Source organism: Pantherophis guttatus, chromosome 7 (assembly GCF_059756535.1).
Source record: "Pantherophis guttatus breed Tessera chromosome 7, ASM5975653v1, whole genome shotgun sequence".
Taxonomy (NCBI): Eukaryota; Metazoa; Chordata; class Lepidosauria; order Squamata; family Colubridae; genus Pantherophis; species Pantherophis guttatus.
Window position 1 is genome coordinate 14,976,804 of NC_142069.1, and position 70,362 is coordinate 15,047,165.

Below are 70,362 nucleotides of genomic sequence, written 5' to 3' on the forward strand. Positions count from 1 at the left end.
CTGGGCTCAGAAGCAAACTGATAACCAGTGGCGCTCGCACAGCAAAGCTATAACGTGTTCTGTATTAGAAACACACATAACTGCTCAGGCTGCTGCATTTTGCACTGACTAAACTGTCCAGATATTCTTCAAGGGCAGCCCCAGGTAGAGTATATTGCAATAGTCCGACTGGAAGTTGACTATTGAACAGGGTCCCTAGATCCAAGATTGGGCCCAACTGGTGCACAACACAAAGGAGTGTAAAGCCTCTCCTAGTCGTGACTGCCACGAGCAGGAGTCATGAGTCCAGGAGGGCCCCAGGTCTGCTTTTAAAAATCTACTTTTAAGTAATTTCAGGCTATATTAAAGCTCCTTTGTTAATCTTATGAAGCTGCTATCTCTGTGATCTTTTGCAAATAGTCTAAATGTGCACAACCGAAGAGTTCTGTGACTTCTTGCTTCCGGTGCCTTTCACATTGGAGAGAAGCAATAGCAATAGCATATAGGCTTACATACCGCTTCATGGTGCTTTACAACCTCTCTAAGTGGTTTACAGCATATTGCCCCCCCCAATAATCTGGGTCCTCATTTTACCGACCTCGGAAGGATGGAAGGCTGAGTCTACCTTGAGCTGGTGAGAATCGAACTGCCAAAGTGCTGGCAGCCGGCAGTCAGCAGAAGTAGCCTGCAATACTGCATTCTAACCACTGTGCCACCGAGGCTCTTTCAACTGCAGGTAGCCCTCAATTTAGGAACATTCATTTTTGAGATTATGACTGCCTCACAAAAAGTGACTTGTGATCTGTCCTCAAAGTTATGACCGTCCTGTTAAGATATGGTTTGAGCCTAACAAGTTGTCCAGGCAATATATGTGTTCTGTGACTTTAACATAAATATGTATTGTGTGACTTTAAAGTTTTACTGCTGATTCATTGTAATGCTGAGTCATGCTGTAATTAGATAATCACTAGTTGTAAACGTATTTAAGAAAGGTACTGTAAAGTATTCAGTTGATGATATGCTACCATAGCGTGTGGAGTTGCTATCATTGTGCTATCATCGTTGGATGGATCTGCTACCATCGTGGTTTGTGAACCAGAGTGAGTTTGTTATTCTAACCAACTACTGTTTGTGTGGTAAGAAGAGTTTTTGTATCACTGGACTGATTTAACTGGCAAAGACTTGGATTGATTTAAAAGACTATGAGATTGTTTTTTCACTATAAAGTAAACTTTTGATAAACCAGTTTGCACATCTCTTCTTCATTGCTCTCAGCAATGTTTCTCTGTGGTTGGTAACACAACAACAATATCCTTAACACGTCCTAACACCTTCACACGATTGCCATGTGCGTGCTTGGCAACTGATTCAAAATTTATGATGGTTGCAGCCTTTTGCAATCATGTATTTGCAATTTGTGACCTTCTCAGTCAGCTTTAGGTACACAAAGTCAATTGGGGAAGCCAGATTCACTTAACAACCACAAGAGAAATGATAGACAAATCGCGTCTAGCCCTGTGGTGACTTGCTTAACAACTGCAAAGCTTAGTGAACAAAATTTCAGTCTCGGTTGTGGCTGTAAGTTGAGGACTACCTATAATGTCTATAATACTTGTGCTTGGCAAGCTGCATTTTTCTTGCAATATACAGCTAGTCCTCAACTTACAACAGTTCATTTAGTGACTGCTAAAAGTTACAACAACACTGAAAAAAGTGACATGATCGTTTTTCACACTTACAACTGATGCATCATCCCCACTGTCACATGATCAAAATTCGGATGCTTGGCATCTGACTCATATTTATGACAGGATCATATGATCATATTTTGCGACCTTCTGACAAGCAAAGTTAATGGGGAAACCAGGTTCACTGAACAATTGTGTTACTAACTTAACAACTGTTAAGTGAACTGTGATTCACTTAACAACCCTGGCAATAAAGGAGGCAAAAGGGGGCAAAACTCACTTAACAACTATTTCCCTTAGCAACAGAAATTTTGGGCTCAACTGTGAATCGTAATTCGAGGCCTACATGTAGGGCCTAAGAAAGAAAATGCAGGAAAACTCTTCACGGATTGATGATATATTTATATATGCTGCTGGAGTAGACAAGAATGCAATTGATTAAGCTCTACTACTATGCTTCTTTCATCCATCAAAGACTTGTGAGAACTTCATTTGTGGCCCAAATACGCACAACTAGGGACCATTTATATTTTCAAAATTCTTCCCCATCATTTTCTTCTTCCAAAGAATCCGTGCCAACTTCCTCATAGTCTTTCTCCAATGCAGCTAAATCTTCCCGAGCCTCGGAAAACTCTCCTTCCTCCATGCCTTCACCAACATACCAGTGAACAAAGGCTCGCTTGGCATACATCAAATCAAACTTGTGGTCCAATCTTGCCCAGGCTTCAGCGATGGCAGTGGTGTTACTCAGCATGCAAACAGCTCGCTGCACTTGAGCAAGGTCACCTCCGGGCACTATGGTTGGGGGCTGATAATTGATGCCAACCTGGAAAACAGGAGAGATAAGATCATTCAAAATAGCCTAGATAGGAAGCATAGAGGGGGGGAAAGAGCAATGTGAAATCTGAATTAATTTTATGGAGGGAGGTTCTGATGACACGGCACTGAATTTATTCCCATAATTTCCTCTAATAGCTAACCTGAGTGATACCATATTTCAATTGTTTTATAGAAAAAAAAACAATGGTGGCTCAGTGGTTAAGACGCTGGGCTTGTCGGCTGGAAAGTCAGCAGCCCAGGTTCGAGACCCAAGTGCCACGTGACAGGGTGAGCTTCCATCCTCACCCCAGCTCCTGCCAACCCAGAAGTTCGAAAGCATGCAAAGGCGAGTAGATAAGTAGGTACCATTTCGGTGGGAAGATAATAGTGCTCCATGATGTCATGCTGGCCACATGACCATGGAAATGTCTTTGGACAGCGCTGGCTCAATGGCCTTGAAATAGAGATGAGTACCGCCCCCTATAGTAGACAATGACTAGCGGAGTAAAATCCAGAGGGACTTCTTTTTTATAGAAAAAAAAATCACTTCAGGATATTTTTGGTGTGCAAAAGCCTGTGATGTTAAAAATATTTGCATCTCTGCTAAAAATTGATTGCTAAGGGCTAAAGATATGAACTCTCTAATAAAACGCTGTTTTTGACAATCCCCAAGTAGATCAAAATAGAGAATAAGATAATGCTTGTTTAAAAGACATGTTTTTACAACACTTTACACTTACTAAGTTTGGGGAGAAAGTGTTGGGTTGTATAAATATATTTATGCGACAAAAGCATTCAGATGATAATATCTTTTAAACTACAGCTATATGAAGTCTTATTTCATTACCACTTGATTACCGTTGAATTTAAGACACAACAGTATTTGGCAACTTTCAGAACTTTCAACTGGCTGAGAAATTCTGAGAGTTGAAGTCCACCCATCTGAAAGTTGCTGAAGTTGAGAAATACCGGAGTAGAAGAGGACATAGTGTCCTCACCATGTTTGCTTCCTCTCAAAGCCTTCCATGTTTCATCAAGTACATAGTGAATTCATCCACCCACTGCAGGAGGTGACCAGGCTGAACGCAAGGGAGGTGTCAAACACATCATCAGTCTTGAGTCCCTTCATACCCACAAGGGAGCTACTAAGTCCATCCCACCATGAATTCTGTTGACTCTTATCTACTGCAAATTTGCTTTGACCGTTAGTAGTTCACATTCTTGTAGAGAGAGTTTTAATATACAGTAGTCACGTGATCAAAATTCAGACACTTAGCAACCTGCATATATTGATGACGGTTGCAGTGTCCCACGATGATGTGATTTCCCCTTTTGCAACCTTTTGATAAGCAAAGTCTAACTGTAGTAATACTAATTGTCAGGTACAAGAAACCAGGAGCCAGGATGGAGTTCAAAAGCACTGCGATTTTATTCCATGTTACCAATACACAAGAATCTGATCTACGAACAGTCAATGCAAATTGACTCCAGATAAGAGCCAACTGACTTCAGCTTAGATCTCTTTTGGGGATGTACGGACTCCAGACTGATGATGCATTTGACTCTGCCCTGCGGCTCAGCCTGGTCATCTCTTACATTAACAACTGCAGTGATTCATTTAACAACTGTGACAAAAAGGTGATAAAATGGGGCAAAACTCATTTAACAACTATCTTGCTTAGCAGTGGAAATTTTGGGCTCAATTGTGGTCATAAGTCAAGGACTATCTGTATTGCCCAAATTGTGAGATATGTTACACAATATTAGTCACTATTTGTTTTGCTCTGAGTTTGATTTTACTTTCCACAACTACTTGTACAACAATTGTACATTATTGTACAATTGTATCTATAAAATACATTATTCTACTTGCTTTTGTTATTCAAATATACAGTATAAGCATTTTTGAGAAAGCATGGGGGTGAATGAGAAACAGGCAAAAGGAATTAGTGCAAATGAGGACAAATAATCTATTTAATATTATACTAAAAGTTGATGTTAAGTCTCCTATTTGAATTGTGCAAACAACCAGATTATATAGCTAGAATTGCAAATGTTTGTGTAGGAGTATTCATACTAACATTTCATTCCCTTTTATGTAGAATGGAGATGTTTTGTTTTGAAAATTGCTGCTTCAGGACTTAGAGACGTTTAGGAGGGGCATAAAATGAATGATGTTCTTGTAAAACAATAAAAGCTAAACATGTCCACTCAAAGTGGAAAGGTTATTTGAAGTATAGGGCATTTTTATAAAGATAGATCAGGAAATAAAAACATTATTTAAAGGTTAGATGATTTTTTTCTGAATATATGAGGAAAGGTTTGCTTATTTATTTATGGTAAACCCATCTCACTATCCAGAATGAAAATGGTTATTTAATTGATTTGCATAATTTCTTTGAAAAAATAATTTCTGTTTAGTTAAGGCAAATTTATACTGTACACTTTGAAGCTCTACTGGAGGCTTCTCCCAATTTTAATGAAATTGGATAATGATAAGTACATTGAGGTTACTTACATTTAATACTTACCTTGGGACACGGATTATACCCATCATGTCAATGTGCATCTTTTTAAGACAGAAGGAAGATATTTAATTATTTGCTCCTTACCTTGAAGCCAGTTGGACACCAGTCCACAAACTGGATTGTCCTTTTAGTCTTGATAGCAGCGATTGCGACATTGACGTCTTTGGGCACCACATCTCCACGGTAGAGCATGCAGCAAGCCATGTACTTGCCATGACGGGGGTCACATTTGACCATCTGATTGTTGGCCTCAAAACAGGAGCTGGTGATCTCGGCTACGGAGAGCTGCTCATGGTAAGCCTTCTCAGAGGAGATGATGGGTGCATAGGTCACCAAGGGGAAGTGGATGCGAGGGTAGGGCACCAGGTTGGTCTGGAATTCAGTCAGGTCCACATTGAGGGCACCATCGAAGCGCAGGGAGGCAGTGATGGAGGAGACAATCTGGCTGATGAGACGGTTCAGGTTGGTGTACGTGGGGCGCTCAATGTCCAAATTACGGCGGCAGATGTCATAGATGGCTTCATTGTCCACCATGAAGGCACAGTCGGAGTGTTCCAAGGTGGTGTGGGTGGTCAGGATAGAATTGTAGGGTTCCACCACTGCTGTGGAGACTTGAGGAGCTGGATAGATAGCAAACTCTAGTTTGGACTTTTTGCCGTAATCCACTGACAAGCGTTCCATCAACAATGAGGTGAAACCTGAGCCTGTGCCTCCTCCAAAACTGTGGAAAATCAGGAATCCTTGTAAACCTGAGCAGGAATCTGTCTACAAAGAATTACAATCCAAGGTGAGCTATGTGTATCTCAACAATACTTTTTAGCCCACTCAGTATTTGCTACACGCAAAGACTATTTCTACAATTCCAAATCTAATTCGAAATCTTGTTTGTTGATACGGCTTCATATCAGTGATCCTGTGCTTAGGCACATGCAGCCAAACAGATCTGATCTATATAATTACTTTGGTATATGCTACAGGTGTTCTCGGAGCATCGTGGTGAATTTTAAAAGTAAATTTAAATTCTTGATACTTAATACACAAATATTTTTATGAATTTAAGAGTCAGTAAGGATGTCTCCATGGGACCCTTCCTATTTCCCCATAAAAAGCAAGTCTTTTAATTCTTTACAAAAAGTAGTTGTTTCAGTGGCAGTTTATGGAAATCGGAAATCCAGTGGTATTGTGAGTTTTCAATAAGAACATTGTGGTGAGCAAACCTTTTTTTAATGAAAACTTGTTTATTAGTAGCATTATTTTTTCATGCATGGCACCTTTCTAAAATAGATTATAGCAGTGGTGAAATCCAATTTTTTTTACTACTGGTTCTGTGGGCGTGGCTTGGGGGTGTGGCAGGGTAAGGATACTGCAAAATCTCCATTCCCACCCCACTCTGGGGCCAGCCAGAGGTGGTATTTGCCAGTTCTCCGAACTGCTCAAAATTTCCACTACCGGTTCTCCAGAACCTGTCAGAACCTGCTGGATTTCACCCCTGGATTACAGCCTTTCTTAACCACTCACACTTTAAACGTTAAACTAGCTGTGTGATACTACAGGTAGTCCTTGATTTACAACAGTTCATTTAGTGACCGGATAAAGTTACAACATCACTGAGAAAACTCCTTATGACTGTTTTTCACATGTATAACTATTGCAGCATCCCCATGGACATATGATCAAAATTCGGATGCTTGGCAACTGACTCATATTTATGACAGTTGCAGTGTCCTGAGGTCATGTGATCACCTTTTGTGACTTTCTGACAAGCAAAGTCAATGTGGAAGCCAGATTCGCTTAACAATCATGTTACCATGTTGAGCCGTGATGGCGCAGTGGTTAGAATGCAGTACTGCAGGCGACTTCTGCTGACTGCTGGCTGCCTGCAATTTGGCAGATCGAATTTCACCAGGCTCAAGGTTGACTCAGCCTTCCATCCTTCCAAGGTCCTTCCAATGAGGACCCAGATTGTTGGGGGCAATATGTTGACTTTGTAAACTCCTTAGAGAGGGCTATAAAGCTCTGTGAAGCGGTATATAAGTCTAAGTGCTATTGTTATTGCTATTAACTTAACACCTGCAGTGATTCACTTAACAAATGTGGCAAGAAAGGTCGTAAAACGGGGCAAACCTCACTTAATGAATGGCTCACTTAGTAACAGAAATGTTGAGCTTAATTGTGCTGGTAAGATGTGGATTACCTGTATTGTGACTGCCTTATAATACAAGAAGAAAAGAACGTAACAGGATAACAATTCCTCCTTCTCTACAATATGAGGATTAAACAGTTGGCATAAAAATTATTTTTCAAACAAGATAGCCTAGTGAGGTTTTCCAAGAATTGAAAGTATGAGATCCATGACTTTTATAGATCGTTATTTAGATTTAACTTAAATAGATTGTTATTTACCCAACTCATTCTGCATAGTAATACAGCTCATGGCATACCCAACTGGCATGACTGGAACTGAACTTTCTATCAATAGATTTCTGCTTCTAGCCCTAGATTTGCACTGAATTTCTGCCTCAAAATCATGTCACTTTTAATTGTCATGCTTACCAGCTTGCGAATACGATCCAGCACCATATCAATGCTCTCCTTTCCAATGGTGTAGTGACCACGGGCATAGTTGTTAGCAGCATCCTCCTTGCCAGTGATCAGCTGCTCTGGGTGGAAAAGCTGGCGGTAGGCCCCAGCCCGCACTTCATCTGTTAAGAAATGGAAATATATTGTGATAAATTTAAGACAATTTTTGATAATAGCGATATGTTCCTTCCTAATTGACTTCTGACACCATCTTTGTTTGCTAAATGACAGAAGCTTTTGCATGTTATTTTGGCTTTAACTTCATTTGAAATGATTCCAGGCACAGTTTATTAACATCAAATATGGTCTTGCTTGATTTTTAGAAACCAAGTAGGAACTATGGCAATGCTTGGTTTGATCCTTGATGATCTAGGTTCCACTTCCGAGGATAGAATTCTTAATACAGGTAGTCCTCAACTTATGATCACAATTGAGCCCAAAACTTACATGGTTAAGTGAAACATTGGTCAAGTGAGATTTGCCTCATTTTATGACTTTTCTTGCCACAGTGAATCATTGCAATTGTTACGTTAGTAACACGGTTGTTAAGTGAGTCTGGCTTCCCCATTGAGTCAGAAGGTCGCAAAAGGTGATCACGTCACCCCAGGACATTGCAACCGTCATAAATATGACCCAGTTGCCAAACACCTGAATTTTGCTCATGGGACCATAGGGATACTGCAATGGTCATAAGTGTGAAAAGCAGTCATAAGTCACTTTTTTCAGTGCCGTTGTAACTTTGAACTGTCACTAAATGAACTATTGTAAGTCAAGGACTACCTATACTGGTGGCACATTAGAGATATATTGTTAAACTCCCCTTAAATTCCCCCCCTTACAATCCCTCTCTCTCTCTCTCTCTCTCTCTCTCTCTCTCTCTCTCTCTCTCTCTCACACACACACACACACACACACACACACACACACACACACAGAAACATACACAAACTATTTAACCAGACATTTAGATATCCAACATATTAAAAAGCTCCACCAAGTAAAATTCTGTCCCAGATGGATATAATGAAATATTCACACAAGGTAGCCAACAATAATAATAAAACAACCTGTTTAGGGCCCTGTTGTATAAACTGGTGTTCCAAAGCTTGTATCAACCTCTGTTAATAGTAATACTGACGTTAGGGTATAGTATAATATATAGAATATAATAAATGATAATGCTATGATGAAGAGCTAAAATGGAATCCCAATTCATTAAATTAGGAACATGCAAACAGGTACGTTCCGAACATTTATTTTTATTTTTATTTTATTTTATTTTATTTTTTTATAAACAAACATACACATACAGACATGAACGTTTAAACAAACTAAACATAAACTAACTATACAATGAAATCAAGTCATAGAGCTTGAACTTTGAAAATAGAGCTACTTCGGTAATTATATATATCTGTATGTATTATCTTTCATCTTGTATCAATGTTTATATAACGATATTTCATTTTATTTCCTTATTTTTGTATCGTTGGGTGGTATTCCCTTATTTCGTGTCTTTTTTATCTAACCAGTTGTACCATTCTTGCCAAATTAAGTAAAAGTCTGAATCTTCTTTTCCCTGTATTTCTTTGGTCAGTTTATCCATTTCTGCACATTCCATTGTTTTTTGTATTATTTTTTCTTCTGGTGGCGTGTTTTCCAATTTCCACATTTGTGCGAAGACGATTCTAGCTGCAGTTCCGAACATTTATTAAAAATGGTACATAAGTGAATTTCTTTCAACATAGGGGCCTGGTGGCTCAGCAGACTAAAGCATTGTGATTAACACCAGCTGTCTGCAATTACTGTAAGTTCGAATCTCACCAGGCTCAAGGTTGACTCAGCCTTCCATCCTTTCTAAGGTAGGTAAAATGAGGACCCAGTTTGTGGGGGCAATAAGCTGACTTTGTATAAAATATACAAAAGTATGAAGGCTATTGCTTAACGCACTGTAAACCGCCCTGAGTCTCCGGAGAAGGGCGGAATATAAATCAATTTTTTTTAAAAAATAGAATAGAAGTCTAAAGAATGAAGGGGTGGTAATGGGGACACTAAAAAGTGAATGGTAGACGCATTATTTAATTTGGGGGCAGGGGATCTCCAAGTCTTTCAACCTGTATATAAAAGTCTGCAAAGTAATTTATAAATGTATAACAGCAAAACAATAAATGTAACTGGGGAAAAAAAACAGTGAAACAGCAACAATACAGGTAATCCTGTACATATTCATGTAATGAAATGTAATTAAAGTGAACCAGAGTACAATTATCTATCTTAATAATTTTCTTTGTATGAGATTAAAAATTAGAGGCACTCATTTGTAGAGCATATGTGTGGGACTGCAACTGTAGATTGTTTTCCTCTAATCTTTAACTCTACAATATAATTAGCCAGAGTTAAGTCAGACAACTAATTTTAGAAACAAGAAAGGGCAGCGTAGTCTATTTTTTCCTGCCAGGGTGGGGGAGGGAAGGCATACATGTAAGTATTTTTTTGCATCAGGTATCTAAATTACCCGATTGATTGGATATTTATGTTTTGATTTATTGTTTGATGTGATTCATTCACTCCTTCACTTAATCCTTCTATCATAATTCAGTCAAAACCCCAGTAGTTAAAACCGTGATATTTATCCACTCCTCCCCAGTTAAGATAAAAAAAGGTTAGTTCTATAAAAATACCAGAAAGTGAGAAGTTTCCCCTGATCAAATTAAGTTGCTGCAAAAGAAAATAAAAACAATTTTCAGCATAAACAGGCTTGTGGGATTGGTTTTAGTATTAATCACAAATTCTTTGCCTCAGCATACGCACAGAAGTGCTTTGATTGTAGATAAGTTCTTAGCACCTTGATTCTCCCAGATCTCAAGGACCAAGAATTGCAGAATTCTGGTATAGAATTCTGCAAAATAGGACCTGAGGCAGTGGTGAAATTCAATTTTTTTTACTACCGGTTCTGTGGGCGTGGCTTGGTAGGTGTGGTGTGGCTTGGTGGGCGTGGCAGGGGAAAGATACTGCAAAATCTCCATTCCCACGCCACTCCAGGGGAAGGATACTGCAAAATCCTCATTCCCTCCTCACTCCTGAAGGAAGGATATTGCAAAATCTCCATTCCCACCCCACTCTGGGACCAGCCAGAGGTAGTATTTGCTGGTTCTCCAAACTACTCAAAATTTCTGCTACCAGTTCTCCAGAACCTGCTGGATTTCACCCCTGACCTGAGGGCTGAAGACTTCCTGTCCAACGTGGTTTTTTTTTCATCCTTGAACAGCAAATTGCACATACCATCAGAAGTCACCCTTCCATAACTGGTAAAAGACTAGAATACCTGATTTCTCCACTCCATCTCCAGCACTACAAATGTTCATTAACTCCAATTCTATTTGCCACCACTCATGATTTCACTGACCTACTACTGTGGGTTCTAGGTCCACCATAACAGCTCGTGGTACGTGCTTCCCCGTGCGGGTTTCACTGAAGAATGTGGTAAAGGAGTCGTCATTATTAAACTTGCTGGATTCAGCCTGGAAGGTGCCATCTGGCTGAATGGCGTGTTCCAGACAGAACAACTCCCAGCATGCATTACCAATCTGAACTCCAGCTTGTCCAACATGTACAGAGATGCATTCACGCTGTGAGGGGGAAAAATAAAGAGAAGATAAGAAGAACAGGAGGCATATCATGCCCATTTATCTACCCTCCCACTCTTCTAGAGAAAATTATCATTGGACCTTCAGGGATAGAGGACTTTTATTTTCAATTGTTTGAACTCTTAAGAGAATTTGGATGAAAACCCCATCATTTCCACCTCATAACAAACAACTGGGTTGACTATGTCCACCAGACCATGTCCATCATCACAGTCGCAGGATATCATGTTGGAGAAGACTAATCTAGACGGTGATCTAAAATTTCCGAGCATCAATATCTGTGTAACCAAAATGATACCACTCAGGAAGAAGATAAAGATGCTAGCAGTTTTAGGAAAGCCCCTATTTTGAAGAAGTACAAACAATATTGACAAGAGTAACCATGACTTGCAAAATCCAATGAGGACCAAGATTAATTTTTGGCCATAAAATGCTGCTGGTCTGCTTGGAGGATAACAGCAGTGAAGAGGAAAATGGAATATTTCTACACTGGCCCAATGTTTTTATTGCGGTGATTAGTCTGTAAATAGATACCTTATGGATGCTATTTCAATGACAGAGCCAGCGGTTAAACGCACTGGGTCAGAAATTGACAAGAGTAACCATGACTTGCAAAATCCAATGAGGACCAAGATTAATTTTTGGCCATAAAATGCTGCTGGTCTGCTTGGAGGATAACAGCAGTGAAGAGGAAAATGGAATATTTCTACACTGGCCCAATGTTTTTATTGCGGTGATTAGTCTGTAAATAGATACATTATGGATGCTATTTCAATGATAGAGCCAGCGGTTAAACGCACTGGGCCAGAAACTCTGTGAGTTTCTTCTCCCACTTTAGGCACAAAGACAACTGGACAACTACTTAGTCTTAGCCCTAGGAAGCAGGCAATGGCAATCCATATTCAAAATCTGGACCACAGCCAGCATACTTTTTTTTTCAGCAAAAAAAATAACATAATAATAAAACAGTGAGCATTTTTCAGGATTTGTTAAACATTCTCAGGTTTCATCTGTATACCAAGAGCAGCTTTAATAGCATACAGTTTGTGATAAATCTCAATCCCATAATATGCTCAATGGGTTTGTTTTTCTTTCTGCCTGGGTCTTAACTTAGTTAAATGATATTACTGCATGAACTGTAACTTAAGAAGGTTGTGGTCTATGCATTCCTTAACCCATATGATTGATAGGAAGAATGGCATTGCTTTCCCTCCTCCTCCCACCAACCACATTTTTATTTTATCTTTTTGGTTATTTCTATTTCGCATGTTTAACTTAAGAAATTAATACTGGCCAGAGTCATCACACATTTACCGGCGATAAAGTGCAGGTTAAACAATGCAAAATGAAGTTGGTTACAGTAAAAAAAAAAAAAAAATTAAGTTTCTCTTTTGTTTCTTGCAAAACTTCCACTTTAGCAATTTGGGAGTCATCACAATTGGATGGGAGGAAGGGACAGCAAAGCCTGGAAACAGATTAACTCAAAGTTACCTAACAAAGAACGAATTAGTTAATGGCTTTAGTTCAAGTTCTAGGATACATCATACAGTCACATACAGCCTGTCTGATGGCTATTGAGTAGCACTAACTCTTTTATACGGGGGAAAAATGTATTGCTCTAAGCTTTAAGTATAGATTGCTTACTAAGCCACAGTGATCCAAATCACACATGCTAAAATCAAGTTCTCATATTATCCAATTTCTTTGTGGCACTACTTGAGGTTATGCTGGTGGGGTTTGGTGGTCATTTTGGATATTTGAAGGGTGGGAAAGGGTGGAAACGTAGCAGCTTGCTCTCCTCCCCAAACTTAAGCTAAAAGAGGATACAAAAACTGTGGCCAAGTCTCTTCCAGTTATGGCAGCACAAAACTGGACAACCTCTGACAGCTTTCCAGAGGCTAGAAAAACAGAGTTGAAAGCTGTGATTCTTTAGAAGTTGTCCTACCTTGTTTTAGTGGAATGGGTGATCCCAAACAGCATCATCTGGGCAGGTTATGAATTTGGAGTTTCCCACTTATTCTCAGGGTAGAGAATGCCGTTTCTCTTGTTGCAATTCATCCTAGAAGTATTTTTTTAAACTCTGGTTTCCTGCTGACTTCTGCTATCTCCTGTTTATTCCCAGGTAAGCATGCTTAGGACTGCACTGTTCACCACTTCAGCTTACTATGGGGTCTGTGCTAGAAACACTACAATCCGGCCAAGAGGTAATGCCTAACTTGTTTTTGCATATAAACCTTACAACTTTTTAGAGCCAAGTGGCTGAGAATTTGTTCATTCTTGTTTCCCCTCTTTTTCTTTGGCTTACCATAATGCTTTGTCTGATTCTGATTCTGGCTTCTTTTCTTGATCAGGAGCTAGAAGGTTTTGTTTCTGTTTTCCCTGTCTCTCCCCAATTCCTTCTGCCACCCGTTGAGCTGTAATGAAGGAGGAGACTGGCACCAAACACCTGTTGTTGCCTCTCAGTGTCATAGAGCAGGGGAGGGAAGAGGTCATAATTCCCAACATGTACACCCTCTGGACCAACTTACATCACCAGCTTCTGAGAGTCATAGCTGCAGCAGCTTCATTAAGCCCAAAGGGACACACATCCTAAAAACTCTAAATTATCCACTGATGGGTTTAATCGGCCCATCCACGAGAAATAGCGGTCTTTAAATAAATTAAGATTTGATCGGATATCTTTTATTATGGTCTTTGACCAGGCTTTGAGTGTAAAAGACATAGCTTGATACAACAATTTGTTATTGCAAAATGAAGGAAAATAATAGAACAATAAAAAACAAAATACCTACATAATTAAAAGTTTTGCACATTTGTAGAACTCGGTGGAGATATTTTGCTATGTAATATGTGAGTGTGATGTTAGCAGTCCTGAAAAAAAATAAAATTTATCTGTATGGCCTTCATATTTGGAAATGATTAGAGTAATCAGACCATGCCTTAGGGCAGTGATGGTGAAACATTTCAGCACTGAGTGCTGAAAAGGTTGCACGGAAAAGTCCTGTGCACACGCGCACACACTCATCAGGACCACGCTCCGGAAAAGCCAAAGTTCCGGGTTCTAGCATGCATGCCGATGATCAGCTGGCCAGCACGCATGCACAGGCCAGCTTTTGGCACTGCCACCTGCATGAAGGAATTGCGCTCCAGAAAAGCTGAACTTCTGGGTTCTGGCATGCATGTGCACCAGCGGTGAAATGTAAAATTTGTTACTACCGGTTCTGTGGGCGTGGCTTGGGGGCGGTAATATGACTGAGTGGGCGTGGGCAACTTTTTTTTTTTTACTTTTAAAACCATTTTTTCTACAACCTCTTCAGCTGAAGAGGTTGTAAAAAAATGCTTTTAAAGCCTCTGACGATCCCAGCTGACTTGCCTGATCGGCAGAGGGTTTCTTTTTTTTTTTTTTAAAGCCTCTGATGATCCCAGTTGAGCTGCGCGATCATCAGAGGCTTTTTTTTTTTTACTTTTAAAAGCATTTTTTCGGCCAAAGTGGTTGTAGAAAAAATGCTTTTAAAAATAAAAAAAAAGCCTCTGATGATTGCACGGCTCAGCTAGGCAATGGGGTGGGGGGAGGCAGGGATTTTTGCTACCGATTCTCCGAACCACCCGCCTTCATCGCTACTGGATCAGGCGATCTGGTCCGAACCAGGAGCATTGTCTTAAAGATATCAGCAACAAGGTTACAGTCACACAATCATAAGTGGGGGGAGATGGGTGATAGGAACGATGAGAAGATTAATAGTATTGCAGACTTAGTAACTAGTTTGATAGTGTTGAGGGAATTATTTGTGTAACAGAGTGATGGCAGTTTGGGGAAAAACTGTTCTTGTGTCTAGTTGTTCTGGTCTGCAGTGCTCTATAGTGTCGTTTTAAGAGTAGGAGTTGAAACAGTTTATGTCCAGGATGTGAGGGGTCCGTAAATATTTTCACAGCCCTCTTTTTGACTCGGGTAGTATACAGGTCCTCAATGGAAGGCAGGTTGGTAGCAATTGTTTTTTCTGCAGTCCCAATTATCCTCTGAAGTCTGTGTCTGTCTTGTTGGGTTGCAGAACCAATTATAAATTATATGATTCAAAATTCAATTATGAATTATAAAATCATGCATGGCATTAAAAAATTACAAAAGGAGTAGATTTTCTTCATTCCTCTTGTTGACAAACTAGAGCTGATGTAAGGGTTGGCACCCGGATTAACAAGGATTCAGCAACAGTTTTATAAACAAACACTGGCAAGCTGTGTGATTATTAATGAAGAGCCCCCTCAATTAATTGGTTGCAGAAAGGCACTAAAAAAAGAAACCTAGCAACAAAATACTCAAATGTGTGTTGGGAGTATATTGATTGTTGATCACTGGTGGGTTTCAAAAAAAATTACTACCGGTTCAGTGGGCGTGGCTTGGTGGGCATGGCATGGCTTGGTGGGTGTGGCTTGGTGGGCATGGCAGGGGAAGGGTACTGTAAAATCTCCATTTCCTCCCAATCAGCTGGGACTCGGGAGGCAGAGAATAGATGGGGGCGCGGCCAGTCAGAGGTGGTATTTGCCGGTTCAAAATTTCCGCTACCGGTTCTCCAGAACTGGTCAGAATCTGCTGAAACCCACCTCTGTTGTCGATGGGAAATAGTTCAGTTACTGGAAATCTTATAACCCATTTCCTTCTTCTAATTAAATCTTGCTCAAGACTCCCTGTGCGAGATTAACTTAGAAGAGGAAATTACTTTTTGGTTTGGGGCAGATAACCAAATGGTTAAAGCAACAGCAGCTTTTTCCAGCTTTATGGGGGTAGCCTGGAAACTACTTCCAATTGACTCCAAGATTTAACAGATGGTTTTATGACAGAGTCCTGTTTTATGTGTTCACAACCATTTTGAATTAAAGAACCTGCACATTTTTTTTCCCATGAAAAACATTTACTTAAGTGAGCTTCTCTTTGCAATGTGAACTATAGCAGCCTGAAGTAAGGATTGTAAGCCTAATTCTTCTCTGTATACTCTGTATACTGTGTTTGGGTTGATCCATTGATGTTTCAGTACACAAGACATACATCCCAACATTGGAAATTTTTAAGAAGATGTTGGATAACCATTTGTCTAAAGTGGTGTAGGGTTTCCTGCCTGGGCAGAGGGTTGGATTAGAAGACTTCCAAGGTCCCTTCCAACTCTGTTATTCTATTCTATTCTAAGTAAGATCTGTACATTCAACCAACTCTGAAAAGAAATGCATAACTAGTTCAATTCAAATAGTACCATCAATTTGGAGAACAGTTTAAATCAGGTTCTTGACCGGTTCTTGAAAGCTGTTGGGAATTGTAATTGCATCCAATGTAGTTTACCATTGTAGTTATCTTCCATCATCTGGAAGAACATGAGTAGAATTCAGAGTTGTCAGAAGTAGTTTGGTCTGATCTACCAAACTTTTATAAGACTCTTGGGTGTTTTGGAAAAGTAAGCTACTCTACTCAACTGGCCACAAATTTTTTTGTAAGGGTGATCCAGTTGTAAAGCAAACTTCTACCGAATGAGAACATCTGCTTAGGTTTGTGCGACATGCCCACACTAAACAAAAATAATGCTTGGTAGGACTGAGCATGTAGGGACTCTAAGCTTCATGGTTTGAAAATTATTAATCTTCTCACGAACCTTCTTGAAGTCTTCCAATACTTGAGGGGCTGCCACAGAGAGGAGGGGGGTCAAGCTGTTTTCCAAAGCACCTGAAGGCCAGACAAGGAACAATGGATGGAAACTGACCAAGGAGAGATTCAACCTAGAAATGAGGAGGAACTTTCTGACAGTGAGAACAATCAACCAATGGAACAGAAGTTGCCTTCGGAAGTTGTGGGAGCGTTATCACTTGAGACTTTCAAGAAAAGATTGGACTGCCATTTGTCAGAAATGGTGTAGGGTCTCCTGTTTGAGCGGGTGGGGGGGTTGGACTAGATGACCTATAACCGTGATGGCAAACCTATGGCACACATGCCACAGGTGGCACGCACAGCCCTCTCTGCGGGCACGCCAGCAATTGCCCCAGCCCAGCTCCACCATGCACGCCTGCGTGCCTCCCACTGGCCAGCTGGTCTTCGGGTCACTGCTATGCATGCACGGGGGTGCATGCGGGGGACGCAAACATGTATGCGCAGGAGTTGCAGGTCGGTGCAGGAGGCTTTCCAGGCCCAAATTGGGGAACATGCCCTGTTTTGGATCTGGAAAGCCGCCTGCACCAACCTGGAAGCCAAAATGGGGCGCAGGGGGGCATGCATGGGGCGACGTTGTGCCACATGTGTGGGGTGCTCGCACTGCATTTTGGGGGGTTCTGGCACGCATGCCCGCATTCGCACGTCTGTGCACTCAACTTTGGGCACTTGGCACCAAAAAGGTTAACCACCACTGACCTATAAGGTCCCTTCCAACTCTGTTAATCTGTTATCTGTTTACCTATCCAATTGTAGTTTATTCTATAAATCATAGTTAAACAGCCTATGGTTTTGTACAATGTACAAACCCAATCAGTATGTCTCTTGCATTGTATCTGTAGTTCAGTTTCTCAACCTTGGCAACTTCAACATGTGGACTTCAACTCCCATAATTCCCCAGTCAGCCAACCCATTTGTTGTCATTTTAACAGAAGAACTGGTAGTATCTCCTCATAATGGCACAATTTGAGATTGCATGTAAGCTGCTCTATTCATTCCATGACTAACATGGACATACATTTTAAGTATTGGTTTCTATTTCACAAAAAGTAGTGAGTAAAAGAGTTCAGGCAGATGAACCACTATTTCTCAACCTTTGTCATTTTAAGATATATAGAATTCTAGAAGTTGAAGTCCATATGTCTTAAAAGTGGCCAAGGTTGAAAAACATTAATCTGTACGGATCAGCCCAACATCAGGGTTTCTTATGTAAGACCCATTAAAGGTGCAGAAAATTGGTGATTTTTTGGTGCCTCTGAACTACAGGTAGTCCTCGACGTACAACCACAATTGACCCCAAAATTTCTGTTGCTAAGCGAGACAGTTGTTAAGTGAGTTTTGCCTTATGTTATGACCTTTCTTGCCAGAGTTGTTAACTGAATCACTGCAGTTAAGTTAGTAACATGGTTGTTAAGTGAATCTGGCTTCTCCATTGGCTTTGCTTGTCAGAAGGTTGCAAAATGTGATCACATGACCCCAGGACACTGCAGCCGTCATAAATATCAACCAATTGCCAAACGTCTGAATTTTGATCAGGTGACCATGGAGAAGCTGCAGTGCTCATAAAAACGGTCATAAGTCACTTTTTCCAATGCTGTTGTAACTTTGAAAGCGGCGGTGGTATTCACTTACTTTCCCTACCGGTTTGCAAATGTGAGCACACACACGTGGTTGCTTCACTCACACGTGCCTTGTCCATGCATGCGCACGCACTTTGCTCGCTCGAACGCCTTCCACGCATGCGTCTGGCCTCAAAAGCATGCCTAAATAGGATTGCATAGAGCTGGGATGGGTGGGTGGATTTCCACTACCGGTTCGGGTGAATTAGTCTGAACCGGCTGAATACCATCTCTGATTGAAAGGTCACTAAATGAACAGTTACAGTATAAGTTGAGGACTACTTGTACAATTCCAAGCAACACTAGTTACCATGTCTCATGTGGAGGGAGATGAAAAGTGTAATTAAGCAATACTAGGAAGGCCAGGTTTCCCCAACTCTTACCCACAGACTTTACTCTGGACAGGTCTTACATGACCTAATTTGCTTACGTTTAGCCAATTTGTATAGATGTTCTCTTGGTTAAGCCCGGCGCTATATGTTTTATCCTAAAGGCAATGTGAATGAAATAAAAGAAATATTTCATTGCTTTGCAATAGATATTAGCTGAGTAAGTTTCTGACTTAGCAGCATACTATTTCCTCTTATCGTTAGACTTGTTGATCCGAGACTGCTGGGAGTTGAAGTTTAGCAACATCTGGTACAGGTTTCCCAACCTCTGCAACTTTAAGATGTGTAGACTTCAACTCTCTGAATTCCCCAGCCAGCATGTTAACCTAGAGCAGGGGTATCAAACTCTCGTTGTCGTGGCGGCGTCACGTGACATATTGGGACTTTTACCCCCTTCGCTAAACCAGGCGAGGGGCGGGGCCAACATGTGATGCATCTGGCCCGTGGGCCGCGAGTTTGACAGCCCTGACCCCTTATATTAATTAATTAATTAATCACAGGCATTCAGGCTCAGTGTCTTAATTGTCTTACTTGAGTGGTCCTCATGAAATAAAATTGTTAATGATTTTGTGTTACGTGACCGAAAGTCTGTCGTTCATTTAAGACTGCACTGGAAAGGGTTTTTTTTATTTCCCAGGAAGACCCACCAGTCAGATCCAGTTCCTGGGCCTTAATTCTCAGCAAGAACAGATGTCCTTGTTCTCCAAAACAGGGAAGAAGCTGCTAGGAAATTTTCCACAAGAGCTCCAAGTTGGAGTCATGCATTGAAGTAAGTCATGCTTGCTTGAGGCCTCAGATGATATGGGATGGCATCCATTCAGAGGTGGGTTTCAGCAGGTTCTGAACAGTTCTGGAGAACCAGTAGCGGAAATTTTGAGTAGTTCGGAGAACCAGTAAATACCACCTCTGACTGGCCCCGCCCCCATCTATTCTCTGCCTCCCGAGGCCCAGCTGATCGGGAGGAAATGGGGATTTTGTAGTAACCTTCCCCTGGAGAGGGGTGGGAATGGAGATTTTATAGTATCTTTCCTCTGCCACGGCCACCAAGCCACACCCACCAAGCCACGCTCACAGAACCGGTAGTAAAAAAATTTGAAATCCACCACTGCATCCATCATGACTTTACAATCTTTTTGGACTGTTGCCTTCTGGCAGAAGATACAGAACAATTAAAACTCGGACCACACGTTTTCTGAATAGTTTTTATCCCAGAGCTATAATTGCGCTCAACAATGAACTAAAGGGCCACCATCAGTGAGCTGTTGGACAGTATTACTTGGTCTGTTGAGTGGATGTTTGGGTGGCTTAGGGGTGGAGAATTGCGGTGGGTGGGAGTGTGTTTGGGGATTGTTATGTGTGTTGGGCCTGGTCTTTGGGTGTTAAGTGAATTTCGTTGTATGGGTATACTGTGTATATACGTACAATGACAATAAAGTTATTTATTTATTCTACAGGTCGTCCTCTATTTATGACCATTGGCTTAGCTACTGTTTGAAGTTCCAATGCACCTACCTAACATTCAAAGTTCCAACATTCACTCCATGTTCCTATGACCACATTTCAAGTGCTTGGCAGCTGGGCTTCATTTACAGCCGTTCACAGCATCTTGTGATCAGATGACCATGTTTAATGAAGATTTTGCTGAAAGCTGGTATTTACTTCTGGTTTTTAGCAAACCCATGCCTAGAGCAAACTATTGGTTTACTTAACCTTTGTGTTTGCTTAATGACCACGGCAAAAAGGGTTGCGACTGAATCCCTTTACAAACCTCAGGAGTAAATGAGCAGGCTCTATTATGGTCATTACTCGTGGACTACTTGTATATTAGCTAACTAAAAGCACAGTTCAAATAATCATGGTTAAACACTTCTAAAAGAAATATCCTGGCTTGCTCTCTAGCTTGCTACAGGAGGAGGGTTTCTTCGTTAATATTCACTTAGTTCTTACTTAGAATAGAATAACAGAGTTGGAAGGGACCTTAGAGGTCTTCTAGTCCAACCCCCTGCTTAGGCAGGAAACCCTACACCACTTCAGACAAATGGTTATGCAATCTCTTCTTTAAAACTTCCAGTGTTGGAGCATTCACAACTTCTGCAGGCAAGTTGTTCCACTGATTATCTTAATTGTTCTAACTGTCAGGAAATTTCTCCTTAGTTCTAAATTGCTTCTCTCCTTGATTAGCTTCCACCCATTGCTTCTTGTCCTACCCTCAGGCGCTTTGGAGAATAGCTTGATTCCCTCTTCATTGTGGCAGCCCCTGAGATATTGGAACACTGCTATCATGTCTCCCCTAGTCCTTCTTTTCATCAAACTAGACATACCCAGTTCCAGCAACCGTTTTTTATATGTTTTAGCCTCCAGTCCCCTAATCATCTTTGTTGCTCTTCTCTGCACTCTTTCTAAGGTCTCCACATCTTTTTTACATCGTGGCGACCAAAACTGAATGCAATATTCCAAGTGTGGCCTTACCAAGGCATTATAAAGTGGTATTAACACTTCATGTGATCTTGATTCTATCCTTCTGTTTATGCAGCCTAGAACTGTGTTGGCTTTTTTGGCGGCTACTGCACACTGCTGGCTCATATCTAAATGATTGTCCACTAGGACTCCAAGATCCCTCTCACAGTTACTACTATTGAGTGAGGTACCACATTGACTGCACATGTGCATTTCGTTTTTGTTTTAGCCAGATCTGGTTGATATCACATAAGATGAACCCCCCCCCAACCAATAAATCTTTGTCGGCATGAATCATGCTCTAGCCACCCACATAACAAGTCTTCTTCTTAGAGGTCTACAAATGTTTCTTCTTTAAAGAAAATTAGAGCGGAGACAAGTTAGTGCAGAGAGAGGAGCAAACTGTTAAATTTCCTCGCTGCCAAGAACCGAATCAAAGGAATCAGTGGCCACTTCCTCATAATCTTTCTCCAATGCGGACAAATCCTCTCGAGCTTCTACAAACTCTCCTTCTTCCATGCCTTCGCCAACATACCAATGTACAAACGCTCTCTTTGCAAACATGAGGTCAAATTTGTGGTTCAGCCGTGCCCAGGCTTCAGCAATGGCCGTGGTGTTGCTAAGCATGCAAACGGCACGTTCTACCTGGGCAAGATCTCCTCCAGGAGTCACGGTAGGGGGCTGGTAATTGATGCCAACCTGGTGGGGGAGGGAAAGAAGAAAAAAGCAAAACAAAACAGAAAAGCAGTCTCGTCTTAGATGAGAAGCATCCATAAGGAGCACATAAATTTAATAAATCAATTTATTAAATAAATAAACCTTCTGGCCCAAAATCAGAGCCAGTAGTTCTCAGCTCTCATCTACTCTTATTTCTATTGCTACTCCTATCTACTAGCAGTGGTGGGATTCAAATAATTTAACAACCGGTTCTCTGCCCTAATGACTGGCTGGGTGGGCGTGGCCATGGTGGGCGTGACCAGGGTGTGTGACAGGCAGCACTCGGCCTCCTGCACCCCGCTGGAAGCAAAAATGGACCGTGGGAGGTGCCCCATTTTGGACCTAGTAGGCCTCCCTGCACTTACCTGGGAGCCCCAACTGAGCACTTGGGGACTTCTGGAATGGGTGGGGTGGGGCCAGCCAGCAATTTAACAACCGCTTCAGCCGAAGTGGTGCGAACCAGTCGAATCCCACCACTGCCTACTAGTAGTTAAGATATCCTGGCAGCTTTTATTTGCTCCTCACCTTGAAGCCAGTTGGACACCAGTCCACAAACTGGATTGTCCTTTTAGTCTTGATAGCAGCGATTGCTACATTGACATCTTTGGGCACCACATCTCCACGGTAGAGCATGCAGCAAGCCATGTACTTGCCATGTCGGGGGTCACATTTGACCATCTGATTGTTGGTCTCAAAACAGGAGCTGGTGATCTCGGCCACGGAGAGCTGCTCGTGGTAGGCCTTCTCAGAGGAGATGATGGGTGCATAGGTCACCAAAGGGAAGTGGATGCGAGGGTAGGGCACCAGGTTGGTCTGGAATTCAGTCAGGTCCACATTGAGGGCACCATCGAAGCGCAAGGAGGCAGTGATGGAGGAGACAATCTGGCTGATGAGACGGTTCAGGTTGGTGTACGTGGGGCGCTCAATGTCCAAATTACGACGGCAGATGTCATAGATGGCCTCATTGTCCACCATGAAGGCACAGTCAGAGTGTTCCAAGGTGGTGTGGGTGGTCAGGATAGAATTGTAGGGCTCCACCACTGCTGTGGACACTTGAGGGGCTGGATAGATAGCAAATTCGAGTTTGGACTTCTTGCCGTAATCCATGGACAAGTGTTCCATCAACAAAGACGTGAAACCTGAGCCTGTGCCTCCTCCAAAACTGTGGAAAATCAGGAATCCCTGCAGCCCTGAGCAGGTGTCAGCCTAAAAATAACATCACAATTTAGATACTTATTTTCTATACCCATATTTTTATTTTATTTTATTTTTTTGCATTTTTGGATTCCCCGACTGAATTCTAAAGCAGTGCTCTTGAAGAACTCGTGTATTGCATATTGACTAATTTCAATAGGTCTACGTCAGTGGAAATCCTGGAGGTATGTTTCTATTCACTTGCCAAATATGACAAGGGGAAGCTGTCCTCTTTTTCACACTAGAGGTCTGATAATCTCACTTTAATTCAGCTGCATTCTATTTACTAGGACTGAAATGAAAACAAGGCGATCTAGCAAACGTTGCTAGATGGAAAGAGACTCCCTCCATCCATTGAGGTTGGGTGGAATCAAATGTGTACAAGTCAGTAAATCTTGTATATCTTACTATATCTTGATGAGACTATGAAATTTTGGACAATCACAGAGGAGCGCAAAAAAGGCAGAAAAGGGACCTCTTTGTTGCTATTATGGCTGTTTTGATTTTTGCAGCCCGTATCTGGTTACCCTAACACAGGAGTCGGCAACCTTAAACACTCAAAAGAGCCACAAAGGTCCTAACCGGAAGCCCCCCGTTCAATTCTGGAGCCGACCGGAAGTCCAGTTCCCCTACCATAGAGTCTCCTCCTAGCGCAGCGTCCTTTTTCCTCTACCTGCCCTAATCGAAAGCCCTATCAATTGTGGAGCCGATCGGCGACAAGGAGCCGCAGCAGAGGGATCCAGAGCCATGGATTGCTGACCCCTAAAATGCCACGACTGTCTTCTAAGGAAATTGAACACTTTCCTTGGGTCATTTTCCAATTCTTTCCCCCTTACCAGTTTTCGAATGCGATCCAGTGCCAACTCAATCCTGTCTTTACCAATGGTATAGTGACCACGGGCATAGTTATTAGCCGCATCTTCTTTGCCAGTGATCAGCTGTTCTGGATGGAAAAGCTGGCGGTAGGTGCCAGCCCGCACTTCATCTATAAATTTTAAGAGAGATGTTTTTTTAAACTTGGTGTCCTAAAGAAAAAGGACCTGGAGGATCAGAGGCATATATTTGAATAATTCATATCTAGGAGCCAGAAATGTATTCCAACATAGATAGCAATACTAACTTCCCAAGGACTATAAGCTATGGATGAATATAATATAGCTGTCTTTTGTGGGTATAAGAGGAAAATTTTCTATGAGATTCCCAAGGTCTAACATATATTTCCAGGTGCAAAAATATAACCTATTTTGAACAACGTACTCTAAGGTGAAATATATATTGACTACCAGAACTGCACAGTAGTACTATTACGTGTGTTTCAAAAATTATTTGGAAGAATTGCTGCAAAACCTTGTGAGAGTACAAATAGTGCCAGCACCATCCACAAGTAGGGTCAAAATTATCAAGATGGCAGGCCGAATTTTGTGATGTAAGTCCTGTCCCTTTTAGGTTAGGGTTCTGCCCCCCATCTTGGCAATTTGCGGGTGCCTTGACTTTTCACTGTCACGGCTTACAATTGAAATGCCAGGCTTCGTTATGGTCATAAATCGAGGACTTCCTGTAACGTGAAAGTTGTGGTAGTTTTGCAGTGGTGAAATCCAAATTTTTTTACTACCGGTTCTGTGGGCGTGGCTTGGTGGACGTGGTGTGACTTGATGGGTGTGGCAGGAGAAGGATACTGCGGCCCCCAGGAGGAGAGCCTTCTCTGTGGGGGCACCCGCCATATGGAATGAGCTCCCCCCGGAGATACGGAGGATCCCGGACTTGCGCACTTTCCACCGTGCCATCAAAACATTTCTTTTCCAGCAGGCCGGCCTGGCCTAACCTCTCTTTTAAACTTTTTTAAAAATTTTAAAATTTCTAAATTTTAAATTTGTCTTATGAATTTGGGGTGTTTTAAATTTTGTTTTCCGGGCCAATTATTTAATTGTATTTTAATGATTTTTTAACATTTGTGTTATATGTATTTTATTTGGCTGTTCACCGCCCTGAGTCCTTCGGGAGTAGGGCGGTATACAAATTAAATAAATAAATAAATAAATAAATAAATAAATAAATAAATAAATAAATAAATAAATAAATAAATACAATCTCATTCCTAGCCCACTCCAGGGGAAGGATACTGCAAAATCTCCATTCCCACCCCACTCCTGGGGGAAGGATATTGCAAAATCTCCATTCCCACCCCTCTCTGGGGCCAGCCGAGGTGGTATTTGCCAGTTCTCCGAACTACTCAAAATTTCCGCTACCGGTTCTCCAGAACTTGTCAGAACCTCCTGTAGTTCTGTGACTTTAGATCCTATGGATTTAGGGTTTCAAAGATGATGACAAAACCATCTACTGGAGCCATTTACTGTAAGTTAGTATTTATATCGATAAAAACTTGGGTGTGGTGGAATGTAATCAGAGGTTGCAGGAGGGAAGGGCTTTTTCTCAGAGGGCAAAGAGACAGCAGAGCTTGGAAAGCCTGGTAGGCAACAAGAGAGAAAGATTGAACCCCGCTAGCAATTCACAGAGCATATCTATAGTTATTACAGATAATTGCTTTAGTCTGGCAAGATTCTGTCTGTAGGTGTATAGCAATAAAGGAATTACTCAGAAGTAACTCTACATGTTGTTCTTGATTCGTTGGCAGGGTTCACACGTGGGGTGGGATTCGGCTGGTCTGGACCGGTTCAGTTGAACTGGATGCTAATTTTACATCTGTAGTTGCAAGGACTGGCTGGCCCCAGCCGCCCCGTTCTGGCTGCCCTGCCCTGCCCCTCCCAGGAGTCTCCATGTGGCCCATTTTGGATGCCAGGTAAGTGCAGTGCCCACGTGGAGGCTCTGGAAGGGCAAAAAACGGGTCTCCCGGAGGTTCCAGAAGTCCAGAAACGGGCCCATTTCTGGCCTCCGGAGGGCCTCTGGAGCCTGGGGGAGGCCATTTTTGCCATCCCGGAAGCTCAATAAAAGCCTCTGGAGTCTGGGGAGGGTGAAAAACAGGTCTCCCGGAAGTTCCAGAAGTTCGGAAACCGGCCTGTTTCCAGCCTCTGGAGCTCGGGTGAGGCCATTTTTGCCCTCCCCGAGGCTTGAGGAAAACCTCTGGAGCTTGGGGAGGGTGAAAATGCCCCCCCTCCGCCGCCATGGTACAGGAGGCTGAATAGGCCACGCCCACCATGGCCATGCCCACCCAGCAACCAGGCAGAGAACCAGTTGCTAAAAATTTTGAATCCCATCCCTGGTTCACACATTGCACTAAATCACTATCCGAATAATTTAATCTGAAGAATCCCCAACTGGTTGGGTTCCTCCATCACTTAGCCTATAATTGACTTCAGGAGGAAGAGAGATGTACATCTACCATTGTACATAAATGGTGAGGAGGTGGAGAGGGTGGGTAGTTTTAAATTTCTGGGCACTTATATCTCGGAGGACCACTCATGGACTATGAATGCTAACATGTTTGTGAAGATTAACGCATTGCTTAACGCATTGCTTAACGCATTGTAAGCCGCCCTGAGTCTCCGGAGAAGGGCGGCATATAAATCAAATTAAAAAAAAGAAAAAAAAAGAAAGCACAGAAGAGGCTGTACTTCCTGAGAATGCTCAGGAAGATGAATCTATCTCAGCATCTACTTCTGTCCTACTATCGCAGCACCATTGAGAGTGTCCTGACATACGGCATTCTTGCATGGTACGGGAGCAGCTCTGTAGCGGACAGAAAAGCTCTACAGAGAATCATTAAAACTGCCCAGAATATCATCGGACTCCAGCTACCAGCCCTGGACGACATCTTCAAATCTCACTGTTTGAGAAAGTTGCATAACATTCTCAGAGACTCTTCCCATCCTGCTTACAATCTTTTTGGACTGTTGCCTTCTGGCAAAAGATACAGAACAATTAAAACTCGGACCGCACGTTTTCTGAATAGTTTTTATCCCAGAGCTATAATTGCACTCAACAATGAACTAAAGGGCCACCATCAGTGAGCTGTTGGACAGCATTACTTGGTCTGTTGTGTGGATGTTTGGGTGGTTTAGGGGTGGAGAATTGTGGTGGGTGGGAATGTGTTTGGGGATTGTTATGTGTGTTGGTTCTGGTCTCTGGGTGTTAAGTGAATTTCGTTGTATGGGTATACTGTACAATGACAATAAAGTTATTTATTATTTATTTATTAAAACCATAATTTACCAACAATGGCTGGGATTATGCAACATGATGAGCTCCAAATAAACAACCACGCTATGGCATAACATTACACATAATTCAATTTCCTAAATCAAATTAAGCCACATCACTGAAGTACGAGGGAGTGGGGAAATCAATAATATTAGTCCACAGGAAGTTGTGGAATTTGACGCAAGGCATGTTTCTTAATGATTGACTCACCAACTACCGTTTGCTCCAAGTCCACCATGATAGCCCGTGGCACATGCTTTCCAGTGCCTGTCTCTCTGAAGAAGGTAGCAAAGGAGTCATCATTATTGAATTTGTTATTCTCAGCAAAGGTGCCATCTGGCTGGATCCCATGCTCCAGGCAGAAGAGTTCCCAGCATGCATTGCCAATCTGAACTCCAGCCTGGCCAACGTGAACAGAGATGCATTCACGCTGCACAACACAAAAAGTATATAGCATTTAGATGACACACAACACATGATTTTGCGCCCTTCCTCTGGAATCCCTTAAATTTCACTTGCACACATAGCTTAGAGAAGGCTAGTTAAGGATTTAGTGTCCAAATACAGCCACATGAGCTGAGCAAATCTACAAGTGAATACATGTCATATGACTGATTGCTGGAAATGATCGTATTGTGATGGGTTCTGAAAACATAAATAAGTGAATTTACATACCATACTTATCTTTGATTTGCTTAACTGCAATTTAGTTAAATAAGCCATAATTAGTTCAATTCACACAATATATTAAACTATAACTCATGCAATGTTTTGCTTTTTGAATTTTCAGTAAAATTCAGTCCCTGGGATTTGAAAATCATGGTTTATGCCTGAGTTTATGCCAGCTAACATAATCATAGGCTTCCAGGAAAAATCAATTCGAGGTCATGTGTCTCGTGCCATTACACAAAAACAAGAATTATGTTGTCAGTGCAGAATACCTGCTGTTTGGACATACCTAAATCTGAACCCTGTTTAAAAATGTTCAGAAATTGTTCTTTGTGTTGAATTGAAATCCTTATTTTGGTGATGTAAACCTGCTGTTTGGACTACCTTCTTTTCTTCGGTGTATCTCCATGCTGAGCAGAAGCTAAATGTCAACCAAGGTAAACAAATTCTCTAGCCCCATCATTCCGAGACAGCATCCTCCAGAAATCTCGGTCTCCCATCATCCCTAGCTAACAGGCTGGACCGGTGTCTCTGAGGCTGGTAACAAGGGCAATGCAATCCAGTTGTGGAAGAGTTGTCCAATGAGCATTCTAGTTCTGTAAGACCTCTCTATATTCCATTCTTCACCTGGACTGATTCTCTAACAGCCTGTCTACTCCATCTCTTTAGGCACAGTCAAGGGTAGAGGACAAATGGAGGAAGGTTTCTCTTTTCCTGATCCAGCCTCCTGGGCCCTTGGGCACTTCCCTACTTACCATGGCGTTTTCAGTGGTGCTCACGTCCCTTCCAGACTAGCACAGCAGCTACGGATGTTGATGCCCCCACTGCTGTCTTGCTTCTAAGCAGCTTGGCAACAAGGGGCTCAGTCCATGCATGGTACCTCCAGGAAGTGTCCTTGAGCATCATAGTGCAGGAGGAGGTCACAATCACCCCTGGCAACTTCCCCTGCTCTCCTGCCCATTGACATCAATGGAGAGTCACCCAGTCTTTGGAGGTGGGTTTCATAGGATATATCTGCACTGTATTGATTCAAAAAATGTAATTGTATCTTCTCCATCTTCAGCTTGTTTTATGAAATCACCCAGGTGTTGACATACGTAGGCAAAAATGCAAAAAAATATTCCATCTTCTCCCTACACTTCATGGATTCCAATAAAAGCATAATGAGAATCCCATGGTTCAAAAAGACCATTTCTGGTGGGTTTTCTTATCTGAACAGAACATAAAGATCTTTCTCACTATCGCTGAATGCTGGTCTCGTTTTCATCCACAATGCACTCTAGGACAAAGATCCTGAGCTCTGGGATCCACCGTTGACTGTATCCAAGAGGGGTAGCTCTTGTTTGACAGCACAGCAATCAGAGAAACAGTCAAGTAGGAAAATCAATGAGTTTTATCATTGCTTTACTCATGCAATTTTAATTAAGAAGTAACTGAGGAACATTCAATCATACTTTCATTGGGAACTGGCTTTAAAAGCAGTTAGATTTACTATTCTGTGAGCTGAACTATACGGCAAAGCATGCTCTGGTTTCTGTCCTAACATTAGCTGGGATGAGGTCTTGTGGGATTAGGGACATCCCTGTCCACAACACATCTGAAGAAAAGTTGGCACAATGATTACCTTACCATTTCCCCCCACCCCCCTCTGGGCTGGACTATATTAGAACTACAGTATCCATGACAGCCATGGTAATAGTGCAATGTGTTGCTGATGTGACAGCATATTACTACGCAACTGGTTTCCAGGTAAGAAAAATGGCATCTATTATGATTTGCTATGAAGGCAGCTGTCAAAAAGACATAAATCCATTCTGCCTTAGCTCTGATTTACCCAGCTATACCATGATTTGTTTGATTTTACCTCAGAATGCTGTTAAACAAATCATGACTTATTGTGATGAATGAACCAGCCTTAGACCCAAAGCGAATTAGAGCTGGATGGTGTGCTTGGTTATTTTAATAGTTGTTGCATCCTAGATGTTTAATCTGAATAAACGGGTGTGTATTTGTGTGTGTGTGTGGAGTTTAGAAGCTTTGAATGCCTCTTGAGATTTGACCTTCCTGATTACAGTTGCTAGGAGATTGTGGGTTGATCTGACCGGTCATTGTGTAAATAAAAGTGGGGGACTATGTGAACTGAACTACTCACTGTTAAAACAGAATTCTCTTTGGAATCTATTTTGAATAGACCAGCTTCTGATGTATAATTTGTGAGATGGGGGGCATATAAAATTAATTGATTAGTTCACAGGCAAAAGTAGGTAGTGGATAGTGGAAGGCCAGATCCAAGCTTTCTTTACAATCCATTATTGGGCCCAATTTGGCGTCCAACACCCTTTGTCATTCAGATGTAGAAGACTGAACCTGTGTCAATTTTACAAAACCATACAGCTTTCAGCAATATGAGTCATGGCATTTTTCTAGGACAGGACTATGATGCAGTTTTGTAGGTCTGATCTTCAGAAACAAAATGTGAAAGCCTGATGGGACTCTTTCAGAACATACAGTCCACGTTGTTCAAAGGTCATTGCCTGACTGTGTTGTTGGAAACAGAATTTCACTTGTTGGCACTTGTCCATAAAAGAGTTATAGTGATGAAAACACCAAACTTGCAACCAAGAAAGCGGAAGTTCTAGTCCCACCTGAAGCAGAAAGCTGGATGATCTTGAGCCAGACACTCACTCAGCTCTGGAAGAATAAAGCAATGGAAACCATTTCTAAGAAATATTGCCTAATTAATTACTAAAACTTATAAAGCTTTAAGCATCACAGATCAGACAGCATTGAAGCAGTCTTCTTCTGAAGAAGAAACTTGTCCGCTGCGATAGAATTGTAATGAAACAGAATATGGTCCCCATGTGTCATTTAAAGTACTGTTTTCCCAATTGTGAGATGTACAGAGGAAGTGTGAAGAACCTTTTAGTTACAACTAGACCAGGGGTGAAATGCTCCTGGATCAGACTGGATCGCCCAATCCGGTAGCGATCTTGGCTGGTGGTTCGGCAATCTGGTAGCGATGGTGGAGCAAAGCTCCACCCATCCACCCAGGTGTCATTACTTCCTGGTTTTAACCAGGAAGTAATGTATTTTTTGCCTGTGCAGGTGGTTTTGTGCATGCACAGGTCTGCAGCATGTGCGCTTCTGAACCAGTAAGGAAGGTAAGTAGATTTCACCCCTGAACTAGACAACCTGTGACCCGTTCGGTCATCATTTCAGAGATATTTCGCTACTAAACAGAGAAACAACAATCATAGGCAGGCAAAAATGTAGTGGGAGAGTGACTTTTGACTTCCTGCTGGCTTCCCCACTGACTTTCCTTGTAGGAAGCTGGTAGGGAGCATCACCTGACTATGACTGATCATGGCTGCATACAGTGCAGAAGTACTGAAGTGGTTACAGGTTTTGCCAAATTTCAGTCCCACAGGAATCATGGGCCCTGGATTTGGGGGGGTGTTAGTCCATTTGAGATATATAGATTTGAAAACTGTTGATCAGTGATGCACCATTTTGCCCAATTGAAAGTTACAATCAGACACACGAGTTTCAGTAGTATATAAATAAACCCATCTTTCCCAAAATCCTTTAATTGTTCATATGTGTTCATTTTGGCATTCGTTGTTTTAGGGGAAGTGTGTATATTAAGAAAGTTGTGGTGGCAAAAAAAATAGGAACCCCTGATTTGAAGCACACATAAACACAGTTCCTCATAGCAATAGCACTTAGACTTACATACTTCTTCATAGTGCTTTTACAGCCCTCTCTAAGCGGTTTACAGTCCCAACAATCTGGGTCCTCATTTTACCCACTTCAGAAGGATGGAAGGCTGAATCAACCTTGAGCCAGTGAGATTTGAACTGCTAAACTGCAGCTGGCAGTCAGCTGAAGTAGCCTGCAGTAACCCTACCTCTAACCACTGTGCCACCTCGGCATCATTCTCTTATCATTCTGTGTAAAGCAATGTCAGCTAATCTTTCGTTAACAGTGCATAAACTTTTGAATAAAATATACACAATAGTATAAAAATTAATTTCCACACATTTTAGCTAGCTAGGAAATGTCTCTCTGGAATTCCGCTGCCCACTGAAGACTTCAGACCGCTTCAATTTGGCAGGTTTTTCAGCTTTTATTTTTGTTCTGTGCCACTTTAGCAAATAGTGTTTGGTCAGCATTTCATTCCCAGAGTTCCACTTAGTATTATCTTTAGCTTGTAAACAATGGAGTATGCTGCTGCCTACAGAGAAGCGGGTGGGTGTGTCAAAATATAACACAGTTTATCTATTGCAATTGCGTAGACAAAGTCAAAACAAAAACTGGGGTACAGATCAGCATTACAGAAGAAGGAAAATAATTTATTTCATTTATTAGATTTCTAAGGCTGTCGTACTGCAGCACTCATTTTGACTCTGGACAGCATTCAATATTCAGAACAAACAGTTGAAGCATAAAAGTATACATCAGCATTCTTTGCAAACAGATGTTTTGTATCCCGAGTAAAATAAAAATGTGGCTTTCTAATGCATGGGGATACTTTTGCAATCAATGCAGATACAAGCCAGTTTTGCATTAGTGGTTAAGGCACTGGACTGAGAGCAAGGACTTTTGAGCTCTAATCCTGCCTTCCAAATGAAAGCCAGCTGACTGACCTTGGGCCAGTCACACCCTTACAGCCTTAGGAAGCAGGAGACAAGATCAAGGTGCTTCTGAAAATATTGCCTAGAAAACCCCTGGCATTTGTCCATGTAGTTGCCAAGAATCAAGACTGATTTGAAAACAAGAAAAAAAAACATTATAAGTGGGTATCTTGCCTTGGTAGTATTCCATTCTTCTTTGTTTACTTTCTCTTTGGTAGAGAAGACGAAAGATGCCAAACAAATAAAACCAAAACACTTTTTAAAACATTCAAGGTAAAGGTTCCTCTTGCACATATGTGCCAGTTGTTCCCGACACTAGGGGGCAGTGCTCATCTCTGTTTCAAAGCCGAAGAGCCAGCACTGTCCAAAGATGTCTCCATGGTCATGTGGCCGGCATGACTAAACGTCAAAGGCGCACGAAGCACTGTTACCTTCCCACCAAAGGTGGTCCCTATTTTTCTACTTGCATTTTTTACATGCTTTTGAACTGCTAAGTGGGCAAAAGCTGGGACAAGTAACTGGAGCTCACCCCATTATGCGGCACTAGGGATTTGAACTGCTGAACTTTCGACCGACAAGCTCAGCGTCTTAGCCACTGAGCCACTGCGTCCCTACTATAAACATTAAATGGGGACAGCAACTGGTTTAAACAACATGTGTCCCGGTGGTCCTCCGGGTGCGATTCAAGGTGTTGGTGACCACCTTTAGACCGCTCCATGATTTAGGACCTGGATACTTATGAGACCGCCTTCTGCCACCAAGAGCCTCCCACCGGCCAGTACGCTCCCACAGAGAGGGGCTCCTCCGGGTGCCGTCGGCCAAACAATGTCGACTGGCGGCCCCCAGGGGGAGAGCTTTCTCTGCGGGAGCACCTGCCCTCTGGAACGAGCTCCCCCCGGAGATACGAACGCTTCCGGATCTACGTACTTTCCGTCGGGCCCTCAAAACTTTTTTATTTCATCAAGCCGGGTTGGCCTAACTCTCCAATGGTGTAATTTTAATTTGAATTTTAAATGGGGGATTTTAACTGTCGGGCCAAATTGCTTAATATATTTTAAATTGTTTTTAAATTTTGTATTCTATGTTTTTTATCTATGGCTGTTCACCGCCCTGAGTCCTTCGGGAGAAGGGCGGTATATAAATTTAAATATTAAACATGTAACGCCATTTGCAAATTTCTCCCACCCCTGAAAATGATTGTTTGCCCATCCTAACCCTTACAAAATAATGAACAAAAGTTGCTAAAAGCATTACAGCTCTTCCTTAAGTAAAGACCTGCACAGATCACAAGAATCTATCGCTCATTAGCAAGAACTTTTAAAAATAAAAAAATAAAATAGTTACATTTATATGCTACCCATCTCCCTGATAAGATGATTCTGAGTTTCACTACCAAATCAGGAAAAGCTATGTCTACTCCCCACAAAAAGGCCCAGGCCCTCTGAGGGATAAAGGGATGAAAGGAAGGATGGGGTTAAGGTGATTATTTCATAACTTGCTTGCTGCCCTGGAAGCTCAGTCATGAAAGTTAAAGAGAGAACCACTTAACCAGATATGGCTTATCTGCTTTCTCTGGAATCACTTCTTCTTTGAGCAAAAACACTCATAAATTTTAAATGGAATCTGCACCAACTGTTTGCTCTCCATATATGACCTGATGAATGAGGGCAATGGGATTGGTTGTCCATCCCATTTGGAGGCAGCCAGTGTGATGGAATGTTGTGGATTTGATCTCCATGAAGGAGGGATGTACATATATTCCAGAGCAGGGGTCTCCAACCTTGGCAACTTTAAGACTTGTGGACTTCAACTCCCAGCAAAGCTGGCTGAGGAATTCTGGGAGTTGAAGTCCACAAACCTTAAAGTTGCCAAGGTTGGAGATCCCTGTTCCAGACGAATAAGAGGCAATTCAGTTCAGATCAGGGGTGAAATCCAAAATTTTTCCCTACCGGTTCTGTAGGCGTGGCTTGATGGGCATGACAGGGGAAGGATATTGCAAAATCTCCATACCCACCCCACTCTGGGGCCAGCCAGAGGTGGTATTTGCCGGTTCTCCGAACTACTCAAACTTTCCGCTACTGGTTCTCCAGAACCTGTTAGAACCTGCTGGATTTCACCCCTGGTTCAGATAGTGTGTGTGAAACAAAGAAACTGAGACATCATCTCCTTAATTGTTCTCAGAGAATATGTTTGATGCTGATTGTAGAATGCTTTAGTCTGGCAAGATGCTGTCTATAGGTGTGAAACAATAAAGAAATCTTTGGAAGAATCAACAGGTGTCTTTCTTGGTTTGGAGGACCTCACAGCCAAGTAGAGAAGGGAAGAAGAACTCCTGCATGACAAATGTATACCAGGAGAGGAGAGGCAGGCACAGTCTTTCCCAGATAGAAAAAAAACATTTAATGTCTCCTTGCCAAAGTGAAGATTTAAAAAACACCTGAAACAGTCTGCCACACTTTGATCTCAATGTTTACTTGGAAGCAAGTGTCACTCACTTAAAATGAACATGTTTCTAAACAGGAATGAGCACAAAAAAGCACGTTCTAATACAAAGAGACACCTCTTCATATGGACTCTTGTGTTTCATCCAGCCATATCTACTGTCAGAAGACATTCTTGGTCTTGGAGGAAACTCCTGTAGCTTTAAGCTCAGCATTGCCCCCAAACCTGCAGTGTTGGCTTGAAACCTGGAGCGTTTCATGGTATCCAGAGATGACAATAGAGCAAGTTAGTCTTGAACAGGAGGTCTTCTACTTGGAGGAAATAAAGCCAAACGAGCTTGATGGAAAAGTTGGGTCAACCTGTAGAGAAAGGGTAGAGAAGCAGGGGATGCTAGGTGGGAGGGGAAAGAGAATAGAAGAAAAATAAAATTAATGCCATATGCTAATTTCCTTGTGGCTACAATACACCTCCACAATCAAATTGGGGTCCTTTTGTGATATCAACGTTGTTTTGAAAGGCAACCTTCAAGCTTGACTTAATCTCTGACCAGTCCAAATCACGTCTGAACGTCTGAATTTCTAATCAATCAATTCATCTATCAATGCTCACTCTGAAGGATATGGACTTTGTCCATCCCCCCCCCCCCCCCCCCGTTTCTCTTACTATTGAGAAGACACCTTTAATCTTCTGAAATTGGATGCATTTCTCTGGCAGAAAGCAAGACAATCAAGAAGAACACATAGAGACCAGAAAAAAGCAAAGCCACAACATTGCTCTCCTAAGACTGTGATACAGGGGTGGGATTTAAAAATTTTAGCAACTGGTTTTCTGCCCGGTTGCTGGGTGGGTGTGGCCATGGTGGGCGTGGCCTACTCGGCCTCCTGCACCATGATAGGGGAGGGGTTTTTTCACCCTCCCCAGGCTCCGGAAGCTTTCTTCAAGCCTCCGGGAGGGTGAAAACGGCCTCCCCCAGGCTCCGGAGGCTCTCCGGAGACTGGAAATGGGCCCGTTTCCAGACTTCCAGAACTTCCAGGAGGCCTGTTATTTGCCCTCCCAGAGCCTCCACGTGGGCCTTGCACTTACCTGGCATCCAAAACGGGCCGCATGGAGACTCCTGGGAAGGACGGGGAGGGTGGGCGGGGCCAGCCAGTCCTTGCAACTACTGGTTCTGCTAACCAGATGTAAAATGAGCATCCGGTTCACCCGAACCGATCCTAACCGGCTGAATCCCACCCCTGCTGTGATATGGGGGAAACATTAACAAGAAGCAGGAGAAAAATGCAAGAAGGCAAGGAGGAAACTTTAGCATCAGGCATCAAGTCATTCTAAGGAAGCGACATATTTGCTATAAATACAGCATAAGATTATTTTAATTTTATTTTAATTTTAATTACACGTGTCTAATTTTTGTCTCTGATATGTATTACCTCTGAACAAAATCAGTATCTATGTGTATTGTTATGAAATTCTTAACCAGAAGGCATCTTCAAATGAGCCAGTATTCTCATTAAAGCTCCTTTGCCATAATAATGGATTTTTTCCAACTAATTTGCCAGCTGCTTTTCTTGGTAATTTGGGTCAAATCAGTAATTGTAATAACAATCATGTTTGATTTCATCCAGGTCTTATAAGATAGATGTATCTCCCAAGAGCTACAACTGATAGCCACATACATTGAACTCAGTGGTGAAATGTGGGGGGTAATGTGACTGGGTAGGCGTGGCCAACTTTTTTTTTTCTCTTTTAAAAGCTTTTTTTTCTACCACCTCTTCAGCTGAACAGGTTGTAAAAAAAATTGCTTTTAAAAGGCTCTGACGATCCCAGCTGAGTTGCCTGATCATCAGAGGCTTTTGTTTTCTTTTAAAAGCATTTTTTTTTTTTTGCTTTTCCGCCAAAGAAAAAATGTTTTTATAAGTAAAAAATTTTTTTTACCCCTGCTTGAACTACTGTTTCAGGAAGTGGTACAATAGCATTTTCCTTTTTATCAACCCATTTTTCATTTACACATAGTGTAATGCAGATTATGGAATCTCTATCTCACACACTGAGATTAGAGGATGTTAAGCAGGGGTGAAATGCTCCCGGTTCGGACCGGATCGCCCGATCTGGTAGCAATGGAGGCGGGTGGTTCGGAAAACCAGTAGCAAAAATCCCTGCCCCCCCCATGCCCAGCTGAGCAGCACAATCATCAGAGGCTTTTTTTTTACTTTTAAAAGCATTTTTTCTACCACCTCTTCGGCTGAAAAAATGCTTTTAAAAGTAAAAAAAAGCCTCTGATGATCGTGCGGCTCAGCTGGGATCATCAAAGGCTTTTAAAAGAAAAAAAATCATTTTTTTCTTTTAAATGCCTCTGACGATCCAAGCTGAGTTGCCTGATCGTCAGAGGCATTTAAAAGAAAAAAAGTCTCTGTCGATCAGGCAACTCAGCTGGGATCGTCAGATCCTTTTGAAAGCATTTTTTAACAACCTCTTCACCGAAGAGATTGTAGAAAAAATGGTTTTAAAAGTAAAAAAAAAAAAAAAATGGCCACGCCTACCCAGTCACATTACACCACCACCACCAAGCCACGCCCACAGAACCGGTAGTAACAAATTTTAGATTTCACCCCTGATGTTAAGTATAGACATTTGTCTAAAGATAGGAGTTCCTTCCAAACAAAATACCCCAAGACCAGACGGTAGAGCCAGGATTTATTTTATTTATGCAATTTAGAGGCTACCCAACTTCCAATCACTCTAAACAACTTAAGAGTTAAAAAAAATAAGAAATAAAAAATACTATAAAAAAAGAGAGGGATTCATAAGCAGCCTGGAGACAGATATATGCAAGAAAGAAGAAGGGGGGAAAAAAAGGAAAAATAAGAAATCCAACTGGGGCTCCACCATCAATCAACTCCAACAATTGGGAGATCAGATGGTTTCCAATAGCTTCCTGAGCATCATCAGAGTGGGAGCTATCCAGATCAAAACTTCTCCCCCAGAAACCCTCTGGGCTCACACATTGTGCCAAGCCTTCAATTTCTAATTACCCATTTTCTCCACTTTCTGTCCCATATTCCTAGTTGTCTTCAGACAAGAAACTATTTCTCTAGATCAGTGATAGCTAACCTTTTCCGGATCGAGTGCCCAAAGAACCCCTAGAATGCAATGCGTGCGCAACCCCCCCTCCACACATGCGCCCCAGCCCCTGCGCATGTGCACACGGCCCCCCACGCCTGCCCCGCCCCATGCACATGCGCGACAGAATCACAATGACCAGCCAGCTGGCTGGAGGCCTGTGTGCATGCGCAGCAGAGCTGAACTGGGGTGACGGCTTGCGTGCCCACCGAGAGGGCGCTGCGTGCCACCTGTGGCATATGTGCCATAGATTCGCCATCACGGCTCTAGATGCTTCATTTTCTTCAGTCCCCTACCTGGGTCAAGTCTCAATACAATGAGGCACAACAGGAGGGCCACCAAAAGTGTCTTTTTGAAGGGGATGAAGCTGAAATGGCTTGCCAAAGACTCCAGCACTCTTCTCAGCTGGCCCAAGATGGTCAACATCCTCTGAGACACTGAACCTGCAGCACAAGAGAAAGAAACTTCACAAGGGGGGAATGACAAGGGCCACGAATACCAAAACTGAGCTTTCTCATTTCTCTTTTTTAAGATGAATGACTTTATATATTTTCTTTGTGGTTTTAATGGAGATTTTTTTTAAAAAAGGAACTGTTATTTAGTGTGTTATTTACATAATCTAGATTTATTATAGCAGTTTCTGACATTCAGAGTTGAGCAAAATGTGTAAGCTTTACTCAATTCTTTCTAAAATATCTCAAGAGGTTGGATCTATATCTATCTTGTTCATTGTTTTTAAACAGCCGCATAATTCTGCTTTAACAGGCACACAAAGTTAATTTCTTCAAAGCACGTCAAACATTTCTTGGTGAGTTTGTTAGACACAAATGATCATAATCAAATTAAGAAGCTGGTTTTCTTATTCTGAAATAAGGTGTAACCTTATTACACACTAATTAATCTGCTGTAATAGGACACCTTTATTGCCCCTTATTTACATTAGCCCTGTAGATCAGAGGTCTCCAACCTTGGCAACTTAAAGACTTGTGGACTTCAACTCCCAGAATTCCTCAGCCAGCTTTGTTTTGCTGGCTGAGGAATTTAGATTATAAATTACAGCATTCTTGTTTGGAGTTCAGATAACATGTTGCACTTTAAAATGACTGGGCTCTTTGTATGTGGCTGTGTTCTTCAAGATTATTAATCACTGTTAGATTATCTGTTCACCTAGCCTAGTACCAGTTCCTTTTAGTGACAGTGATAATCTATGACTCCGCTCTGGGATCTTTCCTTTTCCTTTAACTAAAATTGTAAAGGATTCAACATGCAATGTTTCATGAGTCAATTGTACACCTCTAAGCTAAGGTGAATGGAATCTAGTGTAGACCTGTTTTTGCTTCTGATTAAGCAAAATTGTTGTAGTTTCCATCTTCCTCAAGGGAAAGTTGCTGGGAATCAAAGGCATTTAAATTAAAACTTATTATGACGATTAGCATATCCAGCTGTTGTGAAATAGGAAGAGCCAATCTATGTGATCTATGGGAGAGAGACTATGGATCATTTCTCTCCTTGGACCTCTTCAACAATTTTATCAAGAGAACTCTCTGCTTGTGCAATCAATCGTTCAGATGTATAAGGCTCCTGTCTTGAGCAGAGGGTTGGAGTAGAAGACTGCTGAGGCCTCTCTTCCAGCAATATGTGTTCTACTGTATGTACCTAAGGAAACAGGACTACCAGAACACAACAGCCAAATTCTACCACTGAATGGTGATGCTTTAACCAAGCTGGTACCATTGCTTTAGTGGAAGCTCAATGCTCATTGCAGGCAATGCTGCAAATGATTTCACAAGACCAGACAGAATATTAAGACATTCAGAGTTCCATCTGCAGGAATCCTACCCAACTGCAGCTTCCATGACATCTCTGGCTGCTCCTCAGGAATTGGAGATGCTTCTTCTTTCTGTAGCCACTGATGCTTCTTCTCTTGAAGGGTTTTGTGCATGTTTTCTCGCTGCTCCTGGCTTAAAGCTTTGCAATCTTGGATCAGCTCCTCTGCCGCTAAAAAGTGTCCGAGTGGCAAGAGCACATGGAAAAGATAAAGCTGAGCCAACAGGCCATAACTTGACAAGTTCGGATTGGATGGGCAATATAACCAGTCCCGACCAACATCTAACATCACATGAGGTTCTTCCACTTTGCTATGGAGGAGGATGCTGAAAGAGAATATATGAATAACACACTAAGTCACGTTTAACACATTCATATTTCAATTGGACATGTCTTAAGACATTCAAAAGTGCCATATACAAAGTACCAGTAAGATGTAACATCCATAGACCCCAATGGATGCAACAGATTGCACTAAATAGACCTCCTAGCTTTTTTTTTAAATTAAGAAATGGGGAAGTTAGCAAAGTTCCATTCAGTTCCATCACCATTTGGCTGGTAGAATTTGGCTGTTGTGTTCTGGTAGTCCTGTTTCCTTAGGTACATAACAGTAGAACACATATTGCTCCAGCACAATCTGTATTTCCAGCAACGCTTAGGGTTTAATAAGGATTCTCAGAATATTGAAAATAATGAAAAGTATGTGTGTAAACACAATTTATGTCTTATTTTGATCTATATATTTCCTATTTTTATTTTCTATCCATTGATACCAGTTTTCCCAAGTTGAGTAATATTCTGAGTCTTCCTTATTATTTAATTCTATAGTAAGCCTGTCCATTTCTGCACATTCAAAAATTTTCTGGATTATTACACAATTTGTCAGTATAGGGGATATTTTCCAAGCTTGTGCGAGTACAATCCTCACTGCTGTGGTGATATGAATGATCAGATATTTAACTTTTTAAGGATATTTTCCTTTAATACATACTTTAGCAAGTAGGAATATCTGGGAATATATGAATAGAGTTAAGATTGGTGTACTGTCAGAATGACGTTGAATTGTACAAATATTATGGGCGTATTTTCATTACAGATGTATTTGTATTTATATTTTAATATTTTAAACTTTAATAAAGGTTTTTTTGAAAATGAAAAAAAGAAAGAAAATAATGAAAAGGCTTTGTTTGGCCATTCACCTATCAGAAAAAAAGACTTAGTGAGAGAGTTGTGCTTTTCCTAAGAAGCTAGAAGATCCTGTGGTTCAGGTAAAAGAATTATCCCATATAGAGGTAAGTGTGTATGGGAGATAACTTTTTGCAAGACTTATTACCTAGGCAAAGGGGGCCAAAACATTCTTTAAGTCCCAGGAAACAAAATAATATTAAGAACTAGCTCAGGTAAAAGTCTCCCTGATTCAATGGGATATAAGACATTGTTGGGGTGGGGGGGGAGTGACAACACAACCAGATGTGCAAGATTCAGGTATTATGGCAAAACTCAATCAAGTGTGGCTCTAATCTTCCTATGGAGTTGATTTTCTGTCTGGTCTACCTAGTGGGGGCTGGCAGTAGGTGGAAAGAAAACAACTGTCCAGATGTCAACAGCTGGATTCAAGAGATGTCTTCACTGACTTTTGAGGTGTCTTTCTATGGTAGAAATGAAAAGACAAGAGTAATAAGTTTCTGTGTGGTGTATATTTCATTAGATAGATAGAATTCTTTATTGGCCAAATGTGATTGGATACACAAGGAATTTGTCTTTGGTGCATATGCTCCCAGTGTACATAAAAAGAGAAGATACATTCATCAAGAATCGAAAAGTACAACACTTAATGATAGTCATAGGGTACAAATAAGCAACTGAATCATACTGGGAAACAATATAAATCGTAAGGATACAGCAACAAGGTTACAGTCATACAGTCATAAGTGGGAGGAGATGGGTGATAGGAACGTTGAGAAGATTAATAGTAATAGTAATGCCGACTTAGTGAATAGTTTGACAGTGTTGAGGGAATTATTTGTTTAGCAGAGTGATGGCGTTCGGGAAAAAAACTGTTCTTGTGTCTAGTTGTTCTGGTGTGCAGTGCCCTATAGCGTCTTTTTGAGGGTAAGAGTTGAAACAGTTTATGTCCAGGATGTGAGGGGTCTGTAAATATTTTCACAGCCCTCTTTTTGACTCGTACAGTATACAGGTCCTCAATGGAAGGCAAGTTGGTAGTAATTGTTTTTTCTGCAGTTCTAATTATCCTCTGAAGTCTGTGTCTGTCTTGTTGGGTTGCAGAACCAAACCAGACAGTTATAGAGGTGCAGATGAAAGACTCAATAATTCCTCTGTAGAACTGGATCAGCAGCTCCTTGGGCAGTTAAAGAACTGAACCAGGGGGCATATTATTATAGAAATATTTTTTTCTTTTTCCAAAAGTCAATAAATTCACCACTTCTCCAAAGGGTGCAGTGCCCTCATGTCTCCAGTGCCTCTAGGCCTCACAACCACTGCCAACTCCAGCATGCCAGGTATTCCTTTGTGGCCTATTTGTTTTTCATTTATCGATTTGATTTCTTCCCCTCAACAAGCTGTGCAGGTCTGCTTCTGTTCATTATTATAATTATGATCTAGACAAACATTATTATTGTTTATTACTTTCACCTATTAACAAGCAATTTAAAAAAACAACCTAAAAAATATGTTTGACTCATGTATTGTATGATGGCTTATTTTCCGAGTGTCCAAAGCTGTTCTCAACATTCCAGATGTGTCAATGTGCCCAAATACTCCTATGTAATAACAAAAGAATGGAAAACCTTTTCCTGTAATGAACTATGTTCCAGTGAAGATAATTTGGCACAAGAAAATAAAGGTTTTTTCCTTTCTTTCTCCCCATCCCAAAGGATGCCAGAGAGACCTGATGTTTCCCACCTCCTTATTTCCGGAGCTCCATCTTATTGTCTTTTCTTCCTTTGAGTATTTGTCACCTGCATGAAATCACACTGAGGGTACCCACTGCAATATAGTAGACTGAGTGCATGAGGTTAGGTTTCACTTTGCCTGGATCATGGACTGCACTGGTTGGCCATAAGCCAATCATATCTTTTCAGCTTAACCCACTTTAGAAGTTCATTATGACCATGAAAATGAGGTAGCAAAATGAGGTAGCCTCCAACCTTGGCAACTTTAAGACTTGTGGACTTCAACTCCCAGAATTCCTCAGCCAGCTTTGCTGGGAGTTGAAGTCCACAAGTCTTAAAGTTGCCAAGGTTGGAGACCCTTGGTATAAACTATCCTGCGCTGCTTGGAGAAAAAACAAACATGACCGCAGAAAAACAATAATCAAAAACTCTCTAGTGAATTTAGCCAAGCATGCCACTACAAGATAATTTAAGGCAGTACAGTTTTGCTTCAATTGCTAAAACAATATAAGTACTTGCTCACAGAAAGTTAACATCTAGAACTGCAATGATTTGAGTTTTTTAAAAAAATTGGAACTGCATCCTTATTGAAGATTAAAACTGTCTCAGCGAGCATAGAAAAATCTAGACTCAACTCATTTCTGATTTAAGCAATATTCATCTAAACACATGACAGAATTGTTGCCTATTATTAAACTAGAAATCAGGAGCAACATACCTGGAAGTACCCATAATTCTAGAGTAAGATTAAGTTGTAAATATTCTTGATATTTAACTTATTTTAGGTGGGAGCTATTTACACAATCTAATATTCGTCCTTGGGATGGAGCAGTATCTGATTTGCCATTCAAACGCAGAAAAAGGGGACTCACCAGAGCTCCAGAATTTTGGGAGGCCAACCTTCAGGTTTGTGGTAGTACTGAAGGACCCATGGGAGGACCTCTCTCCATCGATCCATTTCTGCCAAAGCTTGAATGCCAACAATACATAAGGAGCATTTCAGATCTTCAGAGCTGCATCTGGAAGTCAGATAAACACTGTATGTGTACATTGGTGTACAATTTAAAAAAGCAGAAAAACTGCAGTCTTTAAGCAATCCAATTGCAATCTCTGCTCCAATTCTAAGGATAGACCAGATTCACATAATCCATTAAACTACAGTTTGCTTAACCAACCACATTAGGGTTTATGGCATAAAACTCAATCATTAAGATTCATTTTCCAGTTTGCAAATCTGCTAACAAAAAGCTTGACTTCTGTATTGAGTGTGTACTTGGTTTAGATTTGGCAACACAAGTAAGTAAAGGCAAAAGTAAAGATTCCCCTCACACATATGTGCTAGTTGTTCCCCACTCTAGGGGGCGGTGCTCATCTCCGTTTCAAAGTCGAAGCGCCAGCACTGTCCGAAGACAGTGGTCATGTGGCCGGCATGACTAAGTGCCAAAGGTGCATGGAACGCTGTTACCTTCCCACCAAAGGTGGTCCCTATTTTTCTACTTGCATTTTTTACGTGCTTTCGAACTGCTAGGTTGGCAGAAGCTGGGACAAGTAATGAGAGCTTACCGTGTTACACGGCACTAGGGATTCGAACAGCTGAACTGCCGACCTTTCAATCGACAAGTTCAGCATCTTAGCCACTGAGCCACCACGTCCTTTATACAAGTAAGTAGTCTTTGATTTATGACCAGCCGCTTAGCAACCACTCAAAATTAAGACTGACTCCCAAAAGGTATTTACCACCTAGTTCTGAAGTTCCAACATCATCACATCTTGCAATTGTATGACTAGTTGGGAGCTCAGTGACCAGTCTGCATTTACACAGGTTTGCAAGGTCCTGTAGTCATGTGACTGTTTTATGACTTTTTGCCAAAAACCAGCATGTATTTCCGGTTTTGACAAAAATGCCCCATAACTAGCAATGGGTTCACTTTACAACTGCAACAGTCACTTTACGACTGCTACAAAAAAGGTCACAAAATCAGGTCAGTCATGTGGGTGACCCACTTTATGACTGGCATGACTCCATTACAATCATAAATCGAGGATTACCTGTATTGTTGTTGTTTCACTGTTTTTTTCCCCCAGTTACATTTATTGTTTTGTTGTTATACATTTATAAATTACTTTGCAGACTTTTATATACAGGTTGAAAGACTTGGAGACCCCCTGTCCCCAAATTAAATAATGTGTCTACCATTCACTTTTTAGTGTCCCCATTACCACCCCTTCATTCTTTAGACTTCTATTTTTTTTTTAAATTTGATTTATATGCCGCCCTTCTCCGGAGACTCAGGGCGGTTTACAATGCGTTAAGCAATAGCCTTCATACTTTTGTATATTTATACAAAGTCATCTTATTGCCCCCACAAACTGGGTCCTCATTTTACCTACCTTAGAAAGGATGGAAGGCTGAGTCAACCTTGAGCCTGGTGAGAGCCGAACTTACAGTAATTGCAGACAGCTGGTGTTAATCACAATGCTTTTAATCTGCTGAGCCACCAGGCCCGCTATGCTATGCTATGCTATGCTATGCTATGCTATGCTATGCTATGCTAATGCTATGCTATGCTATGCTAATGCTATGCTATGCTATGCTATGCTATGCTATGCTATGCTATGCTATGCTATGCTATGCTATGCTATGCTATGCTATCTCAGTGGCTAAGACACTGAGCTTGTCGATCAGAAAGGTTGGCGGTTTGAATTCCTAGTATAGGTCTCCTGTGTGAGCAGGGGGTTGGACTAGGTGACCTCCAAGGTCCCTTCCTACTCTACTCTACTCTACTCTACTCTACTCTACTCTACTCTACTCTACTCTACTCTACTCTACTCTACTCTACTCTACTCTACTCTACTCTACTCTACTCTACTCCACTCCACTCCACTCCACTCCACTCCACTCCACTCCACTCCACTCCACTCCTTCCTATTCCTATTCCATTGCCTCTCCTCTCTCTTCTATTCTCTCCTCTCCTCTATTGTATTATCTATTCCAGTGGTCCCCAACCCCCGGTCCGCGGACCTGTGCCGGGCCGTGGAGTACCTGGCACCGGGCCGCACAGCGGCCGGGGGACATGAACGCTGCAGCGCAAAGGCTCCTGGGCCGTGCGCAATGGGCCGTGCGCAAAAGCTCCTGGGCCGTGCCCCCACCCCTGCGCGCGCTCAGCGGGCCGCGGCGATAAAAAGGTTGGGGACCACTGATCTATTCTATTCTCTAATAAAATGGATGGGTAAAGTAGTCCAACATCATCTAAAAGAACGCCTTGCTTTTAAAGAACTATCAACTCCCAGCCGGTTCTGAATGTCTCACTCTTCTTCATTCCAGTTTGGCACCTACCCGTCAGAATCGCCCTCGCTTTCCAAGAGGCTCTGGCAGCCTTTCTCACATCTGTCCACCGCTGCAGCGAAGTCCCTGTCCACAACCAGGAGTTCAGCCGCTTCCTCTAATAAGGAAAGTGCTTGGGGTGCCGCTGGGCAGAGAAGGCTGGGCTCGCTGCTTCTTAATAGGCCCCTCGCCCTAGCCACGGCAGCCAACATCGCCGGCGAATCGTTCTTCATGATGGCATGATCCTCAAAGGCAGAAGCCTGGGAAAAAAAATTTTTTACACAACAGGGCGTCGATCACTTTTGAAATTTGATTTGATGATCGTTGGGTGCTCCTAATACACTTCCACGCCTAACCCCACCCCGGTCCGTGCAATTAGTTGCTAGCAAAAAGGAGGAGGAGGAGGGGGTTGAAGGGATTGCAACAGCTAGTACTGCAACCTACTAAAAGGTTTCACCTTGCAGTCTTCAGTACCCAAGTGGAGGAAAAAGGGCGAGCAGCGATAACGATCTGGAGGAAGCGAAAAACCAGCTCCAAGTGTAGTTAGGATGGTTTATATTGGCTCTTGTAGATCTTTGTCCCGAACCTTTTTTTCCCACCCCCTCTAATCCTTGCAAAAAAACAAACAAAACAACCGAAACGCGCTTTCTTTCTTCACCACCGGTTGCAAAAGAGATCCCAGCAGCCCGTCTCCGCTTCCCTGGGATGCATTTTCTGCAGGTGCCTTTTTTGTTTTCAGTGCAAAAATCGAATTGTTTTCAATTGCAAACAAATTTCAGTGCAAAAAAAATGGTTTTCAATTGCAAAAACACGAAGGAAATGGGGGTGGAGGGGGGTGGGGGAAGCTGGCAGAGGGATTCCGGACTACAAAGACCAGAAGGCTCCTCTTTTTACAGGAAGTAGTTTAAAAACGGGAGGAGCAAGGGAGCGGGGCGGGGATTCCTACTGTAACGGCAAACATTTAAATTTGTCTTTTAATTTTGCGCTCTTGTTATGGCGTGTTGCAATTATAGGGGGCGGGATTCAGTAGATCTGCCTTTTCTAAAGGTTTCTCAGATGGTCTTTCTCGGTTGTTTTTTTTTTTAAATTTTGCATGCTCAAATATTGATATATTTCCATTCCAGACAGTGGCAAAATCCATTTTTTTTAAACTACTGTGGGCTTGGCTTGGTGGGCGTGGCAAGGGAAGGGTACTGCAAAATCTCCATTCCCACCCCACTCCAGGGGAAGGGTACTGCAAAATCTCCATTCCCTCCCCACTCCTGGGGGAAGGATATTGCAAAATCTCCATTCCCAACCCACTCTGGGGCCAGCCAGAGGTGGTATTTGCCGGTTCTCCGAACTACTCAAAATTTCCGCTACCAATTCTCCGAACTGCTCAAAATCTCCATTACCGGTTCTCCAGAACCTGTCAGAACCTGCTGGATTTCACCCCTGATTCCAGCCCTTCCAGCCCAAATGTCTATTTAGCAGCCAATGATCTCAGTCAAGACGATCCTTGGTTACCTTATTTTCTAATGCTAGGTAAACTGGCTTTATGTCCATAATTTGGGTGGCTAATCTGACACGACTACGCACGATGGACTTCAGTGAAATGTCTGCTTTTGAGCAGCTTTTATTCCGTTTCCTCATTTTACATGGAAAAGAAACTGGTTTGCGTGAGAGATAGTAGGCTAAATGTGGTTCTCTAATTTGGGGTCCTATTTAGTAATTTAATAATGTTTAGTAATTTGGGGTTACTGTTTAGTAAAGCAGTGGCTCAGTGGCTAAGATGCTGAGCTTGTCAATCGAAAGGTTGGCAGTTCAGCAGTTCGAATTCCTAGTGCCGCGTAACAGGGTGAGCTCCCGTTACTTGTACCAGCTTCTGCCAACCTAGCAGTTCAAAAGCACGTAGAAAAATAGGGACCACCTTTGGTGGGAAGGTAACAGCGTTCCATGTGCCTTTGGCGTGGAGTCAGGCCGGTCACATGACCATGGAGATGTCTTCGGACACAGAGATGAGCACCGCCCCCTAGAGTCGGGAACGACTAGCACATATGTGTGAGGGGAACCTTTACCTTTTTAGTAAAAGACCCCTTCATGGATTATTGCCTTGTCGTGGCGAAGGGGCTTGCCATAGCTCAATGAAGCTATGAGCTATGCTATGCAGGGCCATCGAAGACAGACAGGTCATAGCAGAGAGCTCTGACAAAACGTGACCCACTGGAGAAGAAGATGGCAACCACTCAGGGCTGGATTTAGATGAAAAGAGGCCCTAGGCTATTCCACTTATGAGGCCCTTTCACCTATAGTGAAAGTGTAATTTTAATTTTGCTAACAATTTGAATGTAGGCCCCTCTTGATCTTGAGGCCCCCTCTTGATCTTGAGGCCCTAGGCTGAAGCCTAGTTAGCCTATAGGAAAATCCGGCCCTGCAACCACTCCAGTATATTAGTAAAAGAACCAGCGAAGTCTGGGATAGTGTTTCTCAATCTTATCAAGTTTAAGATGCGTGGACTTCAATTCCCAGAATTCCTGGGGGGGGGGGTTGCAGTCCACCATCTTAAATTTGCCAAGGTTGAGAAGCACTGGTTTAGGAAACTTTGTATTCAACTACCTTTGCAAGCAGGTGTTACTATCCACAGGGGTTAAGGTGGTGGGGAGGAATCTACCATTTAGATTTTGGGGCGGTGTTGACCAGGGATTATGGGAGTTGAAGTCCAGTACATCTGAAGTAGTGGTGGGGTTCAAAGTTTTTTACTACCGGTTCTGTCGGTGTGGCTTGGGCATGGCATGCCATGGCTTGGTGGGCATGGCAGGGGAAGGATACTGTAAAATCCTGATCAGCTGGGACTTGGGAGGCAGAGAATAGATGGGGGTGGGGCCAGTCAGAATCTTTACTACCGGTTCTCCAAACTACTCAAAATTTCCGCTACCAGTTCTGCAGAACTGATCAGAACCTGCTACAACCCACCTCTGATCTGAAGGCACCTGTTCTCTCTTTTCTTAAAGGCTGGGGAAAAAATGTAATGAAGTTTTTAGACAAATGTAGGATGTCTAGCCACTCCTCTGCAAGTGAGCCGTATCTCATGAAAGTTTTATGTCTTTCAATATGATTTATTAGTCAGGCGCTTCCAGACTCCTGATTTTTGGCTATAGTAGGCTAATATTGCTGTTCTCTTACAGTGAGTAGAAGATGCATTTCTTCTTTCTGGTCACAAGGTGTCACTCCAACCATGTGTTGCATTGAATTTAAGACTAAATAAGAAAATAAGACAATAAAATAATGCGTGCTACACTGAGTAGCATGGATCATATATGGTGGATTTCCATAACACACTAGCCTAAATCCTACTTTGGGCACATTATGCCAACCCCAGGGGTGAAATCCAGCAGGTTCTGACAGGTTCTGGAGAACCGGTAGCAGAAATTTTGAGCAGTTCGGGGAACCAGCATATACCACCTCTGGCTGGCCCCAGAGTGGGGTGGGAATGGAGATTTTGCAGTATCCTTCTGCCACGCCCACCAAGCCACACCACACCCACCAAGCCACGCCCACAGAACCGATAGTAAAAAAAATGGATTTCACCACTGGCCAACACCCAGCTCTCTGAAGAAGATACTAATGCTGGGAAAGATGCAAGGAAAGAGGAGATGAGGACAACTATCAGCAAGACGGATGGATTCAGTTACAGTGATGGCAACCTTTAGACCTGAAATAGGTTAGAGATAAATCACCATGGAAAAAATCTACGTGGTTGCTAGGAGTCTAAAATGATCAGGTGGCACAATATCAATTAAGTCCATGTTGTATGAGTGGATGTATAAATTCAATATACCCTGGTATATATATCAAAGGTTAGTGGTGTTACGCGAACACAATTTCAGAGTAGACTTCAAGGAAAGGAGGGGTGTTCCTTTCTTCAAGGTTACTACTTTAGTATTTCAGTTTATTCACCAATGCTGAGAAAGACTGAGGGGATTTTGGAGAAACTATGTAACTATTTGGCAAAACTTGATTTAAACTCAGGATAGGAAGAAAACATCAGAAAGAAACTCAAATTACCTCTGCCTTTTGCAGTAGAAGGGGAAAGGAAGAAATACATTGTGAGGCTTCAAGATGAATGCCAGCCTTTCAAACTGAGCCAGATCAGGAAAAAGTTTCTACAAAGAATATTGAAAGTCAACTTAATTGATACAGGTTATCATAACAGAATCTTGAAAGGCTGACAGGATTTTCCATCCCTCCTCCTCATATTATTCTTTTTAACCTTTCTGTTTTGGGCATGAATGTTTTGCTAACTGCTGTGGCCTAATTAGTCCAAGGTCATCTCTGTGGCTCATGAGAATAAACCAGTTATGCACTTGTCAATAAGATCCTGCAAAATACTATCAGGATTATACTTTGCTTGGAGAATTAGAACTGATCAACATTTTTCTAATTGTTTAGCAGGATCCAGCTAATCTGAGATGGGAGATCAACAAATCCTATATTGTGGCCTATGGAAGGCAATTCCACTTTTATTGTATTTGGTTTTATTTCAATAAAGACCACACTTTTTTCCAAATATGGAATTTAAGGGCTTATGATAAAATAAATTCAACAGAATTTTAATTTCACAGTAATGTATTTAATATACAGCTGCATTATAGCTTCTGACAGCTTCTGACTCCAATTCAGAGCCAGCTCCATCCTGAACTGGAGCTAATAAATCAGTGCAAGAGATCAGAAAAGTCCTTAGCTAAGAACTACATTTCCCAGGATGTATTTTGACAGATACCTGATTTATACTAGCCTGTGCCCAGTTTGAATTCCCTAATTTGGAAAAATATACAGTTTTGACAGTTGCTAAGCCTTCAACAATTTTTCCACTATTTTGAACAATAAAAAGGAAGAGAAGAATTGAAGTAAGGGACTGAGGTAAATAAGTTAACAGCCTGCAGATGTTCAAGCTTGCATGTTTGTTTCTGGAAGACAATTGGGATTTAGTTTACAGCAGTGTTTCCAAAATATAGGTAAATTACCCCAAATTGGGTGAAAGTGATTTTTCTTTGGGTAACAACATATAAACATTCCAATCACAACACATGAACCTCCCAATCACTTTACGTTAAGTCATTGTAAATATCCCTGTCAGAAATAGGGATGTTTACATTGACTTAAAGTGTTTTATCTACAAAGGACTTTTTGACAATTGGTTTTGAGTAACAAAGGAAAAAGTTTGAGAAGAATTGGTCTACGGGGAGGATAAAGGATTACATGACTGGTTTTTTTAACGAACTCTGAAATTAATCATATTCCTATTTCCAATTTAAACAGTAAGGAATAAGTAACTATAAATGTCCATATCTCAGCTTCTTCTAAATAGCAAGACTAAATAGCAAGAGCCTTGGTAGTACAGTGGTTTAATGCACCCTGTTATTAACACAGCTGCCTGCAATTTCTGCAGGTTCGAATCTTACCAGGCTCAAGGTTGACTCAGCCTTCCATCCTTTCTAAGGTAGGTTAAATGAGGACCCAGTTTGTGGGGGCAATAAGATGACTTTGTATAAATATACAAAAGTATGAAGGCTATTGCTTAACGCATTGTAAGCCGCCCTGAGTCTCCGGAGAAGGGCAGCATATAAATCAAATTTAAAAAAAAAAAAAAAGACTACAGTCCAGCATAAATTAATCACAGTTTTTAAGACAATTAATTGTATGCCCTGGCATGAAAGCAAGCCCCATTTAATGATAGTGGAACAATGCCTGGCCTAATTTTATTTTATTTTTTATTCTTTAATAGCAATATTACTTAGATTTATAATCCACTTCACATATTGTCCCCAGCAATCTGGATCCTCATTTTACCAACCACAGAAGGAGAGACGGCTGAGTCAATCTTGAGCCAGTCGGAATCGAACTCCTGATAGTCGTCAGAATTAGCCTGCAATACTGCATTCTAACCAAAGAATGCAAAACTAGCATGCTGCAAAGGAAAGAAAAGCCATTGCCTCAGGCATAACCTGTAGCCTCATTAGCCATAGAGGTATTCCTAGAAAATAGAGTAATTACTGCATAATCCAAGTATAGATTCTTGTGAATGGCAGTGCCAACAACAGCATCCGTTTTGTGAGACTGGACACGGCATGATCTCAAAATTCCAAATATATCTTTAAGGGCATTTTGCATATAGTTTCTCATCCAATCCAGCCAAAAGGTAACCTCCTTAAACCACATCAATTGCCGAGAGACAAAGCTATTGCATGCGTTAAATTTTCCCACTGGGATCAATCTGCCAGTGTAAAAGAAGAATTTTGTGTAACTGACAGATTGGCATTCAATATTTTGAATGCAAGTTCATTTCATTCTGACTCACCTTAATTGTAGCACAATCAATTCAATTTAAACATTTTCTAAATTAGTGCTATTGAAGAGATTAATGACATTTTCTGTCATGCCAGATAATTGTTTTGCACTAATACAATAAATACTTCGGGGAATGCAGGTTTTCCTGTTTTCTCTTTTGTCCTACAGAGGGTAGTGTGGGACCACACAAAATCAGTCTCTTGATTTTCGTATCACCTAGACTAGTAATCTAATATTAGAGTCTGAAATAGGAGCAGGTGAACCAGAGGTGGGTTTCAGCAGGTTCTGACCAGTTCTGGAGAACCTGTAGCAGAAATTTTGAGTAGTTCGGAGAACCGGTAGTAAAAATTCTGATTGGCCCCACCCCCATCTATTCTCTGCCTCCCAAGTCCCAGCTGATCAGGAGGAAATGGGGATTTTGCAGTAACCTTCCCCTGGAGTGGGGAGGGAATGGAGATTTTACAGTATCTTTCCCCTGTAGTGGGGTGGGAATGGAGATTTTACAGTATCCTTCCCCTGGCACGCCCACCAAGCCATGCCATGCCACGCCCACCAAGCCAGACCCACAGAACCGTTAGCAAAAAAATTTGAAACCCACTACTGAGGTGAACATTATCATCAGCACAACCACATGGTAAGCGACACCAGGCCAGATGTTCCTTTTGGAAAGACAAAAGGATCCCTGGGGATCCAAGGTTGGGAAAGAATGAGCTAAGCTATGGAGACCCACTTAGAATAAAATAGTTTAAAATACAGCAATTGACTTGTATATCGCTTCACAGTGCTTTACAGCCCTCTCTAAGTGGTTTACATAATATATTGCCCCCAACAATCTGGGTCCTCATTTTACCCACCTCGGAAGGATGGAAGGCTGACTCAACCTTGAACCGGTTAGACTTGAACTGTCAAACTGCTGGCAGCCAGCAGTCAGCAGAAGTAGCCTGCAGTACTGCATTCTAACCACTGCGCCACCACGGTTCTTATGCTACATTTTAATATTTTTAATATTATTGTTAAAATCTAATATTTTTCACATAAGCACAACAATTTATATTACTTTGAAAGAAAATCATTATCAGCCTTTAAAATCTTACTCGGTACTCCCAAAATTGCTTTTTACAAAAGGCAATTGGAAGAGATTTTTTTTTCTTCGAAAATGAAAATGTTTCACTTCTCATCCAAGAAACTTCTTCAGTTCTGCTTCTTGGATGAGATGGGACAACCAGGTTGTAAGTTTGGGATAATCATGACCTGGATAATCGAGAATTTCCACAGATATTTACTGGGTACTGATTGCATTGTATTTATCTCCTTTTACCCTCTTCTCTGGTAACCTCATATTTTTGAAGTTAAAGGTACAACTTACTTTCTTTCAATGCATGATTTCCACCTTTACCTGTCCACCTGTTTTTAGCTGCTTTTATGTTGTTTCCTAGTTTTGGACACCATCCAGAATCTACCGGAACATTTTTAACATTTTTACTTATTTGTTTATCAAATTTAGGTACCACCCATCCCCTCAGAGTGACTCATACATTGATATGGAGACCTAGACCATATATTGAATACAGCACCCAACATTTGTTGGTCAACTGAAATCAGACCGATCCAGGTCTCCAAATCAAGAATTCATTTTAAAATGTATCTGAACCAGTTTCTTCCACCACCCAAAGCAGAATTTTCCACCACCCAGACAACAGGTCGGCAGTTTGGCGGTTCGAATCCCCAGTACAGGTCTCTTGCGTGACCAGGGGGTTGGACTAGATGACCTCCAAGGTCCCTTCCAGCTCTGTTACTGTTACTCAGGGACAGGAGGAAGGGGATATTTCCATCCCAACCTAAACTGGTCCAAAGGTCACCTGACTGCACTTCAGCCAGTGATGCTTAATGAAGGACCTCAGATTCCTCCATGGCAAAACCTGCATCAGTTTACGTGGTTAAACATTAGTTTAATGCAGGTAGAGATAGGATTGCTTTCATATTTGAATTGTGAATGAAGACAATATCACAAAGACACAGTGGGGAAAGTATTTCCTGGGGAACATTTGCGTTTCAGTTAGATCTAAATAAGGAATCTATCCAAGAGGCATATATGACCTACCTGTTTTTCTTGAAGCCCTTTCAAAACATAATATTTAAAGTAATATTTGGGGCGGGTGGTTAAGTTCCCAGAGAATAATAGTGATAATTGCATTACATTTTATTTTAATTTTATTTTAAGCCTTGGTAGTACAGTGGTCTAAAGCACCCTGTTATTAAGACCAGCTGCCTGCAATTACTGCAGGTTCGAATCTCGCCAGGCTCAAGGTTGACTCAGCCTTCCATCCTTTCTAAAGTAGGTAAATTGAGGATCCAGTTGTGGGGGCAATAACTGACTTTGTATAAATATACAAAAGGAGGCTATTGCTTAGCACATTGTAAACCGCCCTGAGTCTCCGGAGAAGGGCGGCATATAAATCAAATTTAAAAAAAAAAATCAGAATTCAGTCAAATATTTGTTTGAGCTCTGCTCATTTTTCAGCCCCAGCCCTATTGATTTTGTAATGGATCTCTCCATACTACACAAAATTGGCAGGAAGCCTAATTTTAATCTGGATTTAAACCTTCCTTATATATTCAGAGGTATAAACTCTTTTGCACTTTTATCTATCTGACAGCATGGGTGAAGTGGCCTTGTAACTTATTTTTTTTACTGTTCAGACTGGAAGAGCTTGAGGGCAATCACTCGGAGCAATGACGAAAGGGTTAATGAAAGCTCGCTTTGCAAAAGCTTGCGGTTTTCCCGCAGTTGCTAGGAGACGTTGCCCAAATCTCCAGGATGGATCGGCTAATTAAAGATCATCCTGGTGATGAAATGCTCCTGCCTTTATATCCCATTGGCCAATGCAACTGTCATTCCAATTTCGAGGAATAGCTGAATTGATTTCGGGAACGGAACCTTCGGTTCAAATATATGTCTATAAATTATATATAAATTAAATATAGATAATATTGCCCCCACCTGTTTGAAACTAGGAAAACCTCAGGCTTCTATCTGGTGGAACGGATGAATTTTGAAATATGTGGTGATAGAAGGATACTAGAGTTCAATAGATGCAACAGAAACAGGGTGAATTGGGCCATCTACATTTGTAAAAGTGATCTTTTGTATTTACTTAAAGCTATTGCAAACAAGAAATTGTTGCTAAACCATTTCTGAAAGTGATTTTAATTTCAAAACCATTTGTTTATTTTGAAGCTACACATTTGATGCACAGTCTTAGGTTACTGTGTGCTTCTCTGGGATCAAATTAATAGAATTCATAATAGAAATGCATTGGAATCAATTTTTCACTACAAAACTTTTGTGGGGGCGTTGTATTGGCTAGGATAGATCGTGCTTGCTGGGAAATTCTAGAAGCTGAAATCCACACATCTAAAAGTTGCCAAGGTTGAGAAACACTGGATGAGATCTTTTTCATCTCAAAAAGTCCTAGAGTTGGACAAAGCAGGAATTTGATTTCTAATTAATTATCTCTGGGCACTTACTTATCTCTCAACACTGGAAAAGCAGAAGGAAGTCAGGGCAGTATAAAAAAACGATCCTGATTCTCTTCCTTACCCATTCATGGGTGACACTTGAACTCAGAGGCATGAGTTTTAACCTACCTGTAGGCAAGACCATTTATATTCAGCGTGAAGATAACTTTTTCCCAGTTAGCACTTTTCAGATAAGTTGGACTAAAATAATTTTTTTTAAAAAAAATAATCTTTATTTACATTTTCGGTTAAAAAGAAAAGACAACACAACGTAAAATGACACACAAAGAACAATACAACAATGAACAAGCATACTTCTATGTAGTACCTTAATAAACAAATATTCAGTACTATAGCTCTATATTATAATCCGGAGAAGACAGAACAGTTTATATACCTTAATACATCAATTAGGTCTATCTGACCTCACTTATCTTATATAGTATAAGTTTCTCAAGAGATACCATTCCTCATCTAATGTGGGTTATAGTTTCCTCTTTTCTAACCATTTATAAAAATTTTCCCAAGCTAAACCTACTTGTGTTTGCTCTCTATCCTTTAATTTTTTAGTTAGCATATCTGCTTCCGCACATTCTAAATTTTTTTTTATAATAGCCTTATACATTTTTGTTCCTTTTTTGCTTGCAAGAAAGATTTTACCTGCCATTGAGTTTAGCGTACCAGTTGATTTTGCCTGCTTATTTTGGCTCACACTTTTTTAATCGCTGAATGAATTAATATTAGGTCTGGGTTAAGGTTAGGATTATTGATCAATGGTGGACCATTACCTCTGTGAATTCATGCACTTACACCACAACCGCAATCCTTTTCATGTGTGGCAGGCACCCACTTTTCCAATCTGAGAAATCAATTTAGAGGTGAGCAAAGAAGGGAACAAAACCCTTAAAACATTTTTTTAAAAAACCCATCTTCGCATGCTTAAGGACTAGAAACTTTGGAAAACTAAAAACGTGAGGGTGTGATTCTCAATTGAAAGTCCGAAATGCAGCCTGACTGCTGCAGCTGGCTTGCTCTTTGTGACTTGAGTGAAATTGGAGAAGGTGCAAGAGAAAAGTTGGCAGGTCATCTGGGGACCACCAACTCCTAGGAACATTGCTCTGAACAATCTAGAGGCGTTGACTCCTTTCTGGAACACCTCCAGGGTCCCTGCTCCCAAAGACAAGAGACACTTAACATTCCTCTTTGTACATTGGTTCTCTTTATCAACAAGCCTTAAATGGGTCCTCTTATGAGACAGCTGCGTTGTGTTGCAGCAGCCCTGAGCACATGTTGAAGTGTGGCTGCCATTAATAGCATTAGTGCAAACTGATCGCCTAGACTAGAAGAAATCCATGCAGAGGTCCCGAAGTAAAATGAAGTGTATGATGAATAATGAAAGCAGACTTTTTTTTTTTTGCAGAGGTGTGGTGCTTGGACTATCATAGCCATCATTATGATCCCGTTCTTTGGCTGAAAAGTATGTAAGAGATCACCGCTTTGGCAAGTGTGCATGTGTGGAATTGTAGCGTTCAACCTTGAACTACTGATATTCTCTTCTATTGGGAGTGTAGAATTAGTAATAGAACAGGTCTGGCAGTCCTGTAGCCCCCCTCCCTCCTGACTTTGGACCTTCTCCATCTGGCAAACCATTTAGGAGTTGGATGTAGGAGAAAAACAGGCAAAGCTGGGGGGGGGGTGGCGGAGTTAAATGTGTCATCGTCCTAGAGTCCTTGTGTTCCCATAAATAATCCAAGTCTAGCCAGTGGTGGAATTTAAATTTTCTTACTACCGGTTCTGTGGGTGTGGCTTGGTGGGCGTGGTGTGGCTTGGTGGGCATGGCAGGGGAAGGATACTGCAAAATCCGGTTCTATAGAACTGGTCCGAACCGGGGGCAACCCACCACAGAAGTGTCTGCAACAAAACAACCACGCTCAGACAGCATGGTGCTATTTGGTAGCCCCTGCTCGGTTCCTTGCTATGAAATAAGGTCTAGGAGTATTTCCTGACCTCATGAACTTTGCCTTTTCCTTTTGATCCTAGACTTTATTTATAGCTTTGCCTTTACAATCTGGATTTATAACCTTGTACTTGATAATACTTGATTCCAGCTTCAGGAATCCAGTCTGCAAGCATTTTCCTTTCTTTGTGCATCTTTCCCACAAGGTCAGAGGTTCTCAAGCTTTGTACTGTACTATTGTGACCTCTTAAGATGAGCGATGAATTTGTGTAACACTCCCCCCTTCCAAATAAAATGAATATTTCTTAAGATTGAACCAAAAATATCCCTCTAACCTTTTATCATCAAATTTCAATCTAAAGTATATATCTCAGTATCTCAGTTTACATCTAGCAAAGTAGAGATTAAACAATAAAATACAAGGACAGAATCTGATGTAAATTAAGGTAGCCACAGAATAAAGTCAAAGTCATCCAAGAAGTGTTTTCAAAATCTAAGAAACACTGTTGTTTTGTTGTTGTTGTTGTTGAATGTGGAATTTAAAAGCCTAAAAAAACGAAGATTAGTCACGTGCATGGAAAAAAAATTGCTTTTCATACATCATTATAAGCTAAAAGTCTGTCCCAATATGCCTGTTGGTGAAGCTTAACATAATATGTACATATTACATTCTACATTCATAGAATGGTCTAAGTTTGTTTTTTTAAGTCTCGGACAACACGTTGGCCATCTCTGCTTATAGATGGTCTATATAGAGGTGGCTATTGAGTTTGCCTTCCAGGAGCAAGACTTTTCAGAGGAGGCCCATCAGTGCAGGTGGAGTTGCAAATAGTGCCAGCATCTCTGAATTGCATAGCAATGTAAAAATGTTTTTTTTTTTATTCTGCCTGCTTCCTCCTTCCACCTCTCCTTGAGAATGAACAAGATCCTGTAGCTATCCTTTAGCAGAAAGGCATTATTGAAAACAACAACAGCATGGAAAACTCTAGGAATTCAGTTCAGCAGGCTATGGATCTCATCTAAAGAATGTTCTTTTCCTTTCCTTTCCTTTCCTTTCCTTTCCTTTCCTTTCCTTTCCTTTCCTTTCCTTTCCTTTCCTCTCCTCTCCTCTCGTCTCCTCTCCCCTCCCCTCCCCTCCCCTCCCCTCTCCTCTCCTCTCCTTCTTTCCTCTCCTTTCCTTTCCTCTCCTCTCCCTCTCCCTCTTTCTCCCCTCCCCTTTCCTGTCATTTGTCTGCTTGATACAGTTGATAGTCTTTGAATCTTCTGCTGTAATGACAATATATTTGCCCAGCTGGATGGCATAGGAGAGAAAAGGCACCAAGGAAAGGAAAGCTTGTTTGTATTTGTCTGTATTTTAGAGCTGCACATCATTGTTAATTGTAAGCAGAGATGGCTTAATCTTTGCCTCCCTTCAGTCCAAAACATCTTTGGTTCAGCTGCTAGCCATTCATTCATCTTCCCTGCACACCAAACTTTCACACACATCTTGTTATGATCATAAAACCATTCATTCCATCACTGGGACGATATGAATGACGTAACTCAGAAATAAAACCAGTTGTAGTAGAAAGGAAGGCTTGAAAATAGCCGTGAGGAAGAATCAGTATGAATTGACAGGATTTGAAGGAAACAGCAGCCCCGCATCTGAGATAATTTTTATTTTAACTGGCAGCTGTTTCCATTCATTAACCAGAGATGCATGAAAAAGGAAAAGGAAAAAAATGCTACCTTCACAAATATTGGAGTAGAGCCTGCAAAATGGTTATATTGCTATGAAATGAATGGTACTTCCCTTTCAATTGTGTGGGTTTTTTTAGTTTTTATAGTTTTAATATAATGATACTTGTTATTATGTTTTTGTGTATATATATTTAATTTTTACCTTTGTAAGCTGCCCAGAGGTATGGAAATGAGATGGCCAGCTAGATACAGGTACAGGTAATCCTCAACTTACAGCAGTTCGTTTAGCGACCATTCAAAGCAGGGGTGGGTTCTAAATTTTTTTACTACCGGTTCTGTGGGCGTGGCTTATTTTGTGGGTGTGGCTTGGATGTCATGTGACTAGGTGGGCGTGGCTAGCTGGTCAGAGTCATTTCTGGAAGGTCCTCACACGACCAGTCCTCGTACTTACGACCCGACTCATTTGTTTGCTTTTAACACTGATCAGCTGTAGGGCGGCCCTTTGAAGAGTTTAAACAGTTTTTTTTCCCTCTAGTCATCAGCTGGGACTCAGGAGGCAGCAATAGATTGGGGGTTGGGACCAAATAAAAGGTAAGAATAACGTGGGTGGGTGCGGGGTGGGAGGATGGGGGGGGAGAACCGGTTCGGTGACGTCATATCATCACTGCTACCGGCTCGGCCGAACCGGACTGAACCGGGAGGAACCCACCACTGATTCAAAGTTACAATATCATGGAAAAGAGTGATTTATGACCATTTTTGACACTTGCAACCATTTTAGCATCCCCATGGTCACATGATTTACATTTGAAAGCTTGACAACTGACTCACATTTATGACAGTTGCAGTGTCCAGGAGTCATGTCATCGCCTTTGCGACCTTCTGACAAGCAAAGTCAATGGGGAAACCAGATTCACTTCAAAATCATGTTATTCATTTAATAAATGCAGTGTTTCACTTAACAAAAGTGGCAAGAAAAGTCGTAAATGGGAGTAGTCCTGTAGTCCTTGACTTACGACCACAATTGAGCCCAACATTTATTATGCTAAATGAGACATTTGTCAGTTTTGCCTCATTTTATGACTTCTTTTGTAGAGTGAATCATTGAAGATGTTAAGTGAAGTGAATCTGGATTCCCCATTGACTTTGCTTGTCAGAAGATCACAAAAGGGGATGACATGACCCTGGAACACTGCATCTGTTATAAATATAAACCAGTTGCTAAGCATCTGAATTTTGATCACATGAACATTGGGATGCTGCAACGGTCGTGTGAAAAATGCTAATAAGTCACTTTTTTAGTGTCATTGTAACTTTGAACGGTCACTAAATGAATTGATATAAGTCGAAGATGATAGATAGATAGATAGATAGATAGATAGATAGATAGATAGATAGATAGATGGATGGATGGACGATTGGACGGATTGATGGACAGTTGGACAGATTGATGGATGGACAGATGAATAGATAGATAACATATGGTACATACATACATACATACATACATACATACATACATACATACATAAAAAGGTAAAGGTAAAGGTTCCCATCCCACATACGTGCTAGTCATTCCCGACTCTAAGGGGTGGTGCTCATCTCCATTTCAAAGCCGAAGAGCTAGTGCTGTCCGAAGACGTCTCCGTGGTCATGTGGCTGGCATGACTAAACGCCAAAGGCGCATGGAACGCTGTTACCTTTCCACCAAAGGTGGTCCCTATTTTTCTACTTGCATTTTTTTCGTGCTTTCGAACTGCTAGGTTGGCAGAAGCTGGGACAAGGAACGGGAGTTCACCCCGCTATGTGGCACTAGGGATTTGAACCGCTGAACTGCCAACCTTTCGATCGGCAAGTTCAGCGTCTTAGCCAGTGAGCCACCGTGTCCCCAACATACATACATACATACATGTATGTATGTATGGAGATGGTATTTGCATGCATATAAGGGTATATACGTACATACATACCCTTATATGCATGCAAATCGGGTAGATTCTACCTACCTTTACTACCGGTTTGCATCGTGTGCGCGCGCTTACGCACTCTTCTGCGCATGCGTAGATCACCTATGATGATGTACGAACGGGTCAGTAGGTGGAGCGTCCCACCGGTTTTACTACTGGTTCTTGCGAACTGGTCCAAACCGGGGGGCAACCCACCACTGATGGAAATACCATCTCCCCTTTGTAGACCTTTGGCTATTGATGGATTTACAGCAAAGATTGTTTGAGAAATTAAGCCAGTTGAGGAATTGAATGTTAGCCATTTTAGTCTAAGGGGGCAAAGAACAAATCAGGAGGACGGTGGCTACACTTTTTCTAACTAATAATGCTTTATTGAAAGGCATAAACTCTTGTGCATTGTATAGGTAGGTCTCGAGTTATGACCGTAATTGATCTTGGCAACTGCAGCCATAAATCATGACCCAACCTGATTTTACAACCTTTTTTTGCAACAAAAGCTAAGGTTTTTTTGTTGCTACAGCCAGGTTTTTTTTTTTTTTTGCCAGAAATCATATTTAAATGCAGGTTTAATGTCACAAATCACAGTCATATGATTGTGGGGCATTGCAAACTGCTGTAAACATGGGTTGGGTTGTTGAGCACCCAAAATGCTGTCATATGGCTGCACCGAGGAGGCGGGAGGGGCAAGGTGATGGTAAAACATCGAAATTGGGTCATAAGTAGCTATCTGTGGTATCTTTGAATGGTCTCTAAGCGAGGACTACCTGTAGCTCCCTTAATCACAAGTATAGAGTGGCTAGAGAAATGTTGACATCATAGAGTTGAGGATGATAGCATACAGTTAGAAACAGCAATCCGGCTATAGCTTCAGAAGAAAAATAATATGCAATTGGGAAGGAGGAAATTCTTGGCTCTACAACTGGTGCCATCAGCTTCTGAGGAATCCGTTTATTAAATTAAAATTACCTGCCTTTCCATGCAATCCTAATCCCCAAAACTGGACATAAAATGCCTTTTTGAAAAACCATAACATTACAACTTTAAAAGCAAGGAAGTCAAAGACGAAAAAGCGGTATAGTTCAATTCAAACCTTCAGTGGCCCCTAGGAAGTTTCTCCTTTCATCCAAGCTTTCTTTCAAATAAGTCTCCCTGCTTCCTTCACAGGGCAGGGGTCTCCAACCTTGGCAACTTTTAAGAGTTGTGGACTTCAACTCCCTGAGTTCCTCAGCCAGCAAAGCTCTGGGAGTTGAAGTCCACAAGTCTTACAGTTGCCAAGGTTGGAGACTCCTGTTTTAGGGGAATAAGCAGCTTTGCCAGGGACTTCCACCCTGGAAAGCCGCATCCAAAAGAAATAAACACGGATTGCTTTCTCGGCCACAGCAGGCAAGCATTCGAGGGATTCTGCCGCTCCATCAGATACAGCAACCTTTTGCACAGGGAGCTGTGATGATGAGGTGGCTGATGAGAATGGCGCCTGCCATTTGCTGCTGTCACGTTAATGTCCTCCTTGTGACTGATGGAGCACACAAGGCCTCTCATCCCATTAACCACTCCGGCAAGATGTGAAAGCTGCCAATTGCTGCCAAGGGGAATGGACATTTTTATTTATTTATTTATTTATTGCGATTTATATGTCGCCTTTCTCCCTAGGGACTCAAGGCGGCTTACAAAATGACAACTTCAATACAAATCACAATACAATACAAAATTAAAATCAGTAACCCAATTAAAAAGCAATTTAAAATTATACCAGTGTACCCCCAAACGGATCAGTTTAATTGGCGGAAGAGCCACGTCTTCAGCTCGCGACGGAAGGAAAGAAGGTCGGGGGCTGTCCTGAGCTCAGTGGGCAATCCATTCCAGAGGGTCGGGGCTCCCACAGAGAACGCCCTCCCCCTGGGGGTCGTCAGCCGACATTGTTTGGCCGACGGCATCCTGAGGAGGCCGACTCTGTGAGAGCGCACAGGACGATGGGAGAACGGCTGGAGATGGTCCTGCAAGTACCCCGGGCCTAAGCCATGAAGGGCTTTATAGGTGAGCACCAGCACCTTGAAACGTATCTGGAGTGCCACCGGTAGCCAGTGCAGCTCACGCAGGAGAGGTGTTACACGGGAGTATCTAGACGCCCCCGTAACTACCCGCGCGGCTGCATTTTGGACTAGCTGAAGCCTCTGGACACATCCCAAGGGCAGCCCCATGGGACATGGCATGTTACAGGTGGAAAGAAGCCACAGGTGACCACGCCTGCAGAAAAAACGGGGATTTTACAGGGCCAAAAGGCTCTGAAAGGGCCATTTCTACACTGAATTGTAAGCCCAAGATTTATCTTGGAAGCTACATGGAGAAATCAGGCTTGGGTTGTTTTTTTTTTTCAATGCAAGTAGTCCTTGACTTACAACCATTTATTTAGTAACCGTTCAAAGTTACAAAGGCACTGAAAAGGGTGACTTATGACCAGTTTTCACATGACCATTGCAGCATCCTTATGGCCACGTGATTAAAATTAGGAGGCTTGGCAACTGGTTCACATTTATGACCTATTTACAACTCAGTGATAGACTTAACAACTGTGGCAAAAAAAGGTCATAAAATGGGACAAAACTCCCTTAACAACTGTCTTGCTTAGCAACATAAATTTTGGGCTCAATTGTGGTCATAAGTTGAGGATCATAAGGTCATAAGTCAACTGCCTATTTGTAACATTGACACATAATCAATGAGCCTTGGTGGCGCAGCGGACTAAAGTGCTGTTAAGTAGCACTTAAGTAGCACATAGATGCTAGCTGCCTGCAATTACTGCAAGTTCAAATCTCACCAGGTTCAAGGTTGACTCAGCCTTCCATCCTTCTAAGGTAGGTAAAATGAGGACCCGGATTGTGGGGGCAATAAACTGACTTTGTATAAAAAAGAACACCGCTTGGGGGGGGGCCGAAAGCCCTACTAAACAGGTATATACAAAAGTATGCAGGCTATTGCTTAATGCATTGTAAGCCGCCCTGAGTCTCCGGAGAAGGGCGGCATATAAATCGAACCAATAAATAAATAAATAAATAAATAAATAAATAAATAAATAAATAAATAAATAAATAAATAAATAAAAACTTTGTTTAGGTATACAAGATAATCCTCGATTTATGACTGGTTGATTAGCGACTATTTGAAGTTACAACAGAACCAAAATAAATGGGATTTATGACCCACATTTGAAGTGTCAATGCCCCCACACCTCACAGTCACATGGTCGCATTTTTGGCCGTTGGCAACTGGCTCACATTTACGGCCATTTGCCGTCTCCCGCAGTCACACGTTGTAATTTACAGTGTTTTGTGCTGGTGTTTACTTCTGTTTCCAGCAAAAAAAAAAAAAAAAGGAAATGGTTCCATCAAGCAAATCCCAAACATTATAGATTTTAATTGCTGTCATTTTGGATTAGACTTGCATGCTCTGTTGCAACCTAGCCATTAAATTGCACATTGAATGACCAATTAATTTTTAAAAAGTAAATTATTACTGAGCCCCTTCAACAGGATTGCTCAGGTTAAGGATGCCAGGCAGATTCTCTGACAATAAAACTTCCAGGCAATCTTGTGCAAATTATCTCTCTATCCATCTTGAGGATAAAACGTTTGTGGAAAGACATGAAAGCAGTGCTGAGTTTCACATTTTGTTGCTACTTGTTCGCTCTGCATGTGGACGCTCACTTCTCTCGCGCACACCTTCCGTGCATGCACCCGGCCTTCCACACACCTGGTTTGCTCACACACACTTCTTCTGCATATGCGCTCAGCCTCAAAACCATGCCTAAATAGGACGGCATAGAGCCGGGTGGGTGGACCCACCAGCGACCTCTGCTACCGGTTTGCCCGAACCGGTACGAACTGGCTGAATACTACTTCTGCACGAAAGGCTAGTCTTTGATTTATGATCATTCACTTAATGCAGGGGTCAGCAACCTGCGGCTCTGGAGCCTCATGTGGCTCTTTCACCCCTCTGCTGCGGCTCCCTGTCACTCAAAATATGTGTCACAACCGCCAATGTGCGACACCCACCAGCACACGATTTATTGAGCTTTTCAACCCCCAGTAGGCCAACCATGGATAAATCCATGAAATGAAAAAAGTTTCAGAAGAAAACAAAACGTTTAATTCAACTACATATGCTAGTTTTGCGGCCGCTCAAGAAATAGTCAGGCACGGGAAGGGTTTTGTGGCTCCCGATGTTTTCTTTTCTGTGGGAAACGGGTCCAAATGGCTCTTTGCGTGTTTAAGGTTGCAGACCCCTGACTTAATGACTGCTTAAAGTCAGATGATCAAAATTCAGGCATCATATGTACGATGGTTGCAGCATCCTGTGCTCATATGATTGCAATTTACCAGCTTCCCCAGCAGCTTCTGAAAAGCAAAGCCAATGGGAGAAAATAGGATTCCTTTAACAACCATGTGGTTTGCTTAACAACCACAGCAAAAAAATCAACAACTGCATCACTTAACAATGGACATTCTGGTCCCAATGGTGGTGCTACGTTGTGGACTACTTATAATGAAACCAGACAACATAAATTGCACGTTAGATAATTAAAAGTTCTATTTAGGAAAATGTTGGAGTTGTCTTTCTGGCCACTGAGATCTATGAACTATATAAATGTATAGCAACTTGGAGCTGAAGAGATATTGATTCACTCTGGAAAACATTGCTTTCTAATAACTCCCAAGTGTCCAGAATCATTCTCCATGCATTTTTTCCCCAATATAGTCAGGAAAGCAGCTCTGACGGTTTTCTGTTATTTCACTGAGAAGGCTCCCCAGGGATTAGATTCGTTCAGAGGATTAATGAACATAAAACAAAAGTTTTAAAAATCCATGTTCAGACAAGATTTCAGAAAACTGGTAAGAAGCTCTTACATTTTTCAGAAGTTTTAATCAAGCTGAGATTGTAAAAGAGAAAAGAAGAAGCTTGATGCTTTTAAAGGAAAATTTATAAAATTTATATCTACTGCATGCAGCCTCATCAACAACCACATACTTCATTAAATAAGAACTTCTTAAAAGAATTTCTTCTGAGCCACCAACATTTATTTTAATGATAATTGCACCATTTATTTTCATCTCCAGTGTTGTTGTTTGCTTGTAATGGATTATAGTTTAGTGATTTATATGAATTCATCCATTGTTATTTATTTAATAAATCATAGTTAAACAAATCATGGATTAGTATTTATTTATTATTTATTTTATTTATTTATTTTATCAACAAGTACAAGGAAACAAGTAACAATATAGACATAGACATGGACACATATAAAAGGAAGTAAATAAGCAAAACATAACCATAAACACATAAAATGAGTACATATAAATGGGAATAGTAGAGCTGGTGCGCTTATGTGGTCTGAATGAGATCTGAATCCATTTGAAACTACGTCTGCTTAGTAAAAATCACCTTCCAAACTGACATCCTTAAATATTTTTCTATTTCTAGAATTCTCTGCTGGCAAAAACAGTTTTATTAGCAGAGGTTTTGCTACTAATAATTAGTAAGTTCATTGCCTGATATATTGGATTGTAATAAGCATCACCATATATTAATGTCTGGTTATCACATTGTTGAACAAAGCCCAGTAAAAAATAGTTGGCAGCCAAAATGTCTATGGAAATTCTCAAACATCCAAATCATGGTTGTCCCAAAAGTGCTTTTTCCAAAAGGCAATTGGACTTTCTTGGGGTTTTTTTCCCCTCTTTGAAATGTTTCACTTCTCATCCAAGAAGCTTCTTCAGTTCTGAGAAGCGAAACATTAAAAACAAAACAAAAACCTCAAGAAAGTCTAGTTGCCTTTTGGAAAAAAAGCACCTTTGGGGCAGTTGTCAGCCTAAGAAGTTTGTGTGTGTGTGTAAAACATAAATACATTTATGGAATAAGCTTTATAGTACTTGAGTTACGATCACAATGGAGCCCAAAATTTATCTTGCTGGGTGAAACACTTGCTTTGTGAGTTTTGCCCCATTTTATGACTTTTCTTGCCAAAGTTGTTAAGTGAATGCTTGCATTAAGTTAGTAACATGGTTGTTAAGTGAATCGGGCTTCCCCATTGACTTTGCTTGTCAGAAGATCGCCAAAGCTGATCACATGACTCCAGGACACTGCAACCGTCATAAATACGAACTAGTTGGGAAGCATCTGAATTTTGATCATGTGACCATGGGGATGTCGCAATGGTTGTAAGTGTGAAAAACGATCATAAGTCACTTTTTCAGTGCTGTTGTAACTATGAACAGTCACTAAATGAATGAACTGTTGTAAGTCAAGGACTACCTGTATACAATTAGAGTGGCCTGGTGCCAGGGGTGGGTTCTACTTAACTTTACTATCGGTTCGCATCGTGCCCGCGTGTGCGCGCTTGCTTGCTTGCGCACCCACGTGCTCTTCTGCGCATGCGCAGATCTACTTTGATGACATGTGGGTCAGTGGGTGGAGCCTCCCGCTGGTTTTACTACCGGTTCTTGTGAACCGGTTCGAACCAGGAGCAACTCACCACTGCCTGGTGCATACAATTATACCTGGTAGCCTGGGGAAAAACTGGCATCTCTCCTTGCCTTAATACCCAAAATCTGGACCAAAAGAATGACTTCAGGTGAGAGACCTACCAATTAGGAACCTATTGCATAAATTACTGAGTCTTTCACTCTTTAGCATCTTTCTGGGATAAAAAAAAAAGGCAGGTGATGAGAATAATGAGTAATCTCATTTCAGATTAAAATGTAAAGGTTCCCCTCGCACATATGTGCTAGTTGTTCCTGATTCTAGGGGGCACTGCTCATCTCAGTTTCAAAGCCGAAGAGCCAGCGCTGTCCGAAGACATCTCCGTGGTCATGTGGCCGGCATGACTAAACACCAAAAGCGCATGGAACACTGTTACCTTCTCACCAAAGGTGGTCCCTATTTTTTTACTTGCATTTTTTACGTGCTTTTGAACTACTAGGTTGGCAGAAACTGGGACAAGTAACGGGAGCTCACCCCATTACGCGGCACTAGGGATTCGAACCATTGAACTGCCGACCTTTCGATTGACAAGCTCAGCGTCTTAGCCACTGAGCCACCACGTCCCTTATTTCAGATTACTATACAGTAAAAGAGTTTTACTTTCTTAATCTGGCAGGATCCTGTTAAAGGGGGGAGGGGGGTAAAGTAAGGAGAAACTATATTGGCACGCTCTTCAATGAGGGGAACACAATTCAGTGCCAAGCAGTTTATACAGCCAAGATGCAATCAGCAATCCAAGCAGTCAAATTTATGAGCCAATATCTTTTTCCAATGGACAATGGGTTCTTTATTAGTGTGGAAATGGGCTAATTTCAAACATACACAAATATTAGAGAGGTATGCATAGAACTGCATTATTGTAATCTAATACTAAGGGATCTCACTACTGTCTGACACATATATGCAAATAATTATGCATCAAATTATTCTTCTGTTATGGTGTTCCCCCCTTGTCCTTCCTCTAATCTTTAGATTTTAGTCTTAGATGCTTCCATTGTAAACATACAGATGGTTCATTCTCTGTAAACATACAGATGGTTTAAAATTTTCTTACCATAAGGAATTTTTGTGGATGTTCTAAAACTACACAAAATAGGGTAGTGGCAGAATAAAATGGTGTTCTGGAAATTGATTTTTTAAAAAAAAAGGCATATATGAATGGAAACGTCTCCTGTAGCCTCTCCCCATAACATACGCTACACAAAATGTGTGTCCTACCTTTGTATCTGCATCATTCTGCCATAGGGACCACATACTGGTTGTCATGGCAACAGTGACGACCAGAAGCCTGCTGCATCATCACGCCATCTCCAGAAGACCCTAATAAGATGCTCACTGAAAGAGATGCGCATTGAAAATAGCAGATCGTTTTCACCTAAGTTTTCTGTTTCTTCCATTTCTCCAAACGGGGTTGAAGAAAGGAAACAGTATCTGTAAGTTTTCCAAAACAAAACAAAATAATAAAAAAAACCTGTGCAGAGCTGGAGGCGCCGTAGAACAAAAAAAGGAATTTATGATGCTGGAGATTTACCAAGTCAGAGGCTGTTAAAACTACAGTACGAGCATGCTAGTTAATGGCATGGTTTTAACCAAGGAAACAATGAAGAGGACAGCTTCATTTCTGTCCTGTAAGTATATAGCTTTCTTATATATGTTCTATTAGATGTTATTTGCCTTGTTGGAACGGAAATGTTGTTGTTTTTCATGTAGCAAAACAATGCAAATAATGCTCTTTGTTAACTGGCTCAAGCAAGATATTCTAAGGGGTAGATTGGGACATATGATCAGTGCTGTCAACTAACTGAATATGCCCTGGAGATTGTTACTTTAGAAGTGTCTCCCATGTTTCTGTTATTCTGGCATAAATATAAATGATGCTTTGGGGACTTTGTTTTGCAAAAATTCACTTTTGAAGGTTTGGTTTCGCTGTTGTTCACATTTCAGTGTTTAATAGAAAAACAACCCCAGAATGAGGAAATCGTCCAGGGATG

At 41.5% G+C, this 70,362-nt stretch overlaps 3 protein-coding genes across 4 annotated transcripts; all 3 read right to left on the reverse strand.

The window, feature by feature from the left end:
* Positions 1 to 2,048: 2,048 nt before the first annotated feature.
* Positions 2,049 to 13,709, reverse strand: LOC117655946 (tubulin alpha-8 chain). Its single transcript, XM_034403853.3, has 5 exons — positions 13,547 to 13,709; positions 11,001 to 11,223; positions 7,568 to 7,716; positions 5,099 to 5,779; positions 2,049 to 2,493 (listed from the first exon to the last, which is right to left on the reverse strand). The coding sequence occupies exons 1-5, from the start codon at positions 13,547 to 13,549 to the stop codon at positions 2,200 to 2,202; spliced, it is 1,350 nt and encodes a 449-aa protein (XP_034259744.1). The 5' UTR covers positions 13,550 to 13,709; the 3' UTR covers positions 2,049 to 2,199.
* Positions 13,710 to 21,772: 8,063 nt separating this feature from the next.
* LOC117655924 (tubulin alpha-8 chain-like) lies at positions 21,773 to 29,033 on the reverse strand. The gene is made up of 5 exons (XM_034403809.3): positions 28,883 to 29,033; positions 27,669 to 27,888; positions 24,140 to 24,288; positions 22,635 to 23,315; positions 21,773 to 22,091 (listed from the first exon to the last, which is right to left on the reverse strand). Exons 1-5 carry the CDS (start codon positions 28,883 to 28,885, stop codon positions 21,798 to 21,800), a joined length of 1,347 nt encoding a protein of 448 aa, XP_034259700.1. The 5' UTR covers positions 28,886 to 29,033; the 3' UTR covers positions 21,773 to 21,797.
* A 3,425-nt stretch (positions 29,034 to 32,458) lies between these two features.
* PEX26 (peroxisomal biogenesis factor 26) lies at positions 32,459 to 47,290 on the reverse strand. 2 transcript variants are annotated; one of them, XM_087873075.1, is made up of 6 exons: positions 46,829 to 47,290; positions 46,397 to 46,644; positions 43,932 to 44,078; positions 40,160 to 40,473; positions 38,617 to 38,763; positions 32,459 to 35,593 (listed from the first exon to the last, which is right to left on the reverse strand). In XM_087873075.1, the coding sequence occupies exons 2-6, from the start codon at positions 46,615 to 46,617 to the stop codon at positions 35,490 to 35,492; spliced, it is 933 nt and encodes a 310-aa protein (XP_087729201.1). In that variant the 5' UTR covers positions 46,618 to 46,644; positions 46,829 to 47,290; the 3' UTR covers positions 32,459 to 35,489. The 2 variants fall into 2 exon arrangements, with proteins under 2 accessions (XP_087729201.1, XP_034258748.2); XM_034402857.3 differs by having other exon boundaries at positions 46,842 to 47,245.
* Positions 47,291 to 70,362: the final 23,072 nt, after the last annotated feature.

What these genes read in the sequence shown, in the direction of transcription:
- LOC117655946 (XM_034403853.3), bottom strand. An exon ending in TGGATCGTATTCGCAAGCTG is followed by an intron (nt 5,780 to 7,567) that starts GTAAGCATGACA and finishes AATTCTTTGTAG; the next exon opens with ACAGATTCCTGCTCAGGTTT. An exon ending in GGTGTCCAACTGGCTTCAAG is followed by an intron (nt 2,494 to 5,098) that starts GTAAGGAGCAAA and finishes CCTGTTTTCCAG; the next exon opens with GTTGGCATCAATTATCAGCC.
- LOC117655924 (XM_034403809.3), bottom strand. An exon ending in CTTGGAGCAAACGGTAGTTG is followed by an intron (nt 24,289 to 27,668) that starts GTGAGTCAATCA and finishes TAAAATTTATAG; the next exon opens with ATGAAGTGCGGGCTGGCACC. An exon ending in TGGATCGCATTCGAAAACTG is followed by an intron (nt 23,316 to 24,139) that starts GTAAGGGGGAAA and finishes TGTTATTTTTAG; the next exon opens with GCTGACACCTGCTCAGGGCT.
- PEX26 (XM_087873075.1), bottom strand. Translation starts at nt 46,617, where the DNA reads ATGAAGAACGATTCGCCGGCGATGTTGGCTGCCGTGGCTAGGGCGAGG. An exon ending in AGCGAGGGCGATTCTGACGG is followed by an intron (nt 44,079 to 46,396) that starts GTAGGTGCCAAA and finishes TCTGACTTCCAG; the next exon opens with ATGCAGCTCTGAAGATCTGA. An exon ending in TGTATTGAGACTTGACCCAG is followed by an intron (nt 35,594 to 38,616) that starts GTAGGGGACTGA and finishes CCTCCCACCTAG; the next exon opens with CATCCCCTGCTTCTCTACCC.